The sequence below is a fragment of the Barbus barbus genome (assembly GCF_936440315.1).
Source record: "Barbus barbus genome assembly, chromosome: 8".
Lineage (NCBI taxonomy): Eukaryota > Metazoa > Chordata > Actinopteri > Cypriniformes > Cyprinidae > Barbus > Barbus barbus.
This window is the reverse complement of record NC_136736.1, coordinates 9,780,632-9,852,720: the sequence shown is the minus strand read 5'-3', so window position 1 is coordinate 9,852,720 and position 72,089 is coordinate 9,780,632. Positions and strand designations below refer to the sequence as shown.

Here is a 72,089-nt window from a genome sequence, read left to right as displayed (position 1 = left end):
ATAACAAACCATGCAACTGATAAAAAAGATATTCTCCTTACCTTTGTTTTTGTTGTTGTTTTTTGGAGTACAATCTAATTTTCTTGGCTTCACTGCAGCCTGCTTTTTCTTTCATTTTTGATATTTTTTATTTATTTATTTTATTTTATATATGAGGGGAATAGGCTATTATCTTACAATACAATTAGCATAGCCCCACACATTGTTTTATTAAAAAAAAGTGAATAAAAAGGCTTCTAAAAATAAAGAGAAAAGAAAATAGGCTCTATATAATTTTTAAATAGTATTTTGTGTGTGTGTGTGTGTATGAGCTCCTGACGTTTACAGTTAACATTTTCTAAGGGTTAAGCACTTCTTTTCACTACTAATTTGTTGAAAAGAGTGAAAGAGAGAAAAAAAATAAGTTTCAGGCTCTTTTTTTCTCTATTCATGGAAAGTGTCAAATATTTTAATTCAAGTTAGACATAAATTAACACCAGATTAGCTGGTAAAATAATAATAGCAAACTCTGGTAACACTTTAGTATAGGGACCAATTCTCACTATTAATTAGTTGCTTATTAGCATACCCATTATTAACATATTGGCTGTTTATTAGTACTTATAAAGCACAGATTCTGCATGACAGTATTCTACATCCCTAATCCTGCTCAATACCTAAATTTGACAACTACCTCACTAACTATTAATAAGCAGCAGATTAGGAGTTTATTGAAGCAAAAGTCTTAGTTAATAGTTTGTTAATAGTGAGAATTGAACCTTAAAATAAAGTGTGACCCAAACGGTAGTACAACTTTTGTTAGGTTTGTTGAAATTTGAAAACTTGTAATACTTATGTGCTATTGAAAAAGCTGTGCATGACAGTTATATAGAGAGCTCAAAATCTCTCTCTCTCTCTCTCTCACACACACACACACACACGCACACACACACTGCTCACCCATGTGAGCCAGAGTTCAGGGGTCACCAATTACTTGGGGAGGCTGAGAAAGTTGCAGAGGCCATCCCACGGCTGCCATGTTGAATTAATGTCTGTTTGCTTACAGGTAGAAAGTCAGAACTCACTACAGCTCAGTGAATATTTTGAATTATAGGCCAGTCATGCTATATGTAGTATGTATTTGAAATCACTCACATGTACAAAAAGTTATATTAGATAAACATAAAGAATATTTTATTGAGAATATAACACATAAACATAGGATGTTTTATTAATATCATAAGACAGAAATAAGCAATATCTCACATGCAAACTGCCTTTGATTCAGCTTTAGAAATTAAATATGAACTGGCAATCAAACATTTTTTGATTTGTTATTAAATATGTTAATTAAATATGTGAGTTTTGGATATTTACATAAGCAATTATGTGTCAATTCTTTTCTTTTTTGTTGTTTTCTATAATCCCCCTGAGCAAGGACATTATTCTCTGTACAAGCAAATGTTGAAAAGATTGGATCTGAGCCCGAATTCCTCGCATCACAGAAGCTTTCCTAACTTCAGTCACTCAGACGCGGTTTGTTCAACGTCCGAAAAAACTTTCTCCCCACCCTGTGTAAAAGGATAAAAAGAAAAGAAAAGTGGCCATTGTTCAGGGCAGAGTTTGCAGAAGGCGAGCCCTTTGCACTTTGTGAATGATTTAAGTCTCAATGGGTCTGATTCATTGTGTTCAGCCAAACCAGCATAATTTGCAAAAACAGCACTTGATTTTGTAATAAAGCTCTAGTGTCGTCTTCAATTGAGTCCTGCTGCTCAGTGGCAGTAATTACAGGGGCCTTCTCTGTCTCTCTTTGGGTCCCCTCTCTCACTCTCTCAGCATCAGTGAAGGTCCAGAATGCTAATACATGCTGTTCAGCAGAAGCAAGACACATAGAAACTTGTGCAACAAATACAAATTCACGCTGAGACACAAGTGTTCTAATTATGCCTGTTAATTGATTAGAATTTCAATGGATGGAAAGACATGCTGATAGTCACAATTAATCATGTAAATCAAGACTGTGAGGGATAAACTTTAGGTCACAAGAGAGCTCACATAATTTTCATAACTCACAACTTTCAACTGTTCAGAACAGAATCGAAAACTCTAGATATACAAAGATGCACTCATATTACTTATGAATGGGAGAATGCATGCTTTTGAGAAGTGCACTTAGGACGGAGCATGCACATTGGCTGGTCTAGCCTGGAAAATAGGTTTTTTAAACACTTTTTGAGCATAAGAAACTAAATTTATTAGACAGTTGTTGTCAGATTTCATTGGTGAATTAAAAAATGAAATTAAATTGTATGCTCGGTGAGAGAGCTTTGGAGAATTTAATGTTTTCCCATTCAGAGAGACAGGAGCTGTACTTGCATGACTGAATATAGTGGCCTGAGAGGCGTTTCAAAGATGGCCAGCAAGTGAAAGGACTTGCCTTAAAGGACTTTGGGTTCTATCCCTCACAGCCTCGTCTTAATTTCTGTTAAAAATGAAAGAAAATCAATGTTTATTGATTAAAAATTAATGTTGTTTACATGTTTGTCTGGTGTTTTTAATATGCTTAAAGACAAACCATGTGCGAATCATTGGTACAACCCTACCCACTCTTCAAGAACTGTACTCATCCAGAGTGAGCAAAAGGGCTGGCAAAATCACTCTGGACCCCTCACATCCAGCACACTCCCTCTTTGAACTGTTTTGAACTGTTGAACTGGTCGACGCTACAGAGCTCTGAGCACCAGAACGACCAGACACAGGAACAGTTTCTTCCCTCAGGCAATCCATCTCATGAACACTTGACAATAAAACGCAGAACACACAACTCTATTATACATTATTTATTCACCACACTTTTTTTTTTCATTTCAAATTTGCACATATCAGACCTGTACACACATAATTGTCTATATTATATATTGTGTTTTTGCTGTTTTGTACATTGCCTATTTGTATATTTGTATATTATTCTTTTATTATATGTGTCCTGTCCTGTTGCCTACCTTAAGTATGGAAACACATACAAGCACCTGTAGATGAAAACGGACACTTACACAGATGTGTGTTTAATACAACAACGAATAGAAATAGAAAAACATGGTTCTGACCACACACACTGGTCTTGTATTGTTCAAACCTCCTGAGGCTTAACTGAGGCAGGTTTGGCTATGTCGAGGCTTTGTTATGTTACTGTGTCCAACACAAAAGAGAGCAAGAGGTGCGTGTGATGGTTTCGGGTGGTGTGTATATGTGTATGTCTGTGCAAGTCAATTTAGTCAAAAACACACTAGTGGTTACACATCCTTAAATCACAATGGCCGTCAACAGTGCTTAGTGAAATTTCTCTGATTTCGCAGAAATGTGGATATTGTTTTATTTGATTTTGGCTATAGAGGCATGACATTCTCAGGTCATGCAACACAAAGCATGTGTAGTTAAAGCTTTGACCCCTAAAGTAATCTGACAGTTTAAGGCTTTTCATAGTCGTAGTTTCAACCAGCAGTGTTTGTTTACATTTCCCCTTCTTTTCCCCTCTGTTTGTTATGATTTCTTTTTAACACTCTGTAGTCCCCTAGAAAAGAAGTTCCTGGAATTTCCCCCTTTCTTTTGTTATGGGATTATTTAACTGAGGCTCTGATGATATTTTCCCAAGTAAGTTAAATTCAACCAGACACAGAATTATTCTGTTGTAAGCTGCCTTAAAGATTTATTGGCTGACTGATTGCACTTCTTGTGTTTTTATCTCATCCGTTTCCAATAAGTAATGTATGATGTTATTACTATTTTGTGGTATACACTGTTCTGTTTGTAACATGTTGTAAAATTTAGTATATTACATTAGTTAACACATGACCTACCAAGTGCTTTATCACTGGATGTCCTAAAAACAAAGATGGGCACATTGTGAAATAGTAAACCGGTTGTATACTATACATTCTGGTGGATTTAGTGTGTCGTCTGGGTGTTCATATAATGCTCAGCAGGTCCTGAATATTGGGTGAATATGATACAGCCACACTTTGACCTATAGTTTGTTGGCTGCATTTAGACTCTCTTATGAAATTCTTATGTAAATCCACCTGGTTAAGATATAAAGAAAATGCAGTTCATGGTTGGTTTTTTCATTAACTTTAATTTGTGATATTATTAAGGAAAATGAGTGTTCTGTGTACTTGTATAATCTTTTGTTCTCCACCACAAAGTGCATTTGTCAAGTTAACTCAGATGAACAGTTTGTAAGGAAATGCAGTGACTCATTCTAGGTGCATTAACTCCTCTGAATAGCTTAATGGTTTAGATGCCCGAGGGCCACTGAAACCCAGTGAAACAAACGTAAAACCTAACTCAAGCTGCTGAGACGACAACAGCATGTAAAAGCTGAGTTTGAGAAGCCACTAAATAAATGTAAAAAAATACCCATGCCACGAAAAAAATCAGAAACTTCTATTCTTTGTGACATTGAGATGAGGTTAAATATTTTTGAGCAGTTGAAATGCCTAAATATATGATTTATTGTTCCTACAACTAATTATTATAGAGTTTTATTATTATTATTATTATTTTGTTATATGCTTCAACTGGTTCTATGTGTTCTAGTCTTTGCTCCAAAACAGATGTAGGGATTTCATGGATAGCTGGATGGCAATGAGAAGTGCGGTTTGAATGACTCTGAGTGTAAATGTCATATGACCTCAGTCTTTACAGATGAAGCATGGCTATTTCCCAAAAGGCCATTGCAGGAGCAGGACTCCATCCTCATTTCTCTGGCATTTCTCTGTCATTGGCCTTATAAAGCAGCAGGATGAAAGCAGGAAGCCTGTATTTCTTTCTTTCTTTCTTTCTTTCTTTCTTTCTTTCTTTCTTTCTTTCTTTCTTTCTTTCTTTCTTTCTTTCTTTCTTTCTTTCTTTTTTTCTTTCTTTCTTTCTTTCTTTCTCCATTGCATTCACTCATCCTCATAACTACACCATTCGCTTAAAACAGTTCAGTTTTTTATTTTCCTGAGTGAGTGTGTGTGTGTTTTTGTGTATATTTGTGTATCTCAGGCATACGCTTGGACAAGTGAAGTAAATGCAATTCAATTAGATACTGCCCTCAGGTCTGTAGTGTTCCTGCATCTCTTCATTGCACATATTTATCTTACATAACTCACAGGAACTAGTCCATCCATTACTGCACACTCACTTTTTAAGTGCTTCGGCCCAGAGTATAAGAAACAAAGATGGTTGAAGGCACCGAGCTGCATGAAAGTATTGTCATGTTGGGGATTTATATTTTCCTGTCAGCAAGGATTATGATTCTGGATTTAGTTGTCATCGTACGTCTAATGTTCAAACTAGCCCATCAAAAGAAGTATTGATTGAGAGGCTTGCCGGCTATTTAGTGATTAAATTGAATTATGATTTATTTTTCAACAAATAAGATGGTTTTAGGATATTAAAGTGAAGCGACAGACTGCGTTTCTTCATGAGGCTATTGTCTACGCATCAGTGAACGATAGAGTGAATCAGTTATCTGATTGTTTCTTTCAGGTGTTGCACAATGGTATCCATTCAGGTCAGACTAGAGAAGACTCTCAGCTACGTCTTCAGCAGGATTCCGTTACCTTAAATATATAATACTTCCATGTTAGTAATGGGGGTGAGCCTTAAGCAAGGACTGAGTTCACTTTAATTGAACCAACCCTGACAATCTTTCAGTCCACTATGATTTGTATCACATATGCAGTTATTTGTTTTTTCTCTGGCCTGCATGAATATTTAATGAGGCAAGAGCTGGGAGAGTTTATGATTGGTTGTTTGTTGGTAAACAACTTGCTTTAGTTTCGCACTGTACACCTTTGACATCACAATTTGCTGTGTGAATTAACCATGTTCCAGAATAGGGTTTCATAACCCCCGAATGGAAATCAGTGTGATGGTGTAAAAAAAAGTCACATGACACTGTATGACTGTGTAACCGTTTGCTGCTTTGTTTTATCTTTTTTTTTCTCTTCAAGCTTCTCATTCTCTCTCTCTTGCTCTGTCTGTTATATAGATGATTTTACTGATGAATCAAGCTGCATTAAACTGAGCGGTGCACAGGCAGCAGGGCTTTGTTCCCTCTCTTGCCGTCTGTGTGCATCACACTGAGTTCCAGAAACAGTTCTGCCATGCATGTAGCAAGTCCCTCTCTGAGCTCCAAGACACTCAGCTGTCACACATCTGTCTGCCTGATTGCTCTGAACTCTGGGTGAAAAGTGTCAAGTATTTCCTGAAGCTGCTCTTTTGGATGTTAAAGTCAGCCCATTTGGTAAATGCATGTTATAGATCTTATTGCGAACAATTCATCTATGTGTGTTTCTTTTTTATTTTATTTCTAATGTAACTTTGTAGTGCTTTTATTCAAAACGACCTAACTGGATCTGCAGGTGAAAACGCAAGACTAGATCTGTTCCGTTTCATCACAACCTCAAATGGAGAGAATTACTCCTTTGTTATCCATGGGGTCTGATAGATTTGGGCTCTGTTACTTTCAAAATACTCAAAATATCTCTTTAACTTATCTTGTATAATTAATTTCAAAGAAGAATATGAATAAATTATCTTTACACTTGTCCAAACACAAGTCGAAATGTTTAAAATAACTAGCTTAAAGAACTAATCAGTCACAGCATTCAGTAGTGCTTACTAGTGTCTTGACAGAAAAAAAGCAGTGACCAAGCTAAATGTGACATTTAATGTTGGCTAGTAGATTATCATAAGAAGTAATATAATAATTTGATAAGTAATATAGCTATATAATGTTAATTTTGTTTTTCATGTTAAATGGCAAAATCCTAACTTTTTATTTAATAGAAAAATTACTACCAACATTGGCACTTGTATAATTTGTGTATTGGATTGGACAGAAAGTGGTGTCATTCATCTCTAGACACTTCCAATAAAGCACAGCACACAAAGTGGAAGCATTGTAAAATAATCACTACTGCGTTAACAATTCTTATGATAGTTCTGTAATATTACACAGTATTACACAATTATAATACATTTCATATTTACTTCCCATTACGCAGGCACTGAATAAAAGTACCAAATCACTGGCAGAACACAGAGCATGTAAAGCATATTCCAGCGCCTTTAAGACTCTAACCCCTCCAATCCCCTGCATGTGACCTGTAAGCTAGCAGAAAATCTCCAGATGATCTTCTGCTAGTACATAGTGAGCTAATTACACTGAAGTTTAAATTCATGTGGTGTAAATTCATGTGGTGTAAAGTCACCATGCTCAGCTTTGAAATGGAGAAAAGAGGGAGATTTAAACAAGAGCAAAGCTTTCCAGGGGTGAGCAGAGTGGAAGTGTGTTTAGAGAGTGAAATATACACATTAAACCATTAAAATATTTCTATTTATGTGGGTTTGTGTTAAGAAAGAGTACAAATGCAATGCTCTTATGAGAGTTAACACTGGGAACATTTTGGGAATGCTTAACTCGGGCTTGGTACTTTAAATGTCCTGTTACTTTTGTCAACATTAGCCGCTTTGAATTAGTCTGGGTGCACATATATGTACTTCCAGGAAAGCAATGTTGAATTAGTTTTACACCAAAGCTTTTTAGTTCTTTGTATAAAGACAACAAAGAGCTCAACTATCAGCCAATCAGACTCCATTCTGAACATACAAGCATATAATTACTACAACTCATAGGGTTTTTAGTGTAACCGTATGGCTGTGGGCCTGAAGTTGGCATCCTTTTAGGAACAAGTAGACGGCTACATGACCACACGGGGGTAAGGCAGTGCACCATCTGTGCATCTGGACCCAGCCGTACAGTCAGAGCGAGACTGTAGAAACACATGCTGTTTTTTACATTAGGCTGAACACACACAATTATGTTTTTGGCTTTTACTACTAATGCATTACCTGTTTTGAAAGACCTAACTAATATAGCAGACTGTGTGTTTTAAATATACTTTTCAGGGTTTAAACATCATTAGTGTAAAATGTGAGGTGTTCGTACATTTCTGATTGTATTTGCTGAACCGTATTACAAATTTTTACTCATTACTCTCAAGAAAATCACTAAGGCATTTCTACTAAGACATAAACATTTAGGGTATGTTTACACGACAATGATGTACTAAAAATGGAAAAGTTTTCCTTTGCACATTTCTTGTATACATGACAACATCCGTTCACACGGATCTGCAAAAATGACTTAAAATACTGTATTATGCTTGCCAGGCCAGTAGTTGGCGATGTCTCTTTGTAAAGAAACACTATGTGAACATTGCATGTAACGTCGCTGTTTTCTCAAATTTGTGTTTTTTGTAGTTTACACAGATGCGATAATGAATCTTTTTCAAAAACCAACTTGAAAACGAGTATTCAAAAGTTTGCATTTTCAATTGCGATTTTGCAAAATGCCATTGTTATCTAAATGAACGGCCAAAAATGCATAAAAAGTTTCCCATTACTAGTTGAAAATTGTGTTAAATGCCCCCTTAGTGTGTTTGTCTATACATATGTGGTCAGATTTTGACTACTTTTAGTCCTTGGAAGGATAGTAAAATTTGAAATTAGCTACATTGTGAGACCAGCTTGTCGCCGTGAGGAAAATGTCTTATTAAACTTTCAAATAATGTCTTAAAGCAATGGTTCTGTCATCATTACTCTCCTCATGCCATTTCAAACCTTTATGACTTTCTTCTGTGGAACAGTAAAGAAGATACAGTATTTTGAAAAACATTGCAGTGCTTTTTGTCCATAAATGAACATTAATTAGGTCCTATGTTGTTTGGACTTAAACTTTCTTCAAAATGTTCAGAAAGAAATTCATACAGGTTTGGAACGATATAAGGATAAGTAAATGAAGACAGAATTCAATTTTTTGGGGTTAAGTGTCCCTTTTAATGAAAATATGAAAATCCGGTTATAGTGGCTCTGTGAGGGTTAGGGATAGGGAATAGAAAATATCATCAGCTCATTATAAAACTCAGAAGTCAGTGGAAATTCTCCACCATCGTTGTAAAGCAAATGTGTGCATGAATAAGGCACAGATGCCAAGAGAGGGAAAGAGAGAGTCGGGCCCCAGCTGGAATAGAGATAATAACACAAATTAACACGCTCGTTACCACTCAAACTCCTTGCAGTGAGAACTGGGACCAGCCCCTCCGTCTTCTACGTCACTACACTCATTCCATTTAGCCCTAATCTCACTTTACCTCCCCTAAAATAACATTGTTAAATCCACTAATCGCCCTAATCAACCATGAAAGCCGGGGCGGCAGGTATAGTTCACCAAAATATGTTGAAGTTCATTTCTGTGTTTATTACCATTTGAGATTTGGTTTTGGATGTGATCGGATCCATTTCAGCTGAATTGCTTTCCTCCTCCTTTCGTTAAGGTTATGCTTCTTAAATGGCACGAGTCAAAAGAAATATAGAATAACATTTTCTAGGAATGGAACAGGCTAAAAATGGAGTGCCATAAGTGGCCAAAAAAAGACATAAAGTGCAGGAATGGAATAAATGGATGAGTACTTTGACACTCAAACACAATCTGTCTCTTATTCTCTCTTTCTCTTGTTCTCCATCTCCCTCTCATATGGAAATGGCTGTGTCTGGCATTAAATATGTAAAATTAGCACTTTATGTAGAACACATTTCTGTGTTGCGCTCTGAGCTTGGCCAAGCTCAGGCATGCATACGATATGCAATTGGTCATCCCCATGGCAACCCAGATTGGATGAAAAGGTTTAGTGAGTGAAAGTGGATCAGATTGGGATGATTTTTTATTTAGTGAGTTTATTCATGGCGTAACTCACACCAAGTGTTTGCTAGAAATGCTGCATGTATCTCTGTGGGGAGAAAAAGCTGTAGACCGACATTGAGGTGGAGCGAGAGAGAAAACTGCTGTTTTTAAAATGGCTATTTGACTCTTAAGATGCACTGTAAAAATATCCTGTTAAATGTAGGATAAAACTGGCAGCTGTGGTTGACAGAAATTCACTACTAGAAATTACAGTGGCAATGACACAAGCAAATGCGCAATTATTTTCATACCCCAATGCACAGCATAAATGATGAACCCACACACTGTACAGTAGGAGTGTTACTGGCCACTGTTTTAATCTAAGTACATTAAATGTAAACTACATTTCTATAGATGCATTGGATAGTTATTCGGCACATGACAAACGTCAAAATGTGAAAGCAATGCCGCTTCAGCTGAGGTTGCTTGTGTTGCCATCGTGTTCTTTGCCATCTCTGGATGAAAACAAGGAGCAGAGACTGATGCCAGCAAGTTGTGTTAATAAAGTTCAGTGATTCAGAGTTGAAGGAAAACGTCTGAATGCCACAGAGTTCATTCATGAAGTTGTATGAAAAATCACTTGTGTATGTCTGAGCAAATGTGCATTTTGGTCAGAGCAGATTTTGTGCAATTAAGATGCTTGCATGCCTGTTTATTGTGGCATATGCTACACATTTTAATACGATTATGGTTACTATGATTATGAGCTTAAACACATCAGTTTGATTGAAGTTTTGTTGTTACATGTACAGTTTAATCAAAATATGGCCTAAATCTCATTATAATCACATTATGAGGGTGCATGTAAACATAGTCATTGTTACTGCTATTACTGGGCCGTATATTTCATTAAGTGAAATAATGTTAATACCTATCTACAAACAACCAAAATCTGTGTTTTATCTAAAATGTATTGATAACCACAATACAATACAGATGAGCACAATTCAAAACTACATGATGAATCAGAGTTCATAGTAACCCTATCCATAAATAATGGCCATAAGTAATATAATAAATAGACAATGAACACATGACACTTAATAGACGAGTAACGCATGACACTAAAATAATGCAAAACATTAAATAAATTAATTAATTAAACATAAACCACATTACTGATCACAAAAATGAAAAGAAATAAAATTATTTATATAAAATATAATCATATATGGTGAGTCACACAGAGAATTCTGGGAATCTCCTTTTGATGTTTTTCGGCGTAAATTATAATCTTTACTTCAAAAAACTATAAATTTGGCAGCGTTTTACAATAAAATGACATGTAATGAAATATTAAACCATTTACAATTTTTCACAGTATATTGTAACAGTAACAGTTAACCAATTAAATGTTTTTTACTGTAGAATTCTTACAGTATTTTTCTTTAAAAATTACACTTTTTACAGTGAGGCATAATTATTTTTTATCTGTTTTTAATTGTTTTTCTTTTATGTCTGTGTTTTTGCAGACAGCTCGATGTCTAAAGTGTCTCAAAGAAATAAATCGCACATGCACACGGAACAAACTAAAAAAAGAGCTGTTGACTCTTATTACAATGCATGTGCTGAGTCTGACCACATCAGCTCAGATTCTGCTCTCTCAGTCCAACTATGTCACTCGCTGGGTTTCCATTGCTTTTGCTTTTCATTGTCTCTGTTGACTTATGATTCATGCACAATATGTCTTTTTACCATCCTTACTATTTTTTTCTCTGATTTTTAATTTTTTTTTTACATAGCTGATATGCAACACATGTTTTCTATCATGGTGGTGATTTTCCATTTTAACATTGAACAAAAGTTATTTTCTATCCCCTAACCCTTAAAGGCCTTTTGGCCTTTTTAGATTTTCATTAAGACATTATTTAATTTTTTCTCATGGGGATCCAACAATGTATGTGATTTCATGTTTTAGAATTTTTGTGGGTAAAACGTAACTCTGTGGAATGTGTTGTTTTACTCCTGATGCACTTGAAAAACATTTACGCGTTGGCTTTAATTGAGCTTTTTTCTTGCTGTAGCCTTTTTGTGTCATTGGTTTAATATAGCTGTGACCAGTGTTGGGGGGTAACGCATTACAAGTAACGCGAGTTACGTAATCAGATTACTTTTTTTCAAGTAACTAGTAAAGTAACGCATTACTTTTTAATTTACACGAAAATATCTGAGTTACTTTTTTCCCATTTATTGACTGACAGCTCTCGTGTCCCATGTTGGGAGAAATCGGAAGTACAGAGGCGTTGTGTGTGCTGTGTGAACATGATGTTACTGTAGTTCTAGACTAAATGTGAATGTGCATTAATTCATCTCACTCGCAAAAAAACTGATTTAGTATTAATAGTATCAAAATAAATTAAAACAGTGAAATGCGAACTCAGAATATGACGCAAAGCTGCAATAATTAAATGTTAAATAACACAAATATATCTAATCCCATTTTATCAACCGATGTCTTTGCTGCTGACCTTTGATCCAGTTCAACCATAATATAAGCAAAAATGACTTCAGATAAAGTAACAATTGTGCTTCATTGTTTTTTAATTGCTGAAAAGTGTTGAACCTTCTTCTCCTGCATTCTTCTGTACAGACGTGAATTGACTTTTCCTTCAGCCTGAGGCTTATTCATTACACTTTTTGGTGTGAAAGGGCTTTTACATTTGCTATAAATAGAACTTATTATATTAAAAACAAACAATCAAGCCCTGCTCATATTTAAAAAGTAACGCAAAAGTAACGTAACGCATTACTTTCCATAAAAAATAACTAATTAACATAACTAGTTACTTTTTTAGGGAGTAACTCAATATTGTAATACATTACTTTTAAAAGTAACGTTCCCCAACACTGGTTGAGCGTGAATAAAGCTGAAGCACCTGTAATAATATGTGAACCTGGACCACAAAAATAGTCATAAGGGTCAATTTTTCGAAATTGAGATTTATACATCCGAAAGCCGCATAAATAAGCTTTCCATTAATGTATGGTTTGTTAGGATCAGACGATATTTGGCAGAGATACAACTAAATCTGGAATCTTAGGGAGCAAAAAAATCTAAATATTGAGAAAATCGCCTTTAAAGTTGTCCAAATGAAGTTCTTAGCAATGCATATTAATAATCAAAAATGAAGTTTTGATATATTTACAGTAGGAAATTTACTAAATATCTTCATGAAACATGATCTTTGCTTAATCCCCTAATGATTTTTGGCATAAAAGAAAAATCTGTAATTTTGACCCATACTATGTATTTTTGGCTATTGCTACAAATATACCCCAGCGTCTTAAGACTGGTTTTGTGCTCCAGGGTCACATATGTAATGTAAAATGTAATATTGCTGTGTGTCTACAATTCTGTATTTTAGTTTTTATTTTATTTTTACTGTTGTTAACTAAATTAATTCAGATTGGCAACATAAAAAGTGGGAAATAAAATTATGCATAAAAGGTGAAGCATAATAATTTTGGTGGATTAGCAAAAGCTGATTAATTTTTTACTTTCCTGTATTAAAAGTTTTGTCACAGCAAACTTTATCGAGACATTATCTCGTACCTGGTTGGTATACTGTTTACCAAAAACAAAACTCAAGAACATGATCATCTAAAATATGAAATTAATTTTTGATTAGTGTGGCACCTCTGCAGTGATTGTGTTTTTCCTTTCTGTCTGCCAGTGACGTCTTGCTGAAACCCAGAGAAGACTAACCATATGTGCTATGATAAATGTAATTAAATGTTAACGGCCTGCGTAAATGTAAAGTCACAACATTTTAAATGAACTCGCTCCAAAAGGATACAGCATGTGAATTTAAAGGGATAGAAAGTAGACAATAATATTTACTTTATTGGAGAGTATATTTTAACTATGCATTGTGAAGTTTGTGAAGAGATGTATAATAAAAATTTAAAAGGTTTCTTGTTTTCATGCATTTAAAAAAAGTGTCAAATTTACCAGCATGTGCTTCAAACAGATTCCTCTGTCTTGTTGTTACGGCTTTAAACACTGTGATTAAGACTATCCATAGTTTCCGTGAAATCCCAAGGGAATCCCTGGCAACATGTTTATGATTTAGTGCCGTGACTACCTTGAGCTCTGTAGTGTCAGCGATATGGCCAGGGGTTTGAAACCCTAACATTAGCCCACATGTTTCTGTTTTGACTGTGCAAGTGCTGGGAACCTCTCCGAGTTATTATGCTGCTTATTCAGTGCCTTAATCACCCCACACCGTACCTGCCCTCTGTCCTCATCCCATAATGCACTGCCTCCAGCAACTGGTGGCCATTTTGGCTTTGAACCAAGCCCTAATGAAGAGGCATCTGTTTCGATGGATGTTAAACACCGCTGTTGACTTTCATTTCTCTTCTTGTCCCTCCTCCCTCCCTGGAGAATGGAGGGATGATAATGGATGAATATAGGGTGCCTGGTTTTCCACAAAATGTGAATTTGATGCCAGCTTTTTCTTTTCCTGGCTGCGGCCTAATCAATCATAACCGATCACAAATTTATCAGCTTGAATCAATTTCAGACCGTTAAGATTAAAAGCAGAAAAGCTAGCGGGAGGCTGTTTCTTCCTATGCCTAATTTGTTTAATTTAGGACAAATTAACCCGGTGCCTTTTAAAGGTAACCATAAGTCTAATCATCGCGGGTCTGTCCAGTGTATGAGGTTGCTGAGAATGATCAGAAATTTTATTGCTTACTTTCACAGCCAAGTTGCATTCAGATTCTCATAAACTTCTCAAACACTAATATATTTTAATTTACTTCATCACACACACATGAAAGCATAGAAAACAACAGCAAAAAAAACAGTGTCAACTTCATGGCAATTACTCGTACGCTCTGCCTCCACATATTTAAACACTTTAGCGTCCAGCTCTACGTCCGGAGTAGTGTATCTGTTTTGTAAATATTGATTCCAACTCAATTGCCAATGACAACTCAAAGAAACCTTTGCATTCATCAGCATTAAAGGCCCTGGGACAAATACTGTGCCTTCAAAGGCCCTCACCCATCCAGCAATTAGAGCTAATAGTTACTTCAGGCCAAAATCTTCCCCTTCCTCCACTGCTTCTCTCTTGAGCAATTCACTGCCCCCCTCCCTTTACCTTGGGGTGGTAACAACCAGGGGGCCAACCACAGGAAGTTTGTCAGCTTTGAAGATCGGAATTGTAGGTCCAAGGAGCACTTTCAGGGGTGAGCTATGGTCAATTTGGTGTTTCATATTCATTTAAGGGGTGTGAAGGTGGAGATATCACTGCTACAACCTCTGACCCGACTGAAGGTGAAAGGAAACATTTCTCTTTGTCAGAGATTCTCATTTCTTTTGCGATTTATATTATGCTGAAAAGTCTCATAGTATATGACCATCTTTAAATGGTCAACTCCAGTTAGTTGTGTGAACAGTTTTTAGATAAAGTATTCACTCACGTTTTTTCTTTCCAAATCAACTCTAGTTTTCATACTCTGCATTGTTAATGCTTCACAGCTTTATTCAATAAAATTCATCGGTTTTACAGTTTGAAAGCCCTTCTCTCTAATCCTCCTACGCTAGTTTGACATATTTGGCCTTTGAGTCCAAGCTCATGGTAAACCTATTTCATACTAAATGAAATATTAGCTCTTCAACCTGCTCTAATATTAAACCCAGGAATACACCGACGTGATTGTTTATTGTGTTTAAAACCTGACGTTGAATCGCCCGTAGGAAACCATAACTTCCAAACCAGAGTCACGCACAACCAGATTTGTGAATCCGGTTGGCAGCGGTATGAGTTTCAGTGCCGTCTCCGTTGAGGTGAGCAGAAGTGTCAGTTTAAACTAACGTGAAAGGGCCCGGTTGCTTTCTCTCTGCTCCAGGCTCTTTCAGCCCCGTCAGGATCCCGTTTCCCCCTGGCGACCGACTCCTCCAGCACCAGACGCTCAAATCAGTCACAGATTGGCACGAAGAAGAGCAGAAAGCGCACGCAAGAAAGAGAAAGAGAGAAATGGGAGGAAAAGGAAATCCTAATGAATAACATTTGGGGTCCACACCTTGTCTGTCTAGACCCCCCTCATTTTTTCCATTCAGGCTTAACACTTTGATCACACATTCAATTTGTAAATGTTACCAATGACCTCAATCCCTTTTTCTTTCCCAACTTCTCCCGCTCGGTTTCGCTCGCCTCCCTCCATAGCAGAGCTCAGCCCCCGGGCCGTCGATTAGGTTTCAAAGTGTTGATCCTCATCTGAAATCTATTGCTGTTATAAAGCGGAGGAGTCGGAGAATGTCCGTCACCATGCGATCCGTAATCTATGATCCCTTTGCTTTGGGAATATGATGGTATTTTGTTTCAGTCAGTGCCCTGCAAAAGGGCATCCAGCACACATTCATGGGGGTACATATCAATTTTTCTTCGCTTTGATTTTTTCTGCTTTCCATTTTGAATGAATTTAAAACTTGAGGGTGTTTTTGAGTTAACACTCGCAAATCATGAAGGCATTTCTAAATCTGTCATTCAACTTACCTTTGTAATGTTATGATGAAATGCATCATTTTTCAAAGAGAAGATGGTTTTACCTGTCAACCGTGTCTATAGAGATTGGTGTAATTTCTGGTCTGGGAGAACACAGCCCTGCTTGAGCGTCTTTTCAACTCTCTCTCAGTGTCCGGTACCACAAAGGCCGATAACATGAATATTGGCGTTGTCCCTCAACACTTCCAATGGAGAAATTCCTGGGTAATCGTTGGCGAGGTCCACAGTGATTTTGACTAGATTAGTCCTTCCTTCTTTTCCCCATTTAAATATACTTTAATGGATTTAGTTATTCCTAAGTGCTGACACATAACTTAGACGTTGTCAGAATTTGGGGAGAGCTTATTTTTATTTTCAGATATGCTGCTTCCTGTGTCAGTGTTTCTGTTGTTTGCTGAAACACTGACTCAACGTTTTTTTTTTTTTTTATCATTTATATGGTGTTTTCCAAAATGAACGAAAAACTAAATTATTTGGCACTTCTAATTTAGGTATTTAATGTTTAAAAAAAAAAGTACATAATAAAAGATTACAGGTGACAATGGATACAGTTCAAGCCGATAGCTCAAGTCAGGTTGGCCATGTTGTTAACAGAACTTAATCAGAAATCACTCACAAACCTCTTTACTGGAGTCTCTATGTCAGGTATTTCTGTGATCAGTGTTTTCCACAGCGTGCCGGTACTTCAGGTGCTGAAAGAGAACTAAAGAAGTGGGTTTGTACCGACCTTATCAACATCTAACCCTTGTCATATCACAGCCTTTAGAGGCACACACACATTTCAACACCATGCCAATGCACACACATAACACACAGACACTCGTCATCCATTACATGAAATCTGCTGCTCTTTTTTTTTTTTTAGGTCATAATATTCAAACTATTTACAGAATGTACCTGATGCACTAAGATCCAGAAATCCAGAAACCAGCTACAATGAAAATCAATTAGAACCTTTTTTTCCGACAATCTGTATAGGCCTATATAAGATATACATTTTTTTTTAAAAATGTTAACATTTCATAATGCATTATTAACTCATATTGTTCCAAAACCATGATATGGTATTTGTTCAGTTGAACACAAAAGATGAATTTTTAAAAGTGAATGAGGAACAAGGCAACTTGTGTGCTATATTCCAAGTTCATCACACAAAGCTATTGTGTGGCTATATAAGTTTAAGTTTTATAGACTACTTTTATGCTACGTTTATGGTGTTTTTTCATCCTTTTAGACACTTGAAATCCACATTTACTGTACTGCATAGAAAAAAATTAAATCAGTACCTAATTCAGAATGTCTTTTTTTTCAGATTTTTCGTAGTCGGTTGTACAAATTAAAATAATGATACCCTCACTAAAGCAGTTTCTACATCATGAGACATTTTCCATCACTTAGCCTCACATATGGGACGAGTAACCACCGCTGTGCTTTTCTATACACCATAGTATCACTCACAGCAAGAAAAACCCCCAACAGAAAGCCTATTTCCTCTATTATAAGCATCAAATGTGTCTCATATAAAGAGACAGGGATGGTGAACACATTTCAAGTGAAATGTGCATGATTAATTGAAGAATCTGGTGAAAGGGTGTTCGTCTGTATATTAAATGAGTTTGTCTGAGGGAAAGATCAAGTCAGAACACGGCAAATTATGGACAGCAACCGTTTCAGTGAAGCTACTATATTAACATCCAAAAATATAATGTGTTTGACAACTAGTCTTTCATTCCAGCCAATGCAAACAACTAATTGGGCACCATGGAGCAACTGTTTGCAAAAAGCAAATATAGCTACCACAGTGAGGTTTGTGCGGAAACATCTGCTCATATATGTGAGGCAAAAGACACACATTTAGGAGGCAACCCACTGGAGATGTTGCACACACTCAAACACTCCTCAAGATTGCCCCCAATAAACGCATTCACAGACATTCATGCGTTTCGGCATCTGCAATATTGATCATGTAGCAGAGGCGGGTCGGAGGTTTGAAAGCTTTTACAGTGTAGGGAGCTAAAAACGCCTTGTGGGCTCCTTAAGGTGAAATGCTGCACGTCGCTTCAAAAATGAGCCTTTCCCATCCCAGAGGCCCCAAGAGCCACAGCAGCAACTCTACACGAAATGCTCAATTAGAGCGGCACATCCAATATTTATCCAGTACACTGCCAAACTCGCAGCTCAATTTACTAGACACGACGATTTACAAGGCATGTCCTGGTTCAGGCATTCCTGAGAATTTTTGAACCCGTTTATTTTTGTTTGTTTAAAAAGTGAATTTTGTTTGCTTTGCTGTTATTGTACATAGATACTTGACTCATTGAATCAATTATTTTTTGGACTTAGTAACACTATCAGCTCTTTGCATTTTTGTTATTATTAGTGCTAGGTTTTTGTCATAGTACCTTACTTTGTGTGTGTGTGTGTGTGTGGGTGGGTGGGGGGTTGTTAAGGTGAGGAAATAGTCTTTAGTCGTCTCCAATCTTTCGCCTACTCTTATTTCTTCTACACAGTCACATCTTCATCTGTGAAACCTAAATTGCACCTCTGTCCAATAAATGTTGCAGAGAGAAAAGGGGAGTAATTAGTTCTTTTAATAAGCAATAATTCATAGCTCACTCTGCACCCTGTCAGATGCAGAGATGGGGCAAGCCACCGTTTCGCCTCGGGGACTGAAGGCAATCTCATTAAAAGTGCATTAAGTGCTCTCTCTCACACACAAACACACACACACACACACACACATGTGAATATGGAGTTATTTAGTATTTAATGCACTCTCTCGTAGATACTAATAGAAGTGTTTTTTATTGCGTGTATGCATTTTGACAGCGCGGTTACAGTTATAATTATAGTAAGTAGTTCGTCTGGATGAACTTGTGCACAAAAGAACACATTTGTGTTAGGACCTCCTGAATATTATTCGATCAGTCTGTGGCAAGGAAGAGTCTTTTGCACTCGCACACACGCTAGTGTGGAAGAGAATGCGGCAATCCAGGACTGTTCCACTGAGCGCAGTGCTGACGAGAGCTGAACAGACAGGCCAAAGCAGGAAGCCCTCAAGTCATGCAAAATGCAGCACAAATGCTCCTCCATGAAAGCCCACTGATGGCACAGACACTAATATGCTCACGCAATCAGTGAGTCTCAAACACACACAAATATTCTCCCTTTCCTGCAGATCTAAACACACATGAACAACATGATGATTTGGATTAATTTTACACTGGTGCTGAACTGAATTGAGCTGAATAATGACACTATTGTCTTTTTAGAGCTGCTTTACAGCAGAATCTGGATTGTCTCCATAATTGAGTTTCCATAATTGATTCAGCAATTTTACTGTTTATTACTGTAAAGCTGCTTTTAAACAATCTGTATTAAGTGCTATATAAATAATGGTGACTTGACTTCAGAAAAAGCACACACACATACTCATGTATAAAGTTTATACTGATTCATACTGAATAAATACCTGCCCTCACCCAAAATAATCTTTCACTTGTCATGTACATAAAATCTTTAGCTATACATGGTAAAACGCTTATTTAGACTGCTACACATTACTCAAAGAAAGGTCAATATTCAACAGTTGGGCAGCTGCAGAAATGGTTATTGAGGCTGGAGAAATTAAATCAAAGACATATGAACAAAGCATATGCCTTTCAACCTCAGGGGTGTCAGTTTGGATCTAGATTCAGTTTGATTTTTAAAAGCATTTTATACTTATCTGTGAAGCTTATGTTCTTGAGTTTTCATAAAGTAACTTGTTTATATTATTCCAGGTATGTGCTTGTAATGTTTAAATGGTTAGTTCACCCAAAAATGTTTAGTTAATAATTAATTACTCACCCTAATGTCTTTCCAAACCTGTAAGATTTTCGTTCTTCAGAACACAAATTAATATATTTTTGATGAAATCTGAGAGCTTTCTGACCCTCCATAGACAGCAACGCAACTAACACGGTCAAGGCAGTGGTCATCCTTAATTTTATGAAGCTACAAGAATACTTTTTGTGCACAAAGAAGACAAAAATAATGACTTTATTCAACAATTTCTTCTCTTCCAGGCCAGTCTCCACCACCATTCATGACAGTACCACAACGCATGCTATTTAACGTTCCTGGGCCTTGACCATGTCAGCTGCATTGCTATCTATGGAGGGCCAGAAAGCTCTCGGATTTCATCAAAATTATCTTAATTTGTGTTCCGAAGATGAACGAAGGTCTTATGAGTTTAGAATGACATGAGGGTGAGTAATTAATAACAGAATTTTCATTATTGGGTGAACTAACCTTTTATGGCATAGTAAAATATTTTGTTGACTGTAACACAGAAAGTTGTGCAGTATTTATACTATTCTGTTCTAATTGTATTCTAAAAAAAATGTGTTTCCCTTTTAGACTTGCACTCTATTCATACAACTGCTTGTTTTCTTAAAAAAACAAACAAAAAAAAACCTAACACTAGCTTTTCTAATCTTTTTGTATTCTATCTATTTGTTTTCTTTTCATTTATTATACAATTAACAAAAGCAAAAAAAGGCCTCTAACCCTAGCTTGCTCTATTTCTATTCTATCTGTTTTTTATTTATTTATTATATAATTAAAAAAAAACCTTGCTACATGTACTGCGTTAAGCTAACTGATACTTGTTGCATATTATTGCTCTTTTGTTGATGTTTATTGCTTCTATTTCCTCATTTGTAAGTTGCTTTGGACAAAAGCGTCTAAATGACTAAATGTAAAATTTAGAATGTGAATAAAGTAAATGAGGATTTTACTCAAAAAATAAAAAAGACATTCACTTGGTTTCAAAACCTAGCAAGCTATGATTGATTTCAATAACGTTTTCTTGCCATGTTAGCATATAAGCTAACAGCCCAATATTTTGTGCAAACGTAAATAATGGGTAAAATATATTATTTTTAATTACAACAAATACTTTTATCAATACATTTGAGTGTTGAATGAATCACATTCTTGTTTATAAAAACATTATTTAGATTTGTTAGCAATCTTGGATTTATTTCTGCATTGAGCCCATCACAATGTCCTCTGAGTTTGCCTTCACTCTAAAAAATGCTGGGTTAAATACAACCCAGTGCTGGGTAAATATTGGACAGAACACATTTTGGGTTGTTTTCAACCATCAGTTGGGTTAAATAGTAGCCCAGTAGCCCAATCGCTGGGTTCATCCATATTTTACACAGTGCTGGGTTGTATTTCACCCAGCATTTTTTAGAGTGTTCTCTGTTAAGGATACATGTGAAGCTGTCTTAAAATTTGACAATAATGGGGTATCATGGGCGTGTTTAGTGTTTTGGGGGCCTCAGCAAGTGTTCCCGGAGGGGCCCCCCTTGGTGGATTTTGTGTTTGATTCTGGGATAGGGATGGGTATAGTTTACATTTTATCGATACTGATACGATACGTATCAATACAGTTATCCATACTACCCTCTATAATTTGTGCAAAAATAAATGATGTAAAAATATGTTGAAAATTTCAAGTTATTTTATTACTGCAGTTTACAAATGCCTCCAAGCAAACAGAAAAAGGCACATAAAGCACATTTTTTAAATAAAAAGGCCCTTCAAAGAGAGAGAGAGAGAGAGAGAGAGAGAGAGAGAGAGATTTCCTCAGCATACCATAGCACAACATATTTGAACATCGTGTAGGAGCACAACAGAATGTAATAGAGAATTCTTGCGTCTCTATTTTTATTAAAGAAAATTTAAATATTGACTTTCTCAGGGAGCGGGCGTGATTTCTCCTAACAGAGAGTGTCCCTCTATGCTTTAGAGGGACTTTTTATCTCTGTTTTTATCTACATGATAAAAAAGGCTTCTTTTTAACATGTAGATTTATTTATAGTGATTCTCCAATCAGGATTTTTACAGACATTCATTCAGGTGCTGAGTTTCATTTTTGAAAATGGGGTGAATTCCCCTCTAAGATGACTCTTGTGGGAGGGAGGATTTTATTTTATTTTATTTTATTTGAGTGGTGGAGGGGGGGATATTTAGACTTTTTTTCCCCCAAAAAAACATGTAATTAAATGTTTGATCATGCTATGTATTTTTGTTTTTACAATGGGGCAATTGTTGAGAGTGCACTCTGGAGAGCGCACGAGTGCTGAATAGTTTAAATACTGGCAGACTTAAAAAAAGAAATGCAAATTATAAGTGATTATGCATGTAAACTGTGACAATTCCTGTGTCAATCGTGCAGTGTGCAGCTCGTTTATAGTGCAGACGCCATTTGCGCATTTTGAGAGCTCGTGGAGAATTCATGCTGTTTGTAAAATTACGCCTCACAGAAAGTTTTCAAAGTAATTGATAAGTTATTTAATAAAGAAATATGAATTGTACCTCTCCTTCAGCATTATAATTATTTCGTGCCAAACCTCTGACGGAAAACAGCTTGAGATCGATTTATGAGAACAGCTTCTAATCCGCCATTAACACCGAAGTACGTAGATAAAACAACGCACGTATCGATAACAGTGTTTGTTCTCAAGCTTATCGGTAGTCCGGTATTGACCCAATTATACGCACCGGTCCATAAAAATGCCGGTTCTCAATTCCCATCGTTAAAAATCGCGTTTCGCGGGGGCCCCACGGGGGCGATTTTATATGTTATATAACTGAGCAAAATACTTTGTTCCTTCATATGTCACATTCATTACCCTCAGCCTCTGTATCTCTCTCTCTCTCTCTCTCTCTCTCTCTCACACACATACACAAAGAACCACAAATATCCACTTCTCCTCACACTTTCGTTTGGCTGGAAGTTGTGGTTTCCTCACATCAGTATCCGGTGATGTCTGTTTGTGTGTCTGAAGGTGTTTGAGGACGTGTCCATTGTGTGCAGCCCGTAATGGAGAACATTAATGATTTAGACCCACAGAGAGGGAGAGAGAGTGGGTGGTTATGGCTTTATAGTTAGCATTGAAACACAGTGGGATATCTATAATCTCTATTGTAGATTTTGGTCAACTGATTGAGATGAATTATGCATTGCTAAAAGCCTCCAGCTTCCACAGTAAATCTCCTTTTTTCTTCTGTTGTTGTTGTTAAAAGGCTGCACTTGCAACAGTCACTTTATCAAAATCCCTGAATCCCAACATTCTCCTCACTTATTTACTACAATATGCAAACACACAGATAGAGACAGACAAGCAACAACCTTATACCAAACATCGGCTTACTCTTTTATGGTAAACTTAAAAGTTCTTCAAGACAACCATAGAGCTCATGCTCTATTCTTCTCTACACCTTTCTACATCCTATATACAGAGGTCTGCTCTCCTCACACCAACAAGGCTCCTAGACGTCCACTCCAGTCCTCAGTCTGTTCTGCAGTAGTTTGATGAATTGTGAAACTCAGCTGAAATTAAAAAGTTGGACAGAAACACTCACGATTGCTACTGTGTACAATTTAGCATCTACAATTCATCTGGCCCACATGCTTTTGGACTTTGGGTCAGAGCACCTGGGGAGAACATGCAAACTCCACACTCTCAGAAAAAATGTATGAATAAATCTGTCACTGTGGCAGTACCCTCCCAAAAGGATGAGCCTTTGTATCAAAAGGATGCATAGTTTCTAAAGTCTATCCCTCAATGACAGCGTATCAGTTTTTCTGAGATTGACAGAAAGACCACTCAGCTCAGCCAGGACTCAAACCAGTGACCTTCCTGTTGTGAGCCAACACACTAGACAGTGTACACTATTTTTTACTTGTATATAAAAATGTATTCTAACCGTAGTATGCTACATTTCATCACATGGCTATATGTTTGAAACATGAAACAGAAGCAGAATGAATTTTGTGCAAATTGTTCATGAAGCTGTTCTGATGTTAATGTTCAGATTCATAAAAGTGTTTGTATTTTTCAAAATGTTAGTTGGTATGAAAAAATGCACACCTGATCCCAGCCATGTGTAAATGTTAGGAAAACAACAACAAAAAAACATCTGAAAGTTACTCATCTTTTAGGCGAACTGATGACACTGCATATTTAATAATAAGGAATTATTAATAAGTAATAAATAAATAATACTAATAAAAACAAATTAATTAAATAACCCTTTGGTTAAATGTTGAAATTTTTTATTATCAAAAGTGATTAAAAGCAGCTGCTTAGTTTTATTATTATTATTATTATTTTAGATAGCGAATATTCTGACCACCAGTAGTATTTGTCTGCAAGCTTAAGTAAAATAACTTCAGGTAAAGTTTAAAAATTGTTTTTGAATAACTGAATAAGTTTAGGCATATGGCCAATTTGTCTCTTTGCAATGTTTATTTTATGCAACACACTGGAGCCAAACCTGAGAATGGATTCCAGAAGATTTGAATTCCTGTCAACAAATTTCACATAGTTGAAATTCATAGACAAGGAATGAGCGTGCACACGCACCCTATTTACAAATGACTGGAATTTATTAACATACACGTTTAATTATCAAATCAAAGGTTTACAACGTGTCTGTGAACCTGGAGGAGAGTTTAGCAAAGGTCCATTTTATGTGCAAATTATTCCAAAAAAGTATATTCAAACATTTAGAAATGTTTCATGAATGAGGCATTATGTGCATGTTCAACTCAATAAAGTGACATCCAATTGTCATCTGAAGTTATGTTGCATATATTGAAATACATTTTTATGTAATTATTAATATTGATATATTAAAATGCTCGATGGACTGGCCATCCATACAGGTTGTTTCACTGCTTATCGCCTGAAACACTGGGTAAGTTTCCAGCATAGGACCTGTGACCCTGCATTGGACAAGCGGTTTGGAGAATGAATTGATGGATGGTTGAATAAATTAATATAATCAAAATATAAAAAAAAAATAAGCAGAAAGACCATACAATGCACAGTATACTGCATCTACACTGTAAAAAATGTGTAATTTTAACTGTAAAATTTTGTAAAAACGCTACTGAAAAAACTGTTAATATGTTAACAGTGAGTTGCTGTACTATATACAGGGAAAAACTGTAAAAGATCTAACCAGACATTAGTGTTGTTTTTGGCGGCCTGTTTTAATTTTAGTTTTAGTCTAGTCTTTGTGTGAAGCTGCCATTTTAGTTTTTATTAGTTTTAGTCACGTTCATACTCTTTTTAGTCTAGTCAAGTTTCAGTCAACTAAAAGTCTGAGTATTTTAGTCAGAATTATCCATGACTATTTTCGTCTAGTTTTAGTCGACGAAAACTGATGACATTTAGTCTAGTTTTAGTCGACGAAAACTGATGACATTTAGTCTAGTTTTAGTCAATGAAAATGGCATTTTAGTCTCTTTTTAGTAATTCTATTTAACCCAGTCAATATAGTATAAGTAGCTAGTAGCAGTGGCATACCGTTGGGTTTTAGTCAGGGCCTTCAGTAAGCAAGGTTAGTTGTGTATAGGTTTATATTGTTTTTTTACTTCATTGTTGTATGTCTGTATTTATGTAGCACCGTGGTCCTGCGAGGCACGACATTTCGTTCCACTGTATGTCCCCACATGTAGCGGAATGACAATAAAGCTCAACTTCAACTGTAAACATCTTACACATCTCCGTTACAGCTAATGCAGCTATATGCATATAATGCACATATTATGCTGCACACAGGCTCTCAACAAACAATGATGGCTGATCAACTATTTTAATAGTAGGCTAGATTGGGGTGGGTTAAATGCAGAGCAAATTTCCAAAGTAATCCGCCAATACACAGGTCACTATGCACATTCATGTCACTCTAAAATGACGACGCGCCCAAAGCAGCAAAACTGTACAAACTCTGGACATCCACACACCACACCACAGTATTATCAACACACCACCTACACCTCCATAACAATGTGCATGATACAATACTCATCAAATAATAAAGCACTCACCTGTCACTTGTAAATAAAGTCCATGGGTCTGTCATTCCATGCCACTTTACTCGGATTTAAAAGTAAACACAGCCAACAAAATAACTTGTGCTCGGTGCTAGCTGTTAGCCACCGATAGCACTCATAGTTGCAATCGTTGAAATGGCGCATAAAAACTTTGCTGGCCCTTGTTAGCGAATTCACTTTGGGTGTAGGTCTTCCTCTCTCAGTTATTCTCTTTTGTCTGCAAAAGAGCGCCTTGAAAAAGACGATTTTAGTAGATCTGGTGTAGGCGCCGATGACTGCAGCTGTCATTTTCTTTTTGTTTACTTTCATGTTCGTACCTTAGAAATCCCTGATTAAAGGGGCGGTCTAACACTGGGGGTAGCACTGGGCACGTAGCTGGACCCAGAGGGTGGGCTGTCATTGAAAGTCAAAATTTGATTGGCTGATGATTCTGTCACTAATGCTTGTAACAAATCAGATGTGACGTCTTTCAAAAGGGTAGCACTATCTGTGGTGCTGGCCTCTGACTTTTTTTATGTAGGATATTCCAGTTGAACCTCAACTAAACTAATCATAGGCAATTTAGTGGACATTACATAGATGAAAATTATTCCTAAATAATCAATAAAAACATTTTTCACACAATTTTGTTTTTTATAGGGCCAGCAGAGAAGGCCCTGTTTCCCCTGACGGCCCACCACTGCGCTAGTAGTACAGACGAAACCAAAATGTTCTTTTAGCCAAACCCATTTCAAACAAGGTTATCTTATTATATTATTGTTACCTTATATACTTAAGAATACATCCATGCCAGACAAGGAAGACGCTCTGATTTGAATTTACAACATTTATTTTACCAACCAAACATGTTAACATGGGACTTGAGGAAGTGACGTCGCCTGCGTCTGCGCAGTGCAACCTGATGCAGCTCCAGAAGAGACACAGGAAACAGAAATACTGCAAAACAATAATAATAATAATAATAATAATAACGCGACTAAACGAGACGAAATAACGTTATAACATTTAGTTTCGTCTCGTTTTAGTCAACGAAAATGAAGAGACATTTTAGCATAGTTTTTATTTTGCAAAACACATTTAGTCTCATTTTTATTCGTCATCAATATTGCATTATATATTTAATTATCGTCACATGACCAGCATTTACGTTGCGTCTCGTCTTGTTTTCGTCACGTGATAAAGGCTTGTTCACGACGATATTTAGTCACAATTTTCGTTGACGAAAGCAACACTACCAGACATTTCATGTAATTTTACAGTAAAAAATTGCACCTTCTATATATTAGTATACTTCTGCTTGTGGTGAAGCTACGTATGATGAGCTTTGATTCTTCATGTGGCTTTCTCTTTTACCACCTGCATTATTATGGTGGTCGTCAGTATGTTAAAGGTACAAAACAGCTTTTAATAGCAGTGTGTGTTGTTGAATTTAGTGCATTGGTCTCAAATTCAATTCTTGGAGGGCCGCAGCTCTGCACAGTTTAACTCCAACCAGCTCCAAATCACACCTGCTTGGAAGTTTATAGTGATCATGAAGACCTTGATTAGCTGGATGAGGTGTGTTTGACTAGGGTTGAAGCTAAACTGTGCAGAGCTGTGGCCCTTCAGGAATTGAATTTAAGACCAATGGTTTAGTGGTTTACATTCAAATTTTCCTGTTTGCAAATTACAGTTTTATACTGTAAATTTTACAGTTTTGTTATGTAAATGTGTTTACAGTTTTTCTGTATTTTTTACTAAATTATTCTGGCAACCACAGCTGCCAGAATTATTTTGTAAAAACAGAATTTTTTTTACAGTGAATGAGTATGAGTATAGCATGTCGTTTCTGTCATTTCGAACTGACAGTGAAGCTGCATTGCCTCAAGAACTGAGACACTGAGGAGAAAGGTTAAGCCTTCAAAGTTCGAAAACAACCATTTAGCAGAGACCACTTCACCTCAGACCAAATGAATATTTCAGCATTCAATCTATATTCATTATAGAACACACTGCCTCCGACCGCCTGTTTTGTGGTGCGTACACAAGCTTTTATTTCTTCGTCTTATTTATTTATTTCCTTCCCTGAAGCAAGTCGACATGCTGCAATTATTGCTGACTATTAAAGGGCACTTAAAACATCTCAACCGTTGCAGCGATGCGAATTTAAGAGACTCCTGGATAGGGGCAGGTGGGTCTGATATGAAATGACAGGCAGAAGTGGGTAGATGGTGCACTTCAATTTAACTCTTTAAATGTAGCTGCTTGTTCACCTGATGTGAGTTTCTCTGTGTTTTACTGATCAGGTTTAAAAATGATTTAGACTTTCATTCAGACTTTCAGAGTCCAAAATAACCTGTGTAAAAAGGAATATTTATGTTTTATATTTTTATAATATTTAATGTTAAAATAGCAGGATTGTGTACTATGTATACTGCTTGTTGCAAATAGTGGCAATTATCTGCACCTCAGTATTGTAGTAAAAAAAACAGTATGCAATAATAACGTATTGAGTGTAAATGATCATTTTAATTCAAATTGATGCCACCTTATTGATATAATAAAGCTCTTCCTACACCTACCCTAAACCTACCCGATACTTTATATTCAACTTTTGGATTATTTCCCTAATTTTTATTGAAAATAAATGCCTTTCTGATGCGATACGAGATTTGAAAAGGGAGAAAAAAAAAGTTTGGCAAAAGGTGGACTCGAACCCCGGTCGATCGCGTCTAAAAACACAACAACACACACTCTACTACCTGCACTGGAACTGATGAATTAATGTGTTTTACTGTTCTTCCTTTGGTTCTTCCTGTACACCTTGATTGACAGATGTCTCGTCCAATCAGCGATGAGTAATCTATTCCCAAACCAATGGCGCTGTCTCAAACTGTACCTACCTCTTCCGGTTTGTCTGATTTGTCGTTGTGTTTTCTGATTTGTTATTTTGTTTTCGGATTTGTCATTGTGTTTTCTTATTGTTGAAATGTTTTCGGAATTGTTATTTTGTTTTTTAGATTTTCATTTGCGTTTGTAATTTGTTATTTTGTTTTCAGAATCGTGATTTGTTTTGCACTTCTCGGCCACCGTAGTATTGATTTTTATTGGTCACACATACAAATTCTCAGGTCAGAACGCAACAGATTTTGTATGATCTTGTGTTTCCTGTCTCCTGTCGTGAATTTGCATCTATATAAATGGAAGTCAAAAATATGGTGTGACTGCTCTTTTAAGAACCGTAACAAAGCTGTATATATGGGCATGAGTGATAGCTCAAATCATTGAGGAGAGTTTTTTTTTTTTTAATTTATTGATTTTTTTTAAACATACAGGTTTAAAATGTTTTTCATGTATAGGCTTTTCTCAAATGAACACCCCTAGTAAACATCCTGCAAGTCCTCAACCTTTGCCTGCAACTGTAAAATGAAACTGAAATTTCTCCTTAGTGTTGAACATGTTGATGGATTATCAGGTTAAACAGCACAATTCAGAAACATTCTATGTCTGCTAAATATGAGAAATACATCTTTCTGTGTATTTGTATGTGGAGGTGTCTCAGATCAGGCTGCAGAGAGTCCCTCACAGTTGAGCTAATCCCTGATCAGTGCAGCAGACAGTGACACAGTGCAGTGTAAGCTGTCTCTGGGGCCTCTTTCTGGAGCCTGTCACAGCTCTTGCATTTAGGTCACCTTTACTACATGCACATTTGCTTTGGCCATCACTTCTGCTCCACTGCCCACCCTAGTACAAGCCACAGCAAGCCGAGTTTAGTTGGCAACTCCCTCTGGTTTATTGCTCTGTGCGTGTTTGCATGTGTGCAAATTATGTGTGTACATTTGTTCTTGGGTGTTATGGTTTTTGCATATGCATTCAGCATAATATTATCTTTAAATGATTTAATACATGGTTCCAATAAATTGTAAAATGATATGCATCATTACATGCAAAAATAGGCATTAAAACATATTCGGCCTAGCCAACTTCGTCTAGGTAGTCAGGGTAAACTTACGAAGAGCCAATTTGCAAAAACAGATAACTCTGTTTTTAACCATTTACAAAAATCATGTTTTTTTCATTCTGCATTCCAATTAATCTCAATCAAACTGCAGTTGGGTTATTTTGACTAGGTTAAAAAAATAACCAAAAAAATACAGCTAACTAGCACAATAAAGGACAATAAAAAAACCTGATAACATAATAAAAAACATGATTTTTGAAAATGTAAAAAATCTGAGTTATCTGTTTTTGCAAATAAACTCTTCATACATTTGCATCATAGGTTTATATTTTTACACATAATTCTGAGGCCTTTGGATAAAGAATGCTAAGGGACAGTTTACCCCAAAAATTTTTTTACTCACCCTCAACTTGATCCAAACCTCTATGAGTTTATTTCTTCTGTTAAGCAAAAAAAAGAAGAAGATATTTTGAAGAATGTTGGTAACCAAAAAGTTCACAGTCACCGTTGACTTCCGTATTTATAATTTTTTTTTTTTCATACAATGATTCCTTTCAAGGAATGCCCAAAAATGTTAATTCTGTCAGCATTTACTCTCATGTTGTTCCAAAACCTGTATGACTTTTTGTCCTTGAAAAATGTGTTTCTGTTTTTTTTGACCATACAATAAAAGTTGGTTTCTCATGGCAGTTTCTAACTATTTGATGTATTTGGAGATCTCATTTGTAAATTTTTGTGCAATCTGTTTAAACCCCAACTGAGGGTTGGGTTAAGCGATAGACTTTCATGCTTACTTTTTTTACAATTTGCCAAAAAAAAAAAAAACATAAAATAGTTAGGTTTTCTCAATAGACTGGGTTGTTTTGGACCCCACTGGCCTTCACTGTATGGACAAAAACATTTCTTCAACCTATCTTCTTTTGAGATCCTCAAGAAAAAAGTTATATTGGTTTGGAACAAAATGAAGGAGAGTAATTAAAATTTTTGGGTGAAATACATCTTTAATTGTTGTCAGAGCAGTAAAATACTCTCAAACAGTTCAAATATAATTGGACAGTGGTTGAAATATTCCACCATGGTGTTCTGAATAATTAAGGTTCAGCTGCTTATTGAATATGCCACTGTTTGTCTGTGTAAAGTGATTATGTTAACAACCAAGTGCTAATAAACATTGATAAAATTGTTATAGCCATATAAATCACTCCCCACTCCATCTATCGCTTATAAATTAAACACACTCCCCACAAACCCAAGAAGCACACAAACACTCAGACACACACTGTGATATTGTGACTTTGAATGAGCTACTAAAAGCAGATTATTGATCAATGAGTGAGAGCAGAAGAGGACAGGAAGGGTGAGAGGAGACGGATTAGATAGATAATCTCTAGAAAATATAGAAGCCGCCGCCGGATCATCGACCAGGAATGGATGAGTGGAGGAATGAAGGACCTGTACTAATTATCATGTGAGTGAGAATAGCCATGCAGATCTATAAGTCCAGACGCTGTCCAATGCCACTTGGGGCAGACTAATGATAATATTCACTCAGAAAGAACAGCAGAGTCAATATACCTCCATTAGTACATAGACACCCCTTTACTCCTCTCCTCTTTTATCTCATGCTCTTTCTTGCTCTCACAAGACCAAGGAGCCCCTTCTGCACCCGTATAAATTTCACCCCTGTCTCTCTGCTGTTCACACACACAGTCTTACTCACAAGCATGCCAGTCACTCAATTCATTCCCCCATTAGTCTCAAGTTTCAGCACTGCTGTGTGTGGAACATTGATTTTGTCTTTTCTGTCACACTAAGTGAGCAACAGACAGCAGTACTGCAATGGGTCTGCATACAGGTTCTTAGTATGAACATATTTGTAACATCAGACCGTAACTTTGTGGCTTCAGTTGATAGTTGATGGTTTTGTTTGTTTTTTCGTTTTGAGAACATCAACATATTCTGTATATGAAAAAATGTGCTAGATTGGTATCCATTGCTGGTCATCACATATTGGTGTAGTAGAGAATTTCTTTATTCGAATCGCCATTCGCCTCCACAAAGCGGTCGCTAAACTTCCTGAGGTTTGCTCATACATTAGATTAAGATGTAATTAATTTTACAATAAATAAAAAACAAAGGGATGAAGCTGCAATAACTCAAATCACCAAAAATACTTTGATCACATTTTGTTAAAAAGAGTTTAAACTTACTTAAAAAGTTGAATCTCATATAACTACAAATCAAATCTGAAAATTGGTTAAATTATTCTGATGAGTTAAAGACTTCTCTGACTCTTTCTTTTTCTTTTTTTAAGGTGTATTTATTTGTAAGCATATATTTAAATAGTATGTTTTTGAAAGATGTCATTTTTGTTTTGTTTCATAAAGTTTGTCCTTTGACACTGTCAAGCCAGTGTGTTAGATCTATCAAACTAATTAGAAATATTAAAAATCTAAGTGCACTGAACATATGATGTCATGTCATTTCCTGACATATTTGGTGGAACCTAATGCATAAATCAGTCACCCGAGCTCCCCAGATAGTCTAAACACACTTAGCTTTTCACCCTCTCCACTTTCAACTAACACACTCGCACGTGCACATAGTACCAGATAACTTACAATGAGACAGAAGCTGTGCTGCTGGTGTTCATACACACGTGCTCCTCCTCTCTCTCGCTGTCTCACTCTTCTGCCTCACCGATCTTCTTTTCCAAAAGGCTCATTGTCCACTAACCCCCATTCAATTTCCTTAAGCGCCAAGCATTGCCCAGGCCACAGAAGTCTACTAAATTAGTAGATCAATAAGCTATCTGAAACTCTTTAGGGGGTATTGAAAAGCCCTGTTCTCTTCTCCAGTTGCTCATCCTAACGAATAGGATGTTGTTTATGTTGTAATGTGCTGTGTCATGGAGTTCTTGTTACAAGTTTCCCCCTGGACCACTGGCCACTTCAGGGACTCGCTGGCTCACTCTCAAATTCATATTGGTTTATTGGCGTAACATACTTTTTTATATATTGCCAAAGCATTGCAGAGAGAAAAAAATTATAATGATGAAAAAGAAAAACAATAACAGGAAGCAAAGAAGCAAGAAAACAAAGACAAATTGTATGATTGTGTTTAAAAGATATGGGCTGAGATGTAATATTTTTGGGAAGTTAATCTCAGGTAGGCTAACCAGGATCATAAATGGTAACCTACCTCTATCACACCACTGCGTGTAGGAGACACTTTTGCTAATGGCCTTGCGAATGTAATGAATTTTCTCACTGGCGAACAACTCCCTCCCTTCCCTCGCTTTATAGTTGTTTGACGCTTGAATCTAGTTGTCTTAACTTGTTAATGGATTAATCACAAAGTCAAGTTCATCTTCAGAGATGGTTACAAACATGGTGCGAAAAAACAAAAACAAATCTGTGGTAATGGGAGCTACAACCATTACGGTTCAAAAACGATGACTCTCTTGACTTGGTAGGCAAATTAAGTGGTGTTGCGCCAGCCTAGACATCTAACTGGATCGAACAATCGAAGTATAGCCTATCACACGCTTCATTTAGGCTATATTAGGCTAATTAACAAATATGGACGACTAGGCACTGACTGTGGGAGAAAAGAAACATTGGACATTATTATTTGACAAGTTCAACAGTGAATACCATTAAAAACGAAGCCGTTTGGAAAAGCATCACGGAATAAAATAAGGTAAGCCTGTTTTAAAATGCTTGCGAGTGTGTGAGAGAGCATGTGAAGAGAACTTTCTGATTGGCTGTGTTTTGTTACTCCTATGCCTCATATTCGCGCCTAGTGTGCGGTTGCTTGTTTAGGACAAGATATATTGCTTGACATTGCTGCTAAATGTGCCTTCGTAAAGACGAAATGGCTTTAGTTCATCTCGCTTTCTGTGTCTAACTCTCTCTCTCACCACACACTTAGCTTTATCAGGTCTATTTTCACCATATCTTTCTTTCTTCATTCAATATGTTTTGTTATACTGTGTTCTTCTCAACCACATCTCTTTGTTTTGTCCTGTTCTAATGTTATATTTTTCTTATTGTCTTATCCACCCCAGCACCATATTAGGGGCCCTTTGTGCAATGAGTGGTTTTACCCTCAGGCCAGAGACACAACCTCTACTCTCTGTGGACCCCAAACTTCTGCACACACTCTGTCTGGCAAAGTCTGTCAACCCTTTTTCATCTTCTTATCACATTGTCTTCAATTCATTCACTGCAAAAAAAAATGCTTTTCTTTCTTAGATTTTTTTTGTCTTGTTTCCAGCCAAAATATCTAAAAATTCTTAAATCAAAAAGGATTTCCTAGAGAAGTAAAAATTATTGTCTTGTTTTCAGAAAAAAACAAATCAAAATTAAGTGAGTTTTTGCTTGGAACAAGCAAAATAATCTGCCAATGGGGTAAGCAAGATAATCGTTTTTCCTGAAAATAAGACAGTCATTTTTTACTTGTCTAGAAAATCCTTCTTGATTCAAGAATTTTTAGATATTTTGGCTGGGAACAAGACAAAAAAAAAAAATCTAAGTAAGACGGCTGTTTTTGTTATAGGCTAATTAATAGAAAATGACACCCATTGCTGTGAAGTCAAATATGGAGTATGTGCTTACATAAGCTTCAAATAATTATTTGATTATTCTCTGTTGATGACTATTTAACACAGTCTTAGAATTAATAAAAATATGTAGCCTACTTGTAGAGGTAAATAGATGTCTGCTGCTGCAATATACATATGCATTGTAGAATTAATATGAAGGTTAGATTTGTAATAAAGTTAAAGCAACGTTAACCTACTGTGAGATCAAGGATCTAGTGAAGTGGTATTCAGCTCTTTAAAATAAACGGCTAAAGGGAAATTGCGTGCCTACAGTATTTATGGTGCTTTCCTCCATATCTTCTACTTTTTACTGGTGCTTGGCTTCCAGTTGCCAATGACAATGACCTCTGTTAGAGAACTGAGAAAGGTCTTGAGGTCAAAGTACTTGGAGGAGCCCCAGAAACACAGGCCACTTCCTAGTCAGGCAGAACGGTACATACACGCACACGCACACAAAAAGTGGAACAATGAAGACCGATGTACAAAGACGCTACCACTACCCCCAACTGAGGCTACTTGACCCAGAACTGTGCAGAACAATGTGGACAATGGAAGTTCATAACAGAATTGCTGTCCACACTTCTGTCCACTTTTAAGTTTTTTTGTTTTATGTTTTTTTTTTTTTTGGATGAATGCTTACAAGTGTGTGTGGATATATCAGGTAATAATTATATATATATACTGTATATATATATATTAACAATCAAAACCTGTTTTTTTTATATATGTTTTATATGACATTTCCTTGGTGAAAATTAATTTTGGTTCGATTTGGCAAGTGACTACATAATCACTTCTAAATGGTCAGCCACACCTCTTCCTATATCAGCTGTCAATCATGCAGACAGCATGTCTGCTTCCAGAGCTCAGGTGCCTTGTGGACTGCTGTTGTCAAGCGCAAGCATCAGAGCACTCGGAAATGTGAGGGTCTCTGGCGGCAGACAGGAGGCCACTTTAGGAGATGCTATCTCGAGGACCCAAACACCCGACACACTCACTAACACACACACACACACACACACACCTTTATACAGACACTGACACATTTGCACCTATGCGCACACACATAAATGCTCTTGGGTGTACCTGGATGATTCAGCTTAAGTTTTAAGGGTTTGAGGCATTAATTGCATACTCAAACATAAGACCAGAACTTGAAAATAGTATGTTAGCCTCTTTTTCTTTCAGATTGAGTTTTTTAGAACGCTGGTATATATAACATTTGTAACTTATCTTGTAAGATTAGATATATATTTAAAAGTGTGTGTAATATATCTGTTTAACTTTAAAACATCATGTGACTCGTGAAACTCAAAACCATCATTTATTCTACAGTTAAAGGTGCCATCAATCAATACTATAATACAGAGACATGCATAACCCGCTGTAGTCATTGATACCCTTAAACCTGTACATATGGCATGTTTGTGTTGTGGCTTCTTTGATCAGGCCTTGGTTTTAATGGATTTTTCTCCTCCTTTTGGCCATGGGACCAGAGAGGGCAGGGATATAAAGTGGAGGGGTAGAAGGTCATTTGAACCTTGTGGTTTTGGAGCAAAGTGCAGGACGACAGAAGGTGTTCTCCCTGTATTGAGACATCACTCTCTCACAGAGACAGGAAGTCTGCTCTCCCCCCTCCCACTTACAAATATACACAGACTCTAGACCATTAACAGATCCCATGCGTTAATGGGCAGTATTGTAGCAATTGATGGAGTTAGGTATCCAATACTGAAATCACAGTGATTAGCTTGCCACCTCAGAACCAAATCAGAGTCCCTCCCTGGTTGAAAAAAATGGCTTGAGTGAAGTGGACAGCATCACTGTACTTTGGCACTTTGGCCCTAAAGGCCCCAAGTGTTTGGTTACTTTAGAACATTATATGCAGAAATATTAATGTGTTTATGAGATTGACAGGGGTGGTTGTAGAAGTTACTATTGGCCAGTGGTCAACCAGTATGACTTTTTCCATATAGTGCCATATTCAAAACCACATTTTGATTATGTGGTTACATTATTGATAAAAAGCATTCAACCCATTAATGCTTGAGATATTGAGACCTATATAAAGATTGAAGTATTAAGCGTTTTTCTATGTGTGAAATAGTTGCATGCTGTAAAAGAAGTACTATGTCACATTATCCAGCAAGCTGTAAAAAGCTTGCAAAGTTTTATTTTCTCTAAAAAGGGTATTGATTTTTTAATTTTCTTTAATTTTCCACATTTTAAAATCCATAATACATTACACAACATTCATTCTATTTAATTGAAATCCACATTTACAGTAATACAATTTTTCTTAATCCAGGCTAATAGGTTTAAGTATATAAAGTAACATTTTAGTATTAACTTTAGGTTAGTCTTTTTTCTTTTAAATTTATAAAAATTACATGAGTTGGTTGTTTTTCAACTTTGCATTGCTTTTGTAAAAGTTCTGTTTCATACGATTTGAAAGTGTTGTGTGAGAACTATCATTTCAGTGACAGAAAACATTAAAAACTTTTTATTGATAAGGCCTACTCATCCCAAGATCTGTGCAAGTTTTTAAAATACTGATGTTGTTTGAGAACCTGTATTGGGCGGTCTGGCTAAAAATAAAGCAACAGTTATATTTTTTTATATGTTATATTTTTTCTTGCATGTTTAATGTTAAAGTCAATTTGGATGTGTTGTTGATCTTTTAAGATTTTCTAGAATAAATTTTTGAAGTGACATCTGTTATTATTATTATATGACTAAATTGTTTTGCTAAATGCTGCATTCGAGAGTAGGCTAAAATGTAAACCGGAATCTGCAATGGTTTGTCCGTATAAAAGGAAATTATCCTACAGCATTTTAGCTTTTATTTGAACTAATTTTGCTGTTATCTAGGAGGCTGCTGTTAACTATCTTTGCTGTTATTTCATGTTTAAGAAAATTAAACAATTAACCTTAAGGTAGGCCTAGTCTCTTATCCTCCAGCAAATATAGCGTCTCTGAACTCTCCTTTTCGGAATAACAAGTATCTAGCTTTATAAAACTTTAAGAATTACTAGCCTTACTTATTTAATAACTTATAGTTATTATTGCGAGAGTGAGAGAATAGCAAGACCTCGTTTGCCACGTTTTCAACTAAGCAGCTGAAAGAATTAAATTAGGTCAAGAATCTGTGAATCCCAGAGCTGACGAGCAGGACCCAAATGACAACAGACACCTTTTAAAGTTTCATTCTTTCAGTGGAAAGAAACTGCACCTTGGCCTAACATGACCTCACTAGAAATAAGAATTTGTAACCGTTGCAAAGACAAAATTATAATATAGACCTAACATCACTGTTTACACCATTTACTCGCGTACACGCAAATTATTTAGAAAATTTAGGCCACAAATTAAAGATTTGGAAAATTAAAGAAAAAAAAAGTATTGCTATTGAGCTCTCACAACCACGTAAATTAGCTTAATCTCAGCTATTCATTTTAAAATGTATTAATGAACACTGAGTAAAGTTTATTCCAAGATTATGACTCGAAACTTTACGCAGGCTGATTCATCATAATATAAAACTGCATGTAACTGCACGTATTTGCACGAAAGTTTGACACTTAATACATGTCCGAGTAGTTTTATTTATTTATTTATTTTAATAACTGAGTTAGAGGATATAGGCTATCCTCAGGTGGAATAAGCCGCGCGCTGGGGTCTGTAACCCTGAGACTTATTCCGAGTATAATAGGCTTGGGCATCGGAATTTACTTTGTTTTCCGGTAAGATTTTGTTGGCTTGCCATAGATAATTCCTCAAGAACATGCGACTCTTAACACTGTTAATGAGACTCACGTGTTTAATAAACACCCGTGAGTCTAAACTAGTTTGCAATGATATTTATAACTGATTCAGTTGTCTATCAAAACACTATAACGTTCTTAAATGGATAAAACCCAACACAAAAAAGCCAGGACACAAAAGTTTTCTTTTGAAGCAAGTGTAAAACAGAATATTTAATGACACTCTGGTAGTATAGCCTACTTAATTGGCCAGGTTATGCTGAAAACGATAAAAAGGAATAAACATACAAACATGCGTTAAATGTAAAATAACCAATACATTCACTTAAATACGTTTTAATTTCATTTTGAAATTAGAGGGCCATTTAAAATACAAATGCATGCATCAATAATCGATCTTTGGCGGAGATATAATAATAATAATAATAATAATGTAAACAGTAAAACATTTGTGTTAAAATAACCTGCCATGTGAAGACAGGGTGATTGGCACTGCCATTTCTGCCAGTATGGCTGCTGACTCTGATGCACTCTAATCGGAGTATAATATGCTAGGTGTTATTATTTAGGCCTATATAAAATTTTGTACAGCATACAATAAATAAAATATGCTTTTGCATAGAAATACAAGCCAGCTTCTTTACTGACCGATAGCTGAACAATGTTCTCAGCAAAACACACAAAAAGGCCGATAATTGCTTATCAAATTTTGAGTTGGGCCGTGTTGTCGGTTTTTGTTATATGCGCTACTTTGTCCCCTGTGCGAGGGTCTTTTCTAAGTCATATATCTCCATCAAACAGGCTGAAATACTTGCTGGCGTTTGAGAAATAAAAGTAAGGCGCGCTACCTCCAGGATACACGACTGGTAGAGGCATTGGAAGCATGCACCTTCCGAGCAGATTATTCTCTTTAGTATATAGAGCTGGCAGCGGTACCGTCTTTCCAACATCACTGAAATCGCTAGTCGGTCCCTCCAGTTCAGTAGACAGTTGTCTTTTTAATTTATTCCGTCGATTCTGAAACCAGATTTTGACTTGAGTCTCGGTGAGCTGCAAAGAGTTCGCCAGGCACGCGCGCTCCGCGCTGCTCAGATAGCGTTTCATGTCAAACGTAGATTCCAGTTGGAAGATCTGTCTTTTTGAAAATATAGTGCGAGTTTTCTTTTTCGTCATTAGTTTATTCTTCTTGCCGTTGTTCTTTTGTTGCCCGTTATCGCAGCTGTCCGCGCTCTCGCTGCGCGTGTCGACGGTTTTGAGCGCGTCCGCCACAGTCCCATCTCCCTCTCCGTTGACTTTATCTGAAAGCCAGTCAGATGCTATTGATATTCGCTCAAAAATTACAGTACAACTAACAATACATAACTGCAGATTTGTGCCAAAGATAAAAGCAATATCTTACCAATGGTGTGCAATCTTGCATCTGACCCTTCTTTGCATTGACCCTCGCTCTCTCCGGGATGATGCAGACAGCCATCCCGACAGACTACAAGCGATGTTTTTGAATGACAGCTGTCAAAGTTTCTGCTGCTCGACTTGGAGTTGAGGATATTGTCAATGGTGAACTTCAAAGAAGCCGGTCGACATAACGCGTCCTCCTTGCTCATATTCTCCATTAGATGCGTGTCTCCTTTTTGCCGTTTCATAAACTAACGTCTCGATTCTCCGCGCACCATCGCTCCACGACGTGCAGTGTTGCTGCGCTCGCCTAGACTGTTAGTCCACTGACCGGAAGAATACGATTCTCCATCGTTTATTGGTCACGAGAATCAGACAGCGCGGCGGCCAATGGCAGAGGAGGGTGGGAGCTAGAGCTCAGACCTATCCAGACATCTGGCACACATACTTCGATATGTGAACAGCACTGCTTACTATTTTTAATGAGAGCTCTTAAGAAAAGGAAAGAGATTTAAGCTTTTAGTAAAAGGCGTATTTTGCCTCTTTGGCCTTCTCCAGCTCCTTTGAGCTTGCGCGGTGTCAATTCGAGAACAAAGGGAAGTCAATGTAGCTTAGGCTATGACTTTTTTTTCTTTCAGATGAACTTAAGTTCCCAATTAAGTTAATTATAGCAACTTTGTCATTAAAATTATGATTTTGCTTCTTGCATGTGTGCGAGATAATTTCGAGTGTCGAAAGAATACCCTACTCTGGTTATTTAGCTACTAAAGTTTCGCTGTCTTTTGCATTTAGTATTTCAAAAAATGTTTTTATTTTGTGGCGGTGTTTGTGGCAGAAACAGCCTGTAGCTATTATTATTTTGAACTGTCTTCGCCGTGCAATGACTAGCCTATAAAAAACGAACTACGACCTTTACTTTTTCCATTAGTGATTTTCAAGTTAAGTCGTTATTTCTGGGGAATTTAATAATTTAGCTAATTATTGAACACAGAAAGCATTCATGGACGATAATGTTGTAATAAATATTATTTTACTGAACATTTAGTTCGTCACCACAATTAAGATTTCATTGTCTTTTAAGCATATTCTCATCCAGGAATTGCAAATGTACCCTGAAATACATCTGAAATTATTATAAACTATAATGATATGATTTTGTATGCCTTAATGTAATAAAATAATGTCCTAAAATGGTTAAATCATATTTTAATATAATTATTCTTGCTGTTGTTAAATAGGCAAGTAAATAGCCTATGCCTGGTATAGTTGCCGGCCTAGACAAGCATGAACCTGTATATGTAGCCTATTTGATATTTAAGATTTATTCGTTTAAATTGTTATTTTGTGTTAATTGTACATATCCAATTCAACAGAGTGTTTGAATTCAGTACCGTGTTTTCTGTTGTGTTCTGTGTGCTGATAAGAAGGCCTTTTTAAACCACATCTTTTTGTTTGTGAATAATAGTGCTGCACTGATTTACTGTGAAAATGGAACATTTTAAATCTAGTGTTTGATTTACACGTTATTTAGAAAATGGTCAAAGTAATCGAGATAATCTTGACTCCTGTGGAAATATTTGAGCTTGAGTCTTCATGAATTAAGCCTTTGATTTTCCGCTGTCCCGTATAAAGTCTTGACGTCTTCTAAGCATAGGCTATACTATAGCATATAAGTAGAACCCATGTACAGGAAAACCATACTTGCTTAAAAGTGATTTGTTTATTTAAATTTATAATGTGAAAAAGTGACAATTTACAAATTGGTGGTTCTGAATATAAAATATATTTGCACAAAGAAAGTGTTGCCCTTATATTTACATACAGGTGAGGGCCCCCATGCACAGAATATGCTACTATATATTATAGACAGGCAACAGTGACAATTAACACAAACTTGTAATTTCTCTTATTGGATCTTGTGATGGGTGTTTTCTTTTCTTTGGACGCAGAAGACAGTACTGCAGTTTCCAGCAGGATATGTAGGCTATATCAGTTATTGCACCTTCATTATAACTGTCATTGGACCACTTGTCAGCGTGAGACAATCAGACAAGACCTGTCATTAAATTCACTGAATGAGCAAAAGATGATAAAGGATAGTTCACTGAATTTGAGAAGCCCATGACTGGTGGCGAGACTTGAGACACGTTAAAACTGAGAGTCGACATGGGTGTCGTTTTATCATGGTACAAGATGGGCACCCGTACAATCCGTTGGGAGCTGTGGTTAAAATGAACAGCCTCTAAATCCGCGGCCAGTTGTCTTTTCCATTTGTTTCGGCGGTTCTGGAACCAGATTTTCACCTGGGTTTCGGTCAGGTGCAGGGAGGCCGCGAGGCCGGCGCGCTCAGAGCTGCTGAGGTATCTCTTCATGTCGAAAGTGGATTCTAGCTGGAAGACTTGGCTTCTACTGAACACAGTTCGGGTCTTTTTCTTCCGGGCCGAGCCTGGCTCCGAAGTGTCGGGACCAGAGCGCTCGTCGAAAAGCTGTCGCGCGTCCTCACCCTCATCACCCACACACTCGCTCGTTTTTCGCTCCACTGCTCCATCAAGAAGCTCAGAGGCCACGGGGCTGTTCCTGTCGCTGCGGCAGTGTTCACTGGAATGGCGGGTTTCTTCTTTTGGACCTGATAAAGTTAGGATTAAACGAATGAGTAAGTGTTTGAGAAATGCCTGTTTATTATAACTGATCAGACGGATGTTTGCCAAAGTAATATAAAAAATCTGCTCTAAATCTGGCACGTTCCCATATAGGCATGCATCATATTGTGTGTCTTCGCAGCCAACTCTCTCCCTGTGGCTTTCACAGCTTTACAGAGAATCAGACAAACCAATTCCACTCTTAAGCCTTTAACGAGTTTGAGAAGTCTTTTATTGCGACTCGGCTGCTCTGCACTTTCCAGTTGCTTTTGCTGGTTTTACTTAATGGGGCTTAAAACTAATGTGAACCTGCCAGTAGCATAATTGAAGCTGTATACACCAACACGGAAAATAATTATTCAGTGGGGAACTAATGCGCAAGTCAGCGTATTCCATCAAGAAGAAGCACAATCCATTGGAGCTTGTGTTCTCATTTAAATTAAATAGGCTATATAGGCCTAGATATCAGTTCAGACTAAGAAATCTCTATATTATTTTAATTTACAATTTTTAACATAATTATGAGTTTTATAGCCTACGTGTATCTCGCAACTTACTCTCTGAGGTTTCCAGTTCATACCACTCCAGAGGTGACTGTGTGCTCCGACACATGTCTGTCTTGAAGCCTGTGCTGGATGCTTGACTCCACATTTCTTTGCGATGCTCTTTAGTGCCGCCCTTAAGAACCATCTCTCGCTCCATGCCATCGCTATCCTTTAAAGGACGGACGGACTTTTCTGTCCTACAGGAGCCAAGTAAATTCTCGATAAAAAACGACGAGCCCCTGGATGTGGTGGAAGTATGCTGTTGTTGGCTTTTGTCATGCATTTCTAATACAAATTAGGCTATAGCCTACCAGTCACAGCAATAGCCGGTTGATTCGGGAATACTTCTAAGCAAAAAGTAACGAAACCTTCCTCTCCGGATAGCCCAGCTCAACCATCGCTTCAGCAGGACGAAATCCTTCGCGCGTCCACGGCTCAGTCCAGAGAGAAGCGGGGCTGTAGTAAAAACAAATCCAAGTCAAGTAAAATGCTTAACTAGCGGAGGGCATTCTGCTATTGGACGAGCACAATAGCAAATGGGATTACTCGTGAAAGGGTAATACCGTCTCCAATTCGACTTCGCTTTTGATCGTGCCTCAGGGTCGGTGGAACCCCTGTCACCGAGGGCTTTATTTGGGTCAATTAGGGAGCAAATCAAAATACAGACAGTGGTTCAGCGCATCGCGTCAGCCGGGGATCTAGTAGAATCGGATGCTGCTCCGTCTATTGGTCGGATCGGTCGCTACATCACAACGACGTTACAGCAAACGCCACTGTTTGGCAATGAGACAGCCTTCTTCGGGACATCCCAGGATATGTTGTGTTTGCTTAATGCATTTAAACATGTCTCATAATATGTTTAAACAACAGTTAAAACATTGGGGATTTTTTTGGAGCTCATCTGTAAAACACTGAGCTTTATTAGATTTATTTACTGACCCATGAATTTCATTTGAAAATATTTTTTTCGAGCCTTAACAGTAGGCTAAATTGCTAAATAAAAATATGTTCCTGGCCCTGACAGGACACTAATTGGATAAATACATTGATGCATTTGGTTTTGTTTAAATCGGTGATTTGAGAGTATATGGCATTTTCAAACATCTGTAATCATAAAAAATAGAAAAAACAACATTTTAAAATAATTCAGATTTTTTGAGGGGGGACTTGATTATTAGCTATAAATATATTTTAGGACCCCAAGCTGGCACGAAACAGTAATATCGAGGTTTTTGGCCTGTTAAGCGCTGAAAGCATGAAAACATTATGTAAAGTCTAATGCTTTTTTTTATTATTGTTGTAAATGGATAGTTGCTACCTGATTCTTACAAACGAGCCTATTTCATTTGGTGTAACGTGATATTTGTCTTGCTTCAGTTATATTAAATAATAGGCTGTATTTATCTTAAACTTGGTTTTAAAAACCATGTGATCTTATCACATGACAGATATTTTTTAAAATTATTTGACTAAACATTTTACATAATCGGTTGTGAATATCAAAATTTTAAATGATGAAATTATGAAAAAAATAATCCATTTTATTTTGGATTTTAATTTTTCTTTTTATTTGTTCTATTTTATCTAAAATATCTGTGATTTCACGTCTGTGATGAGTGATCGTTACCGTTTCTGGAGAGCAAATACGTAAATAAATAACGTTCTGGCTTAAAACCCTAACATAAATTTATTTAAGTAGCCTAATTATTTATTGGGTATATACACACCCTAATCATCTTCTGTACTTTTTTAATAGAGAGAAATTGAGAACTGTAAATCCTGTCATTTGAAATGCGTTAACACTAAGGAGAAGTATAAAACACACACACAATTATATATGTAGCCTACATTTAAATAGCCTATATATTTTTTAAATTTCAGTATTTTGAAAGTGAGCGTATATGGACGATTTCTTGATGTCCATGACGTTTTCTTTTTTTTTTTACTTATTCTGCGACCTGTTAAATTAATTTTATATTAACTATTTGACATTATTATTGGGATAGGCTTCGTATAGTTTCATATTTATTTCAGGAGTCTTTTTTTTGTCTTTGTCTTTGTTTTGTTTTTCTTAAAGACAGTGCATACAGGAAGGTGAAAGGTAGTAGTAGGCCTAGTAGTAATAATAATAATAATAATAATAATAATACAAAAGACACTAAGCCCAAAAATAGGATAAAGGTGCCAGCTCATTGCCTATTATGTTAGTTATAGTTTTAACTACAGTTTAGTTATAAATTACGTATAGTTTATTTCGCCTGATGACGAAAAAAAGTATGAAAAAAATTGTGTACACATGCATTTTAAGATCTTCGTTTACATTTCGTTTTCACTCATTTATGAACAGATTTTCGCATTTGCTTTTAAAAGTGCTGGTTTTTATTTTCCTAAAATGGCCAAATTTAGAAGAATCTAACGTTATATAGGCTACACTAGTTATAAACATTTTTGTCAACGGATTGGCGTGTCCCTGCCTCTCTTCTCTTTTACAAACGATAACATAAATAAAAGTAGCTAGTTGTTGTATTCGTAAACAGTTTGTAGTCGTTGTGAAATATTAGTTTCGGCAAAAAGTCGAGTAAATAATAGTCTTTTTAGTTTTTAAATTATGTACTTTTGTATATATATTTTTCTTAATTATAATAATAATAATAATTATTATTATTATTATTTAAAAAAAAACATACAACCTGTTAAGCAACTACCTTGAAGAAGATTAAATTTAGTCTAAGAGAATGACCTAAGTCTTGTATACACTGTGCTTGGAATGATATCCTACAACAGGCAACAACAGCAAAGGCAATATAAAAGACACTTACTGTAATGAAATGGGCTACAAAATCCACAGTGTGATACTTAATTGTAAAATAATGTCTAATGTGTACTTTGTGGACAGTGATCCCTGTTTGCCTTTTAAACCATGGACAAAAAACTAACCGCCTCACTGAGGTTTTGATGTATTGACTGTGGTTGACTTTTTAGGTCTCTTCTTTCCCTTCTTTTTGCTTCTTTTTAGCTTGTGAGTGAGAGGCAGAGATTATTTAGCTCATATTACTGTGTGTACTTCGGCACTCTCTCTGATATGGCACCAAGTCCGACCCCCTGTATGTGAGGGCAGACAGCCCCTGGCCTCATGGGCATGTAACCCCACTGATCCTTATCCAGACTGGCATGGCCTTTTCACACTGGTGACCAGTATTGAGACCTTTAATGCTCTCCTCTCCCTCTCTTTTTTTCTCTCTTTTACGTTTTCTCTCTTAATACACATCATCTTTCTTCCATTTGCCCTCGTTGTCATTGTAATCAAAGAAAAGGTATGGTTTTTCACTGTGCCTTCATCTCAGCCTCTGTTTGTTAAGCTTCTTGTGTATTTTCCTCTGGGCATGTTGTGATGGTTCAGTCTAAGCTCTCTTCAGGGCCGTACAGTACTTTATGAATCGAGAGTATCAAAAGGCTAAAAGACAGATTAGCATATGACCCACTTCATGTTGATTCTCTGTCCAACCTGTCACTCAGTTGCATCTTGAAACAGAAACTAAAGGTGATTTAGCGCTATATTATCTTTAGTCTCCTCTAGTAATCCAGTCTGGATATCATTATAACTATAATGCTTCCACAGCTGGGTCATTTCTAAGATTCGTTTACACGCATGCAGATATGCCACAATTAACACATTCATAATGATTAATATGATTAGTATTCCCATGTCCTCAATCATGTTTCAATTTATTTTTTATATGTAAAACCATTAAATTAGTTGATGTATCTTAAACTCCAGTTTGCCCTGTTATATTGGCATTTGGTCTAAATCATGTGATTTGCTAGAAGTGGCATTATTTCTCTGGAGGGAAAGCAACTCCAAGAACAAAGTAAATATAATAATAATTCTCTCTTTTTCTTTTTTTTAGGAGACTTATCTAATAATGTAAAGCTTGTCCACCCTTATTATCTCCGATATGAAAATGCTTGTTTATTTTTCTAAATAGATTTTACATATCTATTAAAATTCTTTCTGAATGTGAATCTTTTGCTATATCATGTTGTTCTTTCATTTACTTAAAACATCCTCCACTGTACATCGAACTGTAAAATGTCATGTAACAGGGTGGACATATTTTCTAAAATGTGAAATTTGAAATTATATTTCCTCTGACAACACTAAATATATATATATATATATATATTTTTTTTTTTTTTCCCCAACAAATCTGCTAACTCCAGATCCATCAACTGTAGGAATGACCTGGCCTCTTCTTTCTGCTCTGTCCACTAATGCAAGCATCAGTCTTGTAACAATGCTGCATTTCCACAGGTCAATCTGAAAACTCTAGTATGTTTTACATCTTTAGGTCTTGTCTTTGAAGGGGTGGCATACAGGGACACTACAAACCCCATCTGTTGGTGGGGTTACAGTAATGCAGGTAAAATATGTGCAATTTTGGTGTATCTCACTCCTTTTCCTGGACATTGTCATGGGTGCATTTAGCAGAAGAGCATATTCACATATGAATATGTTCTTTATGGAAAGTCTGCATTTCAGACATTCCTCGTAAGCAGAATATCAAAGAGAGGACAAGTATGCTAAAAGAATGCAGAACCATCCAGGCATTTAAGTTACTCTGCTTACTAGTGCGTAACACACCCTAGGCTGTTGAGGCTGTTGAGTATCTTAGTTTGGCATGAGGTGTGTGTGGGGGTTCACCAGCAATAAATAATAAAACCTCTGTGATAAAAGATGTACTGGTGCCTGTTGGTAGCATTAACAGTTTTTAGTGTTCCAGCACAGACATTGAGAAGAATAAGGCAGTCTTCAACTGAAAAAAATATTCTGTCTTTGTTTTACACACACCTTGAGTGTTTTTAACAATCATCAGAGAAAAATGCTGCCAAATCCACCTCAAAGCTACATTGTCTTTTACCATTTAACATTCAGTGTCAGATTTATGACTGTTCACAATATGAAAACTATAGTAAACTAATTTAAAACATATTAGAATAAACTTTGTTCATTTTGGTTTCTTATTTTGGAAAACTTGTTTTATGCCAGTTTATTATTTTTAAGTTTATTATGTTTTAATTTGAATTATTAAATGTTGTGGGACATTTAACATCCTGAAGCTTGTCATCAAATTATTTGCAATTTAAAAAGACATACAGACCTTACATAGTCATGCAGTACTGTAGTGGTTCTCTCTATGATACATTTTATATGATTTATTTTATAAAAATATCTATTATTTTAAATAATATAATTTTATGATACAACAATTTTATAAATAATGTTTATAAACAATGTTTTTCTGCATATTCCTGCTTATTGTTTGTACTACATGACTTTGAACATACCACATGGCAAGTTTTTTATTTTTTATTTTTTTAAATGTGTCCATAAGCAGTGACACATTTTAGTTAAACTTTTTTCTAAGATATAATATTCTTATTTTCTCCATGAAAGCTAAAGTGAAGCTAAAGTTTGCTAAAACATTTTTTTCTAAGAAATAATAATAAACGATTAAACCATACTCCTTAAGATATATTACTCCTTGTTTTCCTAATCAGGATATCAATGTACAGTATCGCTAGTTTGACTATTATGCCCCCTAAAAAAATATCAAATTAAATTTAGAAATTAGAAACATGTTTATCATAGAGAACGTTTATTTAAAATCGTTGTATATATGAAATGAACCTATATATGTTATATAAAATAAAAAATAAACATCATGTCACTGACCCTTGTAACAAACAAAAAAATGAATAGAAACAAAAAGTGCAGCAATGGCTTTCTATAACTTCTCTTTTGTAGAATGAATGTTAAACCTAAGAAATCTTGAAGCCATAACAGACAAGTGATTCTGCATGGGAGGGACTCTCTTCTATAAACTTGAAAATCAATTGCATTGTTTTTACAAAGATGAAAATATTAGTTTTCATATAAGCCAAGTTCAGGACAGCTTCTGTGTTGTTGCAGCAGTTTTGGTCTGTATGCTCGGCTGAACCGATGGATGGCATGCATGATGTTTGTGTACAGATTTAAGATCAGTCAGTCTGATTGTTAAGGACTGTTTACTGTTTTCTATAAAAGACAGTAGCCGGGTTTAGGCTCACCCTGCTATGCTTCTGTTGCGGGGACCCTTTATTTGACCCATTAAACTCCACATTGACATCAGACACATTTAAGGTCCAGGCATCTGCTGTCGCTCTTTAGTGGTGCGGTCAGCCCGAACGCCCTCGTGGTCTTTGCGGTCTGAACCTGGATTGAGTCGTCACCGTGAAATTGGACTTGATATATGGGCGGAGGCACAGCTGAAGTTTTGTGCTGACTTGCCTCTGTGGTTAATACAGCATCAGTTTGCAATTGTCTGAAACAAAGGCTTAATGAAGAACCTGGTCAAAAAGCAGCATACATCAAAATCATATTTCAGAATTTGTATTAAAGAGAATGTATAACACAATTTGATCACATGCATGACGTTTAGCCTGCATAACTGCAGTAATTTATTAATCTGTGATTTTATTTTATTTATTTTTTGATAGTATAAGAAAGTATTTATATAATCGTCCGTATAGCATGTTTATTCATGTTCATCATGTATTGAGGTCATGTATTAAGATTTATGTGTGCAAGGCATGTTACTCATGGTAAGTCATTGTTCTGTATCTGAATATATCTAAAACGGTAAGATTTGTTCATTCTTCTCAGTTGAGTCATTTTTAAATGTATGTTCGTGTGCAAGCTAATTTTAATGCAATATGGAGACATAATAAGCATTGTACAAACACAAATTATCACTAATTAGTTACTGATTTTTATAGTGATTTCTATTTTCTGTTGATTTTGTGTATTTGTTCAATTGAACAAACTGTTTGTACAAGTTTACTACACCTTCTGCTACGTAATTATTTTATAGAAGAGTAAAATAGTAGCATAGCAACATAGCCAGTGCATGATTTTCATTATTATTTCAGCTTGGCCTAAAATGTCAGTTATCTTCTTTATCAGCTGGAGGTTTTTAATGAAGAATGTCTGTTTGTTTAACCTCTTCATGCTACGTTGCCCCCTGTCAACCCCAGCTCGTCATGCTGCCACAAAGAGGTGAAAATGTAAGGTTTTTAAATGCAGTTCAAATCAAACTAAAAATTCCACAGCTTAAAGTCTCAGAAAGAGTATAAAAAGTAAAAAATGTAAATGCATAAAAGATATATATATATATATATATATATATATATATATATATATATATATATATATATATATATATATATATAATATATATATATATATATATATATATATATATATATATATATATACATATATAAATATAATTTTTTTTATTTTTATACTGCCCTTTCTGAGGTAAATATGATTTGTGTAGCAGCAGTTACTTTATTGTTTAAAGTATAACGTTTTTTATAAAATAAATATAAAGAATTTATAGTTTAGTTTTGAAATTTTGTATAACATCAGTGTGAGCTCGGCTATATTTACATTTTATTTCAGAAAAATGCTGCATGTTGACTAGTGTTGGCAATAAGAAATGTAAGTGAATGCAAAAAAAAGTATGGGTACATGCGATTTTTGCAGTATTACAACTGAAATAATATGCTTATGTACAATTAGATCGTTTTAAAGGATTTGCTAGTTAATGCCATTTTGCATCACACTTTGCAATAAGAACAAAATTTAGTAAAAAAGAGAGAAAAAAACATAATGTTTAATACTTGGTTTTCTGAGTTTTTCATTGAGAATTTATCAAAACCTAGCATTGCTGTGTGTGTGTTCAGCAAAAGTCTTTTTTTTTCACATATGAAGCAGATCCACACGTGAACACGAATACTCAAAACCTAAGAAATATATAGGCTATATATATATATATATGTGTGTGTATATATATATATGTGTGTGTGTGTGTGTGTGTGCATGTGTGTGTGTGTGTGTGTATATATGTGCGTGTGTGTGTGTGTGTGTGCATGTGTGTGTGTGTGTGTGTGTGTGTGTGTGTATATATATATATATATATATATATATACATATAAATAGTTTTTTTTCCAGGCCATTTAATCTAAACCACATGTACAATCAATGACTTTGATGTTAAATATTAATATGGAGACTTCACATGGATTGTGCTTTAAGATTGACTTTGCGCATGTTGTCATTTTTCATGTTTGATTTATCATCCCAAGCCCAGGTTCTGATTTCTGAGTCCATCTCCTTGACTGAGTTTATTTAATCTGACAATTAACTGGTTGTTGCATGGGGAGATGCAATGCACGCTTTACTGAACTGCTGCTGGATGAAGGGATCGCGTGAGAAAGAAAAAGGAGAAAGAGGACACAGAGAATGTGCAATGTGAAGACGCAAGGTCATACCTGTAGCTCTTATGGTTAATTAGCTTATACCTATTTACTTCTCACTATGACATTCTTGTGAGCACATGACACCATGTGACCTCAACAGACAATGTTTTTTCCAGAACAGGTTATTGTAAGTTCTTTTAAACATGCCTATGAACAGTTGGATGGGTTGGCCACATTACTGGCTTTGAAGTTTCCAAGACCAAGGCCATCTGTATTGACTAATATGTAACATCTTTTTTGTTGAGAAGAAAAGGGAGGCTCTTAGATGTCAGGAGGGATCCTCTTTCAGTCGCCAAGTCTAAAACTAATGGGCAACTTTATTCAAAAAGACAGAAGAAACGACATTACCTCACTGTTTAAGGGGGCCTAATGATGAATCAGTATAATATATAAAGAGCACCAAGTCATTCCTCCATCTCTGCTTCTTGGGGATGGATTGCTCATGCCTGGCCAGCCTAACTGTGGTAATTGGTGAGCCTGTTTGAGGAGTGGTGATTAAAGATGGATATGGGGAGAGGAGGCAGGACTGGGTTAACAGAAAGCGACAGAAAAGATGAAAGGCGGTGGTATTAATGCGTTGCCCAGAGGAGAGGAGCCCAGCCTGGAGACCGCTTGTTTTTCCCTCTGTTTGTCACGCAAGTTTCTTGCCCCGCCCAGTTCAGTTGCTGATAGGCCACTCCCCTCTAGCTCTTTTTCTTTCTGTATCTCCTCACACAGTCTCTGCAGCTTTGCGTCACGCCTGTTTAGCAGTATTTTTTAAAGATATGCTATTTACACTAAGTGCAAATAGCTATATATTCTATTTACATTGTTAAAATAGCAAGATTTTCTGCTATTTATACTAGCTACTTATTGCAAATAATGGCAATTATCTGCACCTCAGTATTGTCGTGCATTATAAAACAGTACGCAATAATAATATAAGTGCAAATTATAGTTTTAATTCAAATTATTAAATGCATGCCACCTTATTGGGACAATATATAAACCTCCCTACACCTACCTAACCCTACTCTTATTTTCAACTTTTTGATTATTTCCTTCATTTTTATTTAAAATAAATGCCTTTCTGATGCAATATGAGATTTGAAAAGGGAGAAAAAAAGAGCAAAACAATGCTGAAAAAACCCTTTCAGTATAGGCTAACAATGTTTGGATTGGAAATCAAAATAATGGATAAATGTTGTGTTTGTGGTGAACAGCCGCGGATCGGGAGCGGACTGCAAATGCGTCCCGTGTGAAAACACAACGAGTCCGTGCTGCTTCAGGTAACGCACACGGACTGTGTGAAACAGGCGTTATACTTCTTGCCCGGTTTCTTTTGGTTTTGCGTGTCTGTTCTGTGCTCTGTCTACTTCTCTTGTCTTATATCTTGTCTTTGTCTTTATGTTTGTAGCTGTCTGTTTGTCCATCCAACATCATATCTGTGTGTGAATCTTCTGCCTCCATCTTTCTCTTCCCCATCTTTGCTGCTTGTCATTTGCCTCTTGTAAGGAGAAATGTAAATTATTATATATATTTATTGTGTGCCATGTAGGTCAGGCAATGAAAACAATTGCTGGCTCAAAGGTGCTTTAAGTGGTTTTAATTAATTGATGAGAATGGAAATACTTTAACATAACGTCCATCTTTGGCTCACCATTTTCTTTCTCTCATAAATGTTACTAAAATAGCGTAGGTAGATGAGACTTGCTTTTTAAGGGCCTCTTGAAAAAAAAAAGTGATTATCTAATTTAAGCATTCTCATTTGGTCAACATAATTTTTCATCTCCTCAGATCCAGGTCATAATTTTTTATGTACTTCTTTTTTTTTTTTTACATGTACATATAATTAATTATATTAACCATAAAATTATTTTTTATTTATGGTATATACTATTGTTTGTAAACAAGTTTAATTTTTCATTTTAAGTCATACTGTATGTTTTTCCTTCACATTAAAGCATTTTTCTTATGTTATTAGTTAATGTTTTTTATCTGACTTGAGATTTCCTGTGCAATGTAAAGCAAAACAAAGTTTGGTAGCACTTTATTTTAAGGTATCCTTGTTACACATTATGTACTTACTATTATAATAACAATAAATAATGCATATTACATGCAAGTAACCCTAAGACAAACCCTAATTCTGACCCTAACCATATAAGTACATGTTGTTAATTAATATTACTGGGAACTTAAATGTATAACTACACTGTAATAAGGACACCTTAAAATAACCCAAAGTCTGTAACCCAAAGTTTGATTACTCCTAATTACTATTTTAATTACATGTGTGATGTGAATGCTGGATACTTTGTCCCTCTCAAATTATAAGTACATTATTTATTTATTTGTTTGTTTGTTTTTGAATATGTTTATTGATTCATTGAAGGCTAATCAACTTTTTTTCCCCAAGGACAATTTTTGGATACTTTTTAATACTCTGGAAATAACAATTGATTTAACTGAAAGTGTAAATTAAATTTAGTTGTCAGTTCTGAATTTCGGGTAGCTTCAGGTAGTGGCATTGACTAGCAGTAGCAGGTTAGTATTTTTCATTGATTGCTTGCTGTAATCTCTAATCAATTTTTTTTTTTTAAATGGTCAACTCAGAGGCATCTCAGATGCTGGAATCATTTGTTTGAATAATGCCTGTTTGTGTAGCCCCTGAAAAAAATTAATAATAAACTTTTTGCTTTGTAACATATAAATTATGTATACTAAATTGATCTACTCAAATCATATATATTAAATTGACAATATTTTATAATGATAAACTAAAATTGATGTTTCCTTATGCATGTTTACTTACAATAGAACTTCATAAAGGTGCATGTTCCTTGAGGGAAAAAAAAATCATTAGCCTCATCTTCGTGCTCCTTACAGGCATCATTTGGTGAGGTGTAGATCCTGTGCCGCGATTTCCAATTCACTTTTCAGAAGGAAAATTGTAGCCGTATATATCAAAGTGTGGGAAGTGCTGTCATTAGTTAAACACGGCAGTGCCTCTGTTCTCTCTGATTTTGAGGCCGGCGTACAGAGGTCTCCATGAGGTATGGATGTTGTCAGCTTCTATTTCCTCAGTATGACCTTTGGTGCTGGGGTCACTGAACACTTTGATTTCCCCTGCTCACATGCAGAGTCTCTGTCTCGAATAACAGAAGATATCAGGATAAACGGGGAATACAAATCATTCATTCTGAAGAAGATCACTGCAGTGTTAGTATCAACTCATTCTAGGTGAATTCATTCTACATTTCTGTTTTCTGTGCTTTCTTTTCTTACATTTTTTGAAATAGATTTGTTGTTTTTGTCCATTTGGAAAATATTCAGCAAATGTAAATGATGAAATAGAAATAGAAAAGTTTTTATGCATTTTGAAAGTGTGTTAATGAGTTTAAGTACATTCTTTGATGGAAATTCTTTATTTTGAGAATGTTTCTCTGAAATGCAGTGAGACAGGAAACTTATAGATTAATTATATTTATGAAAAGGAAATAGTTTAAAGATGGTAAAATATTCATCATCTAGAATGATTATATTCTCCACTTTAAGCAGTTTTATATATATATTTATTTATTTATTTTCTATGGTTATTTACAGTATATAGATGATATAGATATTTTTGAGACGGAGCAGAAAATATTTGCTTCTTACAAGGTTACCAGCTGATATCATTTTGAGTTGTTGCCGTTTTTATATGTATTGTTTATAGAAAAGTATTTACAGAACCATAGAAAACATGGATTTGCTTTACCTAATTGCTATCTATTTTTTTATTTTTTTTATCTATTTGTAGTTTTTATTAACTGATGATTGTCTTTGTATACCATTAGAAACATATAGAAATGTATATGATATACTTAGATTAATACTGAATAAATTCTATATTTAAAATCATATTTTACATTTATCTTTCTGTGCTATTCATATTTGTTATTATATGTTCATGCATCTAAATGATCCTCAAGAGTTTGGGATTTTAAAACAATAACCATAACAATATACAAAAAATATTTACATTGTGAATGCTATCTGCAAATAATATTTTTTAATTAGCATTATAAAAAAATAATATACAGTATGTAACATCACACTAAATCATAATGTGTAATTAATTATTTCTTTGTTTGAGATCCAGGTTTTATTTGGCTAATGTTTAAAGTTTGATATCATATTTAACATAGCCCATTCGCTATTAACATTGAGTGGACTGCCAACCGACTCTAAAACAATATTTATAATATTGAACCGAATGTAGATTGTAGTTGCATTGTGTTAAATCAACCAGGAGAGGGCAGCAAAGTCGAAGTTCTCTTTCTTATTGAACTCTAAACAACTGTAGACAAGGGCTGTGTCCAAATTCAGGGTCTGCATCCTCCTTAGGAGCCTTCCTACCCGGTTGAAGGAGGAGGGATCCCAAAAAGTCGGTGTTTGTGAATTTGGACAGCCTACCCTTCTTTCAGTTCCCTCCCTTAGCGTTGCTCATATCCTGTCGCCTAGCAACCGTGACAGCGCCAAGCAAGAAGCGGGAAAATGGACAAACAAAGAGTTATTCTCCTCATTTTAATTATTTTGGAAGAAATAAAGCAATTAAATAAATTAAATACTTTCTTTGCTCGTTGTCGGAGAGTTTTTTATATCAGACTACAAGACAGTCACATCCAGGTAAGCCATTATAGCCTATTTTTATTTGTTTTTAAGTATTCTACTAATTTCTCCTACAAATTCATTGAGCCGAAGCATAAACTTTAGCTTGTTTTGTCAGAGAAACTCCTCTCCTACTCCGCTACCGCTCGCTTCGTCCGCCATTACGCTCTGCCGAAAAGAATTATGGGATAGGTAGGACGGGAAAGGATCCACCACATCCATCCTTCCAATTCGGGGAAAAGGAGGACGTATTTGTGGGTCGCATTTGAAGGATCCTACGAATTTGGACAGCCTTCGTCGCGGCGCTGTGACGTAACATCCTTCAAATGAGTACTCCGAAGGATGCAGACCCTGGGTGCTTCTCAATATCCCTCCTCGCTTCCTCACTCCTCCGTCCTCCATCCTATGACCCGGAAACCGATCGAGCTTAGCCATCTTGAAGGTCATCTCAATTCTCTAATCGCACCGTGAGGAGGCGAGGAACGAGGAGTGAGGAGCCTTCCAAAGGAGCTATGAGCGAGGATACACAGGTGTATCCTATGCGGAAGTCTTTTTCATCGAAAAACCTGACGCACGTGTAAATTCTCCTCCCCCTTCTCATCTGTTGTAATAATTTTTAATTTATATTTTACCTTTTCAATTTAAATAAACCATACATGTCATATATTTCAACGGGGCATCTTGCTTTATTAATGTTTATTTTGAAAGTCTTAAAAAACAAACTTTAACAACATAAGGGCAGATCCATTTTGCGCAGCTGATGACGCTCTAAAGTGATGCTAAAGGGAGTGAGGATATATCATTTCACTTGATTCAATTCCTCCATCCTCGCAACTTTTATGTGCATCCTTCCCTCGTATCCTGAAGGGGTGGAGCTAAGATGCGAGGAAAGGAAACAAGGAAAGGAAACGAGGATGCACAAATAAGAATTGAGAAGCACCCCCTGAATTTGGACACAGAAAAATGCTTACTGTAATAGCGACTGAATTGCTTCTATATTTTCCGACTGAAAAATAATATTGTTAAACACAGTGCTGTGCTGTGAGCACACAATTAATTAATTAAATTAAATCGTTGCAATCATTAATTAAAGCAGAAACTAATTAACTTAAATGAACAATGATTCATTCATTTGACATTCCCAGTCTGCCTTCTGGTATATTTGTTGCTTTAGTGCTCAATAAAGAGGAAGATAAAAAATGCTGGCTTGGGTAAAATATGAACAAACCCAGCTTGGGTTAAATGGTAGTAACGGGTAGTAACCCAAAACAACCCACTCGCATATTTTACCCAACACTGTAGTATTTAACCCAGCATTTTTTTTAGCGTGTGCCCTCTCAAAATATTCTGCCTTTGTGTATAATATCCAGCCTATCAGAAATACAATAACAGTAGGCTAAGTTAAAGTTTTTGTCATTAATAAGGTGTCTGACTTCTGGTGTCAGTTATTATTTCCGTAACATTGTCAAAATACAGTAGACTATTATGGGATCAGATTCCCGCCTAAAGTATTGCGGTCACGGATAAAAAAATAATAAGCGTAAATCAAAAATTTAAAAATAGGTGTAAAATAATACCGCACAAAATCGAAAAACAAATGCAAAGTTTTTCAGAATAGCAAACAACGCGGTCACGTATCGAAAAATAATAAGCGTGAATCAAAAATGTAACACATTAAAAAATATATTGCACAAAACTGAAACATGAATTCAAAGTTTTCCAAATCGCAAACAAAATCAGGTCTCCCGCTCATATTTTTATTTTTTGTGTGCTTCCGGTCTTTTCCCCTTCGCTCTTATTTCCATGTTCTGCGCTTGCGTTTCCAAATGTTGCGGTTAGAGTTTCATGTAAATCAGGGCGGGCTTCAGCGTCACCATTGGTCCACCATTGGTTGATTGACACCTGCTCCTCTAGCCAATCAGCCGAAGGGGAGTTGACGTCACTCCAATGCGACTCGTGGCTGCTTTGGCAGGTGTGTGTGAAGATGGATAACCAGCGTCAGCAGGCAAATGCTGGACAATCTCAGGTAATTAGCCATAAATATTTTGTTAGTGAGTGACAGGTGATATGTTTGATTTGTGAATTATTCCAGTTTTGAGTTTTTCGGTTTAGGTGCAAAGAATTAATTGATTTATTTAGATAATTTTACGTAATGTTTCATATATGTTCACAGGCAGTGTCAATCATGGAATAATTGTGTAAGATGCCAATAACTTCACTAAATTATTTGATCAGGTCATGTATCTGGGGGCTGCAACCAACAACAAAGCTTCATGGTATGTATGTACATTTGAGTACATCCTATCTATCTATCTATCTATCTTTATACACAGAGTGACTGACTGACTGCATGCATGGTTGTAAAACCCTCACCGAGCATTTAAAACTGCTTCAAACTTCAAGATATTACATGTAATTAACTTTTAAGGTTTTGTCAAACCTTACTATGTAGTGTTAAATTTACTGTCTTAATTTGTAGGTAAGAGCAGACCAAGGTGTAGCGCAACATACAATGTTTGGTCTTTACTGTTCAATTATTATTTTCATTTTGTTTTTTAATCCAGGACCTCAACATTTTTGTGCAAGTTGGCCTTACCCACTGGAGGAGCAGAACATTGGAGTAGTGGTCCCTCAGGTGGAGTGTCTGCTCTCAGAGTATGAAATGGCTCGACTCAGGACAACCATTAATCCACTCTCACAGTCCAGAGACTTTGGCCGAGATATTTACTTATCAGTGTTAAATATTGTGCAGCAGCTTCTTGAATAACACACTTTGGAGCTCAGAACATCAGAATGTAAGTTATGTAAAAAAAAAAAATAATCTTGTGAAGTTTATGGTGTCATTTAACTATTGTGAAGTTGATCAGTGCTTACCACACAGAGATTAAACAAAGAACTGAATTATTTTTGTTAGCTTAATTTTTATTTATATATATATATATAACTGTGGTAAATGTGACTAGACACATTTGGCATGAAAATAAAACAAAAGCAATGACTTTTAAAAGTTTTTTTTATTATTGTAATTAACATTGTCAAATACCTACTATAGTGGCCAACTTCTACTATAGTGGCAAACGTCTACACCAAGGTTCTCTTGGAAAACATGCAACTTATAAACGAAATGCAAAATCAGTTAAGGAGAGCTCTACAACAAAGCAGTTTGATTTGAGCAATGTGAACTGCAAATGCAAGTTATTTTAAATCAGATATAAACTACAGAAACTGCACTTTAACAGAGGCTCACTTTTAAAACATTTCAGAATAGAATATCTTAGGGTAGATATAAAAATACTGCAGCAGCAAACCTCCCAACAGGTTGAGATAAGAAATGTTGAACTGAACTTCTGTCTGCTCCAAAAACAAAAATTAAAACTGTATCATACAAAGTACTTCTTCATAAATATGTGATTAGCAATCTACTGACATAAACATACACTAAAATCATTTGTTATCCTTTGAAGGTCTGTACACAGTAATAGATCTATTATAAAATCAACATGGAATGTTAAATTAAAAATTAAACATTTATTCAAAACACATGCACCAAAACAAATCATGAAATCAGCAAATTAGACAGCATTAATCCATTACCTCTTCATTTGAAGATGTTGTATCATTTGACTTGCAAACCTGAATGTGGAGAGCCACAACCTGCAGGGGCATGCTTTTGTGGCACATTTGGCAAGTAGCCTTTGGCATTTTTTTGAATTCTCTGGCATCATTAGGGAGAGGATTAAGGTCCAGTTCCTCTTGTAGAGGAACTACATAAAGCATTGTCTTTCCAGATGCAGAGGCAGATTTGATTTGGGATCCAGTGTAACCTTCAGAGTCTGGAGGAATAACGTTTAGCCATCTTACACCGCAACCCCCTATAAACAAAGACAACATTTAACATATGTTTTTATAACCCAAAACTTACTGACTCAAGTGGTAATAAAGAAAATATAAAGTCACCAGTAGCCTTGTAAAGCATCCATCCTCCACTCAAACCCTCCATTTTCGGGAATGCTTCACACAGTATGCTGGAAAACTATTGGAAAATGCTATTTGTTTCTATTACCTGTACTTATTATTCTACTATAAATGTACTTTTTCCAGTTGTACAAAAAACAAACACACTACCATACCTCTGAATGCGTCATGTCTGTTGCAATTGAGATAGTCCTTTTGCCAAGCCCTGCTTGAACAAGCTTGAGTTCGTGTGCAGGTGAAGGGGTAGTCTCAGAATTTGTATCCAAAAGATATACATTCAAATCATAAGGTTTAAATGCTTTTGCAGTCTTGGTATGTGTTCTGGATGCTACATTTATTCTTTTTTTTCCACAGATTGCATGTCTTCGGAACATGCTAGGAAAGGCCCTACAAGGAAAAGAAAAAAATTTAAAATAGATTTTTTTTTCTACAAAATTAATGTTTGTTTGTATGTATATAGTAATAAAAAATGTATGTTTAAGTTTGTTTAACTTAAAAATGTCAACTTCAATAGTGTAGGGGTTTGACTATGTAAATGACAGAGTGCCTGCAAATTAAAGCTTTGAACTATTAGATCGGGTATCCATGCTTTGTATGGCCAGCAACATGCACCTGGCCATGTCCTGATCAATGGTGGTATTTGTCTGTCTTTCTTGTACTGCTGTCTGCTGCCCCTGAACCTGCATTTGAACTTGTGGACGTGGCGTTACAGGACTCTGATTAAGAGTCTGTGTTAGCACAGAGATGAGGCTCTGTGCTGCACTAAGTACATCCGGGTACTCGGTCTGCTAAACACAAAGTTAACATTAAGAGTTAATGCGAATATAATGAGAAAACCTTTATATTGTGCATTCAGAAAGTATTCAGAACGCTTCACTCTTTATAATGTTGTCATTGTGGAATAAAAAAAAAACATACAAAGTACACTTGAACCACGATGACAACACACATTTTGGCACATTTATTAAAATGAAATAAAAACACATTGATTTAAGTATTAAAGCCCTTTACTATGTCATTTTAACTTGTATATCTTTCAGGTGTTCTGATCGGTGGTCTACCAGTGGTAAATTATTGAATAAACTGGTCAAGGAAAGACAGACAGCTGTCTATATGTAACACTGAAAGGTCTGAATACTAATGTTAAGGTGATATTATTTAGGGTTTTACATTTGCTAAAAAACTATTCAAAACTATTATAAATTCATCACAATAGGGCAGTGAGCATATATTGCTGAGGTTAAATATGTATGTGAACAATTTCAACTCAAGATTGTAACATAAATGTGGGCAAAATGGGTCCAACTACTTTATGAATGCACTGTATATAGGCCTACATTTCAAGTGTTTAGTTGGCATACTTATTCTGGTTTTGTTCTGACCTCTATTTCTAATATAATCTAATATAAACAGTTACCAGCCAGACATCTCAAAGCTATTGGAATTGCTTTATTGATTTGATGACGATAGATCATTTGATACTGATTTCTTTGCACTATCCTGGAAAAGTCCCTGCATAAGGTAACAACGTTAGCCGTCCCAGTGAGTTAGCATCAATGCATAAAACCATAATAATCTTCATGGAACAGATGGTCAAGCTCTGATCTCGAGGCTACACCGTTACAGCTAGAAAAATCATGCATTTTTAGATATACAGCCAAAAACTTAAATACTGCCTAAAATATAAAAGATTGCTTACTAAACCAAACTAACGTTAACAAGATACGTGTTAACGGGCTAGATATCGGCCTACTCGGACTACATAGAGCTTGCAGAAAATATCATAGCACACAAAGGGAATATATCTGTCACTCACTAACAAAATATTTATGGCTAATTACCTGAGATTGTCCAGCATTTGCCTGCTGACGCTGGTTATCCATCTTCACACACACCTGCCAAAGCAGCCACGAGTCGCATTGGAGTGACGTCAACTCCCCTTCGGCTGATTGGCTAGAGGAGCAGGTGTCAATCAACCAATGGTGGACCAATGGTGACGCTGAAGCCCGCCCTGATTTACATGAAACTCTAACCGCAACATTTGGAAACGCAAGCGCAGAACATGGAAATAAGAGCGAAGGGGAAAAGACCGGAAGCACACAAAAAATAAAAATATGAGCGGGAGACCTGATTTTGTTTGCGATTTGGAAAACTTTGAATTCATGTTTCAGTTTTGTGCAATATATTTTTTCATGTGTTTACATTTTTGATTCACGCTTATTATTTTTCGATACGTGACCGCGTTGTTTGCTATTCTGAAAAACTTTGCATTTGTTTTTCGATTTTGTGCGGTATTATTTTACACCTATTTTTAAATTTTTGATTTACGCTTATTATTTTTTTATCCGTGACCGCAATACTTTAGGCGGGAATCTGATCCCATAGACTATAGCATACAATTGTAACCATTATTTAAATGTGTGTAGCTAGGATACACCAATGCTAACTATCAAATATGTAGACATTATTAGTCAACTTGAACTGTGTTTTAAGAGAGTCAAGAAGAAACACCCATCACGGTCTAATAACTGGATCAGTCTTTTCCTCAGATCATATAATTAGACTCAATCCTGAAATCCCTGCAGAGGGTGGCGCTGTTGTCGAAGAAATGCTTTGAGGTGACATTTCCTGGAAGACGGACAGAAGTAACCACAGAGAGTTAGTTTGATAGATGTGGTATGTTTCGTGATCTTGACTTTAGCTTTAGCTGAAAAGATGAAGTAGGGACTGTGCTTTAGTGCCTTGTCACACATTATTGAAATTTTGCATCGTCTGTGAATCTTTTGGATGTTGGGGCCATGGAAATGCGGTGTGTGTGTGTGTGTGTGGTTGCCTCATCTTACATCACCTATCAATCAAATATATTTAATAAAACCTGGAAACCTGCAATGAATAGAGGAGATTCTGAGACATTAAAAAGGAAATTGCAATCATTGATCAAGATATCTCCGGCAGTCTTATTAGTGAGACGAAGCATGTCTATTTGAATCTGCTAATGACTTGTATAGTAAGTGTTTAATCAGTCAACGTACACTAAATCAATTATGAGGACAAAAAATGTTTATTCCCAGAAAAGAAATCAAGCTTATAATCATCAAAAACTCATACGTTTATATTGTACAGCAGTAATTGTGTCATGTTACTGCAGCCAACCATATATTTCCATGTTTGATGTGCTTATTCCATCTCTCTCTCTCTCTCTCTCTCTCTCTCTCTTTGAGAGTCATTTGTAGTCATGGGTGCTCCACACTCATCAGAACAGACAAAGCAGAAGGAAAGAAGGAAAGACTTCAATATCCCTAGGTGTAAATGATTAAGGTGAATTGGATGCCCAAATGTTCAGTTCTCACTGCATTTCTTTCTCCAGTCATTTATTTTTCCTCTAACCCACACGAAACGGTATCAGTCATAGTTAGAAAGGGTTTCTGTTATGATTAGAAAGGGTATCACTCATTGTAAGTGCACATAGCAGGGCAGCAGAAGTGGGTAAGCCTTTTCCACAGAGAGACCTTATCAAATCTTTATTGCATTGGGACACTAACATGTAGAGTGCATGAGATATGATTTACTTGCATGGCAGTGATAAACTGGTTTAACATATCTTAGTACTAACAATATAATGGATTACCAAAAGACAGTTGCTATATTTACAATATAAAAAGTGTAGAACATTATTTGAAATTACAAGGCTCTTCATTGTGACGTTAAATATCTCATCCAAACAATAACGCATAATTAAATGCTGTAATATGAAAACTCTATTTTGAATATTGAAATATTTCAACATATTGTGTCAACAGACATCAAAAGCCTTTTAACCAGACAGCCAATAAAAATGAACTATTGTGCTCTGACATTTGACAAGGAACAGGAGGTTAATGAAGGTGTGAAACAGAGCATTTTTTCCAGACATATTTACATAATCGCTCTAGTGAATCTTTCATGTGAATAGAACTGTTGCTTCATCAAAGATGCTGCTATAAAGATCTCTTTGTTTGAGAAAACCCTTCATGATAGTTGATTAACGCAGCCACGTTTGGCTCAATTAGAGTTGGAATGCAATTTGAGATTGAAATGTATTATACTCAAAATATTATACGCAAGATTGCAAGTAACAAAAAGAAAGATCAATGAATGGAATTCATTTTATAAATCCTGCAAACTGAGTTCCTCAGCTTTAATACAATAATGCTATTTTGCAAGTGAACATCTTTTAAAGCAAAGTCTCGTGAAAATCAGCCCTTTTGAGAAACACTCATGGTAATCAGAAGAAGAAAAAAATGATTGAGAATTAAACTTTTCTGAGGCCTGAAAGAGAACTTTAATGCTCAACAGGTTCTCTCATGCTGAATGGTTCTGTCCATTGCTGAAACTTCAACAGGGAATGAAATTTCACCACTAAAGATAATATTTTCTGCTGCTGGCTTGCAAGAGCACTGCAAAATCATTTTGCTTTTTAAAGATGAACAGTATTGTAGATTCTCTCAGAAACTTCAACAAGAAACTTACAGAGGTGAGGAGACTTTTAACCTTCCCATCTATCAGTCGACAGAAATGATTTATTGACATTTCAGCAGATAAAAGAAAGGATTCAGGTGTGTGTGAAGTAATGACTTTGCTTGTCTCCATGGAGATAAACCTCCAAATATTTTGCAGATTTTCTATTCTTTTCTTGTTCTTGTTCTTCTTCTTTTTTTTTTTTTTTACTTTTTGGTCAGTTAATATAAAAAATACCCATTACTGTTCATTAGCCAAAATGATGATAATGTTATCCTTAATAATCCGCTAACCATCCTTAAGGCACTACAAACCAATATGCACAGATTATCTGCAGTGATGCAAACGGATTTGGATTTGTTGGATTAATATCTTCTTATAGTAATTGTGTGTGTCATTGGAAATAAATGCAATGACAGCTTATTTAGACTAATTAGGCAGGAGTCTTATCTGCTGCCTGTTAATGAAAATGCCATTCAGGATGCAGTCAACTTTTTAGAGAGAATAATGATTGACTTTTTTTTTTAATAACAGACAGCAATACACTTGTCTTACATATGAACTTGTCTGTTGGTGTGCTATAGACTAATCTAAATAGCCCACATTTAGTTATAGGATGAATTCCTATACTATCACATTACAGGCTGTCAAAGTTATTGTAAAAGATTCAGATTCAGAATAGCATACTTAGTCTTACATCATATAAAGATATGACAGAAATAGTAAAAGTATTATGGTAGTGTGTAATTACAAATTCAATCTGAGTTTACCTTTTAACAAGACAAATTACCAGAGCACACCTCTCAAATTGTGACTAGAATTAGGAAAGAAAAAAAACTTCAAAATAAAAGCTCTATGAACTTTTATTTAGAATACTTGTGTTGCTCTAATAATTCCATGGCACGGCTAGTTTAGTAGTCAGGTCACTGATCAGGGATTTGTCCATTTTAAGGGCTGTTTCAGTCACTTGAGATGGAAATCATTCTAGTGCACTAAAATGTTCACTCCCCCACAATGCAATTCAGTGCCTGAATTCGTTTACATGATATTCTGTTTCACAATCTATAGAGAGCTGATTGAGATGCACCCTGTGTGTTTACTGCTGACAGGTTTCAAGCATCATTTCTTGTTTTAGTGTAGTTTCTCATTGTATTTTGTTGACTGGAGAACTGTTTAGAAGATGTTATCAAGGGAACAGTTTTGTTTTTGTATCATTAGTTTACTTGTTTACCATAAAATCCAACCATATTTTTCACTTTCACACAAGAACAAAACTCTCTGGTGGTGTTCTTGTTAATGTGTTCGGCTCTAGGCGCTCAAATCTTTAGTTTGTAAGATGTTGCTAATTCTTAAACTCTGGAGTATGTACTGATTGTGAGAGATAAAAAGTTATCTGTGAACAAGCACCTCAATACAAATCCTGCTTCTCTTGAGTGTTACACCAAAGCAGTTAAAGACTTTAAAAGTTTCAGTCAAGTTTTTTCAGTCTTGTAGGACAACATGGATAGAATATAAATCGCCTTCACTGTTCTCTCGCAATTCATCACAACAATTCTGGGACACTTCAGGTGGATACAACCAATGGATATAATCCATAGGTTTACTTTGAGCTTTCGCCAGCTCTGTAGTCAGCTACAGTGAGCTTTAAAAATGTGTTCACCGTCTTCCCCAAAGCTACATGATGTATAGGTCTTGTATATAGTCCATTCAAATAGATTGTGTACCATAATATTATTTGGATAAATATCATGGTATACCATTCAGTACGATGAAATCACTAGTAAACAAAAATAATATATTTAAAATATATTTCATACTAAGAATAGTTCAAATCTAACATACTGTATTTACTGACATATCACTCAAGACTTACTAATAATAAAATTATAATTTATCTGGGGTACTACTTGTGCACAATGCATATTTCTTATTATTAAGCCTAAAATGTGTTTTAATATCAATATTGATGAGGACTGTGTGATCTTTGATTAATTTCTGTCTTAAAAGCAATATGTTTAACCTGAAGTATACTTGCAATAGTCCACTTTACTACAATCAAATATACTTCAGTATAACACTACTTCTGCGCAATTAAAGTGCATTAAGTACACAATTAGTTGTTTCAATTTAGCAGAATTTAAGTATCCCATTTAATATACTAAAAGTTCAATTTCAGGGCATTTTTATTAAGTGTATTTGTAGTATGCTTAATATGAAATGTAGATTTCATAGATTATGTGCCATGGTAAAATAGTTACTGTAAATTATTACATTATTAGTAAAATGTATTACTTTGTAAAATAAATAAATATATAAAGTATGCCCACTGTCTGCAGCAGGAATTTGAAATTCGGAAATGCTACACGTTTTTCAGTTATTTAAATCTTATGATAAAAATAAAACAGAAAAGCTGTTATGTTTGTATCCTCCCTCAAAACCATTTCTGTGTCACTTCTATGCCAAGGAGCCCAAACTTAAAACCCCTTGACCTTTAGAGAGTTTTAAGATGTGTGTGTGTATGTGTGTGTGTGTGTGTGTGGTGTGTGGTTGTGTGTGTGTGTGTCTGTCTGTGTGTGTGTGTGTGTTATTCTGCTGTGACCCCATAATGCAAGTTTTGAATAAGTTCAGTGCCATGGTGCTGTGGAGGCGAATGAGCAGCTGAGTGATGTTTTCTGTTGCTTCATAGCATCCGTTTTATTAGCTTGTCAAACATTTCAGTTTTCAATTTATATCTTCAAAGTGTTTTATGATCAAACCTGAGAACAACAGAAATACAGCTCTTAAATGTGATTTTTTTTTTTTTTGCCCAGCAAAGAAACAGCTGCATAAAAAAAAACTACTTTTAATTTTTTTATGTGACACTTCATGATTTTTTTCTCTTATTTATGAAAAATGTAGAGAGGAAGAAAAAAAAAACCAGAGTCCAGTCCTTTGGCCTATTTGTGAAAAATGATATTGTGCGGGAGAGATATTATTGGGGATATTATGTTCCCTAAAGTGCATCTGTGAACTGAGATACAGTATTTGCCATAAGGAGACGAAAATCAAGCCATTCTTATTTTACACTGGCCATCTGGACCAAAAAAAAAAAGACCCACAGTTGCTATGGTGACAGATTACTTTGACAAGCAGCCCCATGTGTAGATAGATCAGTGATATATGTACATACAGTAGGGCTGATAAAGTCTTCATGCACATTCCTAAATCGATGCCTGTAGCTAGACAATGACTAGAGTCACCTGTACATCAGTGTTGTAGGTCTAGAGCTTTAGTTCACGATACTGGAAGGACTTCAATAGCATTTGGTGCACTGCCGAAATCCTACTCAGAATCCACCTACGGTGAATTGGCAACAGTTGGGCCATTTTATTTGTGTTCATTTTTTCTTAAATTAAGAGAGTTCCACTGAGGACTGTGGACCTCTTTTACTAACAAAGACTGAGTACAGGGTTGCTCTCTAGGAAGACTAATAGAAAATGCTATAAAACCAGCTGCTTCCACTCATTAAAATTGTCCTGTACTGCTGTTCTGGCTTATGACTGTGGCTGTGGTCGTGTTAATTTGTGCAGGAAGTACTGAACTGTTTTATTTGTCTTACTAATATATACTGTATATATATGACCAAAGATAAATTACCTAGTCACCTCCCCAGCTTGTACACCATAAGAATTCCTGTGGTATATAAGAATTATTGAATAGCTGAGCCCACAGAGATATGAGTTATGACAGGTTTTTTTTTTTTTTTTCTGTATTCAAGGGTACAAATGCATCTCCTTCTTATTTTTGCAAACTTAGTCAAGATTTATGTCTGGGGTAATATTTTAGCAAATATTTAATTTTGCTTAAGGTAAAACAAGACACTGATGAAGCAGGATGCTATTTTAAGGATTTAAACACTCTAATGTAATACAGTGAACAACTGACAACTCATATGGATTTTTAACTTATGTAAAAATCCTTTGGAGGCAAATAGAGATTACCTATCCAATTTTCAACCAATGTGTGTGTGTGTGTGTGTGTGAGAGAGTGAATTGTTTGCCCAGCAGGATCTATGGTTTTCTGTCCTTGGCATGTATAGGTGTGGAAGAAATAATGGAATTGTAGTGGTTGATTCACACTATAGCAGCTCATATTTGAGATATGCAAGAGAAAGGAAGTGAAAAGAGAGAAAGAAAGTGAGAGGGAAAATGTTTGAGAGACCTGAAGCCAGGGGAGGTAGTGCCTTTCATTGAAAGTTCTCAGAGCAGTTATTTTGATCTCTCTCTCACTCCCCCCTTGCCATGGTGACCTTGCTGAGACACTTTTAGCACTCAGTGGCTTTGGTAATATTGTACATTATGTCCAAAAGCCAAGTTTTAATAATAACATCCATCAGATTAATAATGCGATGCTGACACATAATTATACCAAATTACAAAGTGCAGGAATAAGTGAGGTTTTAGTCCAGCTATCATTAGCATTCATACTGTTGTCATAATATACTGTACTACTTTTACATTTTCTTTGCAAGCAGCTAGAATTAAGTTATTTATTCAGAAGTCATAATATTTGACCCCCATAAGAATAATAAAATTAAATGCTACACAGATGTTTTGTTTGTTTTATGCTGCAACAACATAATATGCAGTTTTAATCAAATATATTTCATCATTTGCTCTTAAAACTCTGCCCCATGTTAGAATACGCACTAAATAACAGCTCAAATTACCTTATAAACCTAAATCAATTAAGTAAAAACTTTATAAAGTATAATTAATGACCTTGCATAAAATAAGCACTAAGAAGTCTGGAGGCTTTGAAGCATCTTACTCACAGAATAAACGTGATAGTCTATTAACACTGTATTACAATTAAAGGGCAGCAACTAATCAAGTCTTTGAGTTATTTTAACCTGAAACATAATGCATCCCCTGATACAGCAGACGGGATAGGGGCACAAACAAGTTGTAAGCATGCACACGCTCAAAGCAAAGACTCCTGCATGACCCAAATCTGTCAGATCACAGAGGTTCTCAACTTCTGTTTTAATTACACCTACAGGAATTAAGCAGGAAAGAGTTCAGTGTGGAATTCACACTACTTCGGGTTAAAAAAAAATCTTCAAAAAGATATTCAGAAACATACCCCAGCTGGAAACCTTATGAGAAATAGTTGAAATTATTCATGATTGCCTTGTAGCTCCATAATGGCTTATTGGTTATATGGTTTGTCTTTTTTTGTGGACTAACTTTAATGTTTTAATGGCTATTTACAAGGTTAAGGGTACAGAAATGCTACTGCTATTAAAGATTAACTGCAATAAAGTAGCCAATTTTTTGGCCACAACTTGACAGTAGCTACATAATTTAGTGTGTAGTATGGTGTCAATCAAATTTTGTAACCATACTCAGTATACATAATTCTTAAAAAGAGTTTTTGATTAATTAATCTGTATTTATTTATTAAATTTTTGGATTTAATTACACTTGTCTCTGAAATTTGGCAGTATAAACAGTTAAAATAGCAGCATGTTGAGTTGCAGGACACATAAGTAAATAAATAAACAATGTTCCTGTATAATCCCACATTCAAGCTGTTTTTGTTGGACTATACAGATTTTTGAGAAAAGCATGAAATCATCAGAAATTTTGTCGTGATTCGCAGACAGGATAAGCTGCCCAAGTCCAGAGGGACATTTTAGCATGTCACAGTCAGTGTTGAAGTGGGTGAAATTGAATCAGCTCTCTGCTAGGCTGATGGCAGGTGGCCCCTGCCGCGCCATCGTGATTCCCTTATTTCCCGTCTCTGGTACCCAAGAGGCATTAAGCTTGTGGGCGAAAGGAGAAGAAGAAAAAAAAAAACAGAGACGGAATCCTTCTTCAAAGCAGCTGGCACAAACTACAGCCAGGAACATCTCACGAAGTACATAGGCACAGCAGCATGTGTGAGAGAAAACCCACTAACTCACTCACCAAACTCCATCCTTACAGAACTGTTGCCAAATAGGGCCAGATACTGCAGAGCCTACTGTATCTGACTGTGGCATGATGGTAAAATTTATAATATGAAACATACACATCTACACACTGTTTAAGGAGCGGTGGCTTTTGTTTATTGGATTGTTTTTGGCATTGATATTCCCTCTGCACTCATAGTGATTGCAAGAGTAATTTCATTGGCAAGGGTCTTTCTTTACTTAATGTCATTTATCAACACATTTGTGTGTTTTGTGTGTACATGCTCACAATCCAAGCTCACTTTCAATGAAAATAATTTAAATAATCAATATTTACGTATAATGCCTGGAATGGCAATATGACACCATCATATAAGACTCAATAATGACAGTGCATAGATATACATTACAGTTCTAGTAATACAAGGTCGTTTCAATGGCTTTTTGTTTGTGTACAGAACAATAAGCCCTTATACTGTCACAGATGCAGACGGACTCAGAAGGTAAGTGCAATAATGTGTCTTTATTTACAGGACTTGGGTGCTGGTGATCGTGAGACAAGGTGAGTAGCTTCTTGGTCGTGAATCTTGCAGGTGTTGGGTGATAGTGCTAATCGGGTCTTTCTGCCTAGCAGGCGGGTGGAGCGTGACCGGAGAGGAGTCGGATCCCAGACAGATGATCACACACAGACGGGTCTGAAGACTGAGAGGAAGACGGGACGGAGAACAGCAGGTTAGTACACAAGGTAAATAATCAGAGGTAATACTCATCGACTGGAGAGCTTCAGAGTAGAGTCCGGCAGGTAGCAACGAGATCGGACAACTGTGGTGGCTGGGGTGAGTGCTTATGAAGTGTCTGTGATGAGGGTGATGACGAGGTGCAGGTGTGCGTGATTAGAAGTCAGGTGAGGCAGATCTTGGGAGTTGAGTGACGGGGGAGCCTGGCCGTGCTGTTACAGTACCCCCCTCTCCACGGCCTGCTCCTGAAGGCCGACCCCGGCGTCGTGGTGGCCTACCCCGACCACGTGGGGCTGGGAGCTCCGGGTGAGCGGCATGGAAGTCCGACAGAAGGGTTGGATCGAGAACATCCTCTCTGGGTACCCAAGAGCGCTCCTCGGGGCCATAGCCCTCCCAATCTACAAGGTACTCCAACCTGCCACCACGGCGCCGGGAATGTAGGATCTCTCGCACCCTGTAGATGGCGCCTTCGTCTACGATGAGAGGGAGAGGGGGTTCCTCGACCGGACCAGGCTCTGGGGAGACAGAAGGGTAGAAGGGTTTTAGCAGGGACACGTGAAAAACAGGGTGAATTTTATACTGAGGGGGTAGTTGAAGTTTGTATGTTACTGGGTTGATCTGCTCTAGGATGGTAAAGGGGCCAACGAATCTGGGACTCAATTTCCAGCAAGGCAGGCGCAGGCGGATGTCCCGAGTGGACAGCCATACCTTTTGTCCGGGGCGGTAGGAGGGTGTGGCAGCGCGGCGGGCATCGGCTTGGATCTTCTGCCTGCGCACTGCCTGCTGCAGCTGGTGGTGTGCCGCGTCCCAGACCCTCTCGCTCTCCCGGAACCAGTGGTCTACTGCAGGAACATCCGAGGGAATACCCGTCCACG

The 72,089-nt window shown here is 36.2% G+C and overlaps 3 protein-coding genes across 4 annotated transcripts; all 3 read right to left on the bottom strand.

The window, feature by feature from the left end:
- Positions 1-37,104: 37,104 nt before the first annotated feature.
- Positions 37,105-40,218, bottom strand: LOC306873820 (homeobox protein HMX3-like). The gene is made up of 2 exons (XM_079423313.1): positions 39,895-40,218; positions 37,105-39,793 (listed from the first exon to the last, which is right to left on the bottom strand). Exons 1-2 carry the CDS (start codon positions 40,136-40,138, stop codon positions 39,276-39,278), a joined length of 762 nt encoding a protein of 253 aa, XP_079279439.1. The 5' UTR covers positions 40,139-40,218; the 3' UTR covers positions 37,105-39,275.
- A 1,375-nt stretch (positions 40,219-41,593) lies between these two features.
- Positions 41,594-43,672, bottom strand: LOC306873842 (homeobox protein HMX3-like). The gene is made up of 2 exons (XM_079423342.1): positions 43,087-43,672; positions 41,594-42,516 (listed from the first exon to the last, which is right to left on the bottom strand). Exons 1-2 carry the CDS (start codon positions 43,355-43,357, stop codon positions 41,936-41,938), a joined length of 852 nt encoding a protein of 283 aa, XP_079279468.1. The 5' UTR covers positions 43,358-43,672; the 3' UTR covers positions 41,594-41,935.
- A 15,394-nt stretch (positions 43,673-59,066) lies between these two features.
- Positions 59,067-61,971, bottom strand: LOC306873611 (uncharacterized protein). 2 transcript variants are annotated; one of them, XM_079423029.1, is made up of 5 exons: positions 61,887-61,942; positions 60,658-60,833; positions 60,201-60,432; positions 60,028-60,103; positions 59,067-59,942 (listed from the first exon to the last, which is right to left on the bottom strand). In XM_079423029.1, exons 1-5 carry the CDS (start codon positions 61,926-61,928, stop codon positions 59,653-59,655), a joined length of 816 nt encoding a protein of 271 aa, XP_079279155.1. In that variant the 5' UTR covers positions 61,929-61,942; the 3' UTR covers positions 59,067-59,652. The 2 variants fall into 2 exon arrangements, 1 of the variants encoding a protein (XP_079279155.1); XR_013784505.1 differs by lacking the exon at positions 60,658-60,833 and having other exon boundaries at positions 61,887-61,971.
- Positions 61,972-72,089: the final 10,118 nt, after the last annotated feature.

What these genes read in the sequence shown, in the direction of transcription:
- LOC306873611 (XM_079423029.1), bottom strand. Translation starts at nt 61,928, where the DNA reads ATGGATAACCAGCGTCAGCAGGCAAATGCTGGACAATCTCAG. An exon ending in CAAATGCTGGACAATCTCAG is followed by an intron (nt 60,834 to 61,886) that starts GTAATTAGCCAT and finishes CTTTGTGTTTAG; the next exon opens with CAGACCGAGTACCCGGATGT. An exon ending in GATGCTTTACAAGGCTACTG is followed by an intron (nt 59,943 to 60,027) that starts GTGACTTTATAT and finishes CTTTGTTTATAG; the next exon opens with GGGGTTGCGGTGTAAGATGG.
- LOC306873820 (XM_079423313.1), bottom strand. Translation starts at nt 40,138, where the DNA reads ATGAAACGGCAAAAAGGAGACACGCATCTAATGGAGAATATGAGCAAG. An exon ending in TGCAAGATTGCACACCATTG is followed by an intron (nt 39,794 to 39,894) that starts GTAAGATATTGC and finishes ACTGGCTTTCAG; the next exon opens with ATAAAGTCAACGGAGAGGGA.
- LOC306873842 (XM_079423342.1), bottom strand. Translation starts at nt 43,357, where the DNA reads ATGCATGACAAAAGCCAACAACAGCATACTTCCACCACATCCAGGGGC. An exon ending in TGAACTGGAAACCTCAGAGA is followed by an intron (nt 42,517 to 43,086) that starts GTAAGTTGCGAG and finishes TAACTTTATCAG; the next exon opens with GTCCAAAAGAAGAAACCCGC.